This window comes from Manis javanica, chromosome 14 (assembly GCF_040802235.1).
Source record: "Manis javanica isolate MJ-LG chromosome 14, MJ_LKY, whole genome shotgun sequence".
Taxonomy (NCBI): Eukaryota; Metazoa; Chordata; class Mammalia; order Pholidota; family Manidae; genus Manis; species Manis javanica.
The window spans coordinates 43938313-44010401 of record NC_133169.1 but is presented as its reverse complement, the minus strand read 5'-3'; the positions used below and the strand labels follow the sequence as shown (position 1 = coordinate 44010401).

General features: G+C 39.6%; 1 protein-coding gene across 1 annotated transcript; it reads right to left on the bottom strand.

The window, feature by feature from the left end:
* Positions 1-21766: 21766 nt before the first annotated feature.
* LOC140845999 (taste receptor type 2 member 40-like) lies at positions 21767-47865 on the bottom strand. The gene is given in 6 exon segments (XM_073221432.1): positions 21767-22099; positions 44585-44637; positions 46830-47081; positions 47084-47107; positions 47110-47757; positions 47760-47865. Coding segments are annotated over 6 exon segments (1416 nt in total).
* Between the last annotated feature and the right edge of the window lie 24224 nt (positions 47866-72089).

The following is a 72089-nucleotide window of genomic DNA, read 5'->3' as shown; positions in this document are numbered from 1 at the left end:
ACACTGAAAGCACACTGAAGAATTTTACACATAATCTCTTTGGGTTCTCCTGCTGGAAGACAGAGAGAGGCACAAGTTGTTATATTTTATATGCAAACCCCTACATCATCAAGCCTTAGATATTCCTCTTTCCCTGTAATTGATCCCTAATGTAAAAGTCCACAATCCTGGGCCAAAATCCTGGGCAGTTCACTTGACGTTGCTTATTTGGAGATACACTAACTTCCACACTTAGAATAAAGCAATTAACCCAACCTATGCCCTTGCATCCTGCTGATGCCCAGGATCAGATCAAAGAGGGATATTCCTGATGATTTGAGCCCATGATTTGAGAACTATAAAAGATGTCAGATGATGCTACTTGAAATGTCATAATAAGATATCTAATGATTAGAGAGGCACAGGAAGTGCTTATGAGTGCTCAGCACAACTAGTATGAGGGACAGTTTACTGCCCTCTGTCTTGTGAGTTTGCAGAAAGAATTATTGATAATTGTAACTAAATTGAATTTTGCTGTGTCATAATGCTTTCCTCTGTAGAGGAGTGAAACAATGGATCCATGAAAACACTAAATCAGTCAACTGTTCTACTGAGGTGGCATGTTGATTCTTAGAAATTGACGGTGCCTGCCATCGAAGGCGAACAGTCTGAAGGGGAGGCACTGAGCTGATTATATGTACAACTCACTCTGAGAGGACTCCCCACGCTTGGGCACCTGATGAGAGAACAAAAAACACAGACAACACAGACAGACAGACAATGGCTGCAGCCCCGATGTGGCACAGCACCTTTATTTTTATACTGCCTTTCTCGGACCTCAGCCAAGTGCTATACTCATCTTTCCCTTCTCAGGGGGGCCAGGCCAGAAGCACGGGTGGTGTTTTCACACATACTCAAGGTCTCCCTATTTTCAGAGTGAGGAGTCTTGGCTCATCTTCAAGGATAAGATATGTTTTTGTGAGCAGATAACTTCCAAGGACTGCACCGGTTGTTCTCAAGCTTGTGCTTTCCCATGCTGCATTCAGATGTGGGGGAAGGGACATAGCCCCGGCTCCCAACATCTCCCCCTTTTTTCTTTAATAAAATAACCAGCCTAACTCAGACTGGGTCAAGGTATGTGCCTGTCTTAGGTTGTATGGTTGAAGTAAATCCTTACCCGTTGTGGGGCTATAGTCCTCTGTCGACCACTCCCTGCCTTAGGTTGGTATTTACAATTCAACCATATCTTACCCATCATTGGCTACCATACTTGACTTTAGATCTTATGATTTACAAGTGGGGGGCTGTCTTCAATTTCAAATAATGCAGGTCTCTTAAGGCTTGTTGGATGAGTTTCCACATGCTGCAAAGGACACAAGGCCCTAGTAACAGCAATAGAAGACATAAAATGCTTAGGGTTAAGAGAGGTGTGACAGCATGCTGGACACTATTTAGGGGTTCCTTGAACATGTCGAAAGACAGACATAACTTGAATATATATATAGGTTTTAACAAACTACTAGTTAAATTGCATACACACATTAACAGAATAGGAATACAGATACATAACAAAGGCAGACTTACAATTACTAGTTATATCTAATGAAATTAAGAAAACTAGTTAGATAGCTTAGGCATTTGTAAAAACTTATTAACAATATGATGCATATCATCTAATTGATTTTGGGTAGTTTGAGAAAAATCAGACAAATTGAAACAGCACATTCTTGGAAATTGTTCACATCCTACATGTTCTTTTAACAGTAGATACTCTATAGTAGCACGATTCTGAAGCACTGCAGCTCGCACTTCTCCCAGTTCTTGGTTGAGTTCAGATAATACAGAAGCAGTCAAATTTGTTGTTTTGCTATATGCACAGGCCAGCTTAGATATCTCTTTCTGCATTCTAATGACAAGTCCAGGAACCGGTAGGAGGAATGCAGCTGCAACTGCAACAGCAGCAGGATCTCAAAGCTTCAAGTTTTCATGACAATCAGATGGCAGAGCTCGGAGAAGCCTCTTGTGCTTATATCCAGGTGGTCTATTAGAGTAGGAAGAATGCGTCCCACACCACAAACCTCGATAGTATGGAGAAAGGGCTTGATATCTTTTTTCATTACACAAAAATACCCAACCATTTGGAAGTCTATATCCAGAAGACCATTTTACATTGATTGTAAAATTACAGTAAGAGGGTACATGAGTACAATTAATACATACACAGTAATTATAATAGTACTAACAGGTAAATTTATTTGGGCATGAAGAGTAAGCACTTTAGGGGGAAGAGTGATATTTATGTAACATAAAACATTCAATAATAAAGTTTAGCATTATTACTTTTCACAGTGCTTTCCAGGTAAATATATATTGGTTAAATAAGCCAAATTAGTCAAATATTTTTCTTGATGAAGAGAAGAAATGCTACTGATACATTCCAGGGGCCCTCTGGAAAATATCAGAGTTAACTGAGAGGCAAAAATACTTTTTAAATTTTGTCTTGGGAAGTTGTCAAAAGTTTTTAAGGCACTTGCCCAAATAGAATTATAGTTATTAAATAACACTTATTATTTAACCAGAATGATAATAAGAAAGTTTAAAAGCAAATGCAGAAGGTTACATAGTTGTTAACAACACTTAGCTTACAGTCCTTTTAATATTAAGATCTCATTTTCTTAAATATTCAGACAATTCATTGAGACTTTAAGCATAAGAAACTGTTTTGATAAAACAATTAGAGAACCCTTTGCAATCTTTCAATATTAAGAGCAGACTAACAGTTAAAGAAAACTTTGTCTTTTTAACGGAAAACAAAATTCTAATTTTGCTGTATACTCGATATCAAGACTCACTCACTTTAATTTCACATAGCATGACTATATCAACTTTTCCACAAGCTTTCTACAACTTTCTTTTTACATTCAGTGTTCTCCCCCTTTAAATAAATAGCTCTACTTTAGAACAATTACCTTCTTTTACCCTCAACAAAACGAATTTCCAATCTTTATACTTTCTCTTATTAAAACACACATCTTTAGCATACCAAAATATTTTCCTTATTATATTAAGTAGATTTCATTAGAACTTAAAACCATTTGATATTTTAACTTTCAGAGAACTCTGAAAACTAGGCCACTGTAAACTGTTACACTAGCATTCTTCAGATTGATACATTTATGAACATTTTATCATTTTTTGCAACTGTCTTACAGCACAATTTCTCATTAAGCACAAAATATGTCTATATAACTTAGAAAACTTTAAGAATTTTGGTTACCACAAAAATTCTCAGGCAGTTTACAGATATATACACTGTTATACATTAATACAGTATTATTATTATAAAGCTTATTTGCTGCACTTGTTTACTTATTTTTAGCAACCATGCTAGATCATTACAAAACTTTCACTACACATCAAAGTCAAGCTTTTCTTTAAGCATCTTCTTGAAATATTTAATAGGTAACATTAACTTAAATGACTTTAAGTAAACTTTGGCAGCTGATAACTATAAGGACATGTCCATTTCAGTTAAGCTTAAATTAGCATTAATGCTTAATATTTTTTATTAGATTTTCTGGAAGTTTTAGAATGCTCAATTTTCACAAGCACTTGTTTTTAAATCAATTTTTATTAATTCCATCCGGAGGTAGAAAATATTTGTTAGTTACACACTTAGACACACAAACATACAGACCAAGACATAATGACTACAGTTAGCAACACTTTTCATATAAAAACATATACACAGACAAACTGACATAAAGATTTGAGTTTCTAATATTCAATTGCCTTCTTTCTTCTTAGTTTATTTGATTAAAAGTACTTCAGTTTTCAAGAATACACTCTAAGGGCAAGCAGTTTACATTACTGGGTCAAGGCTTATACAGCCCCAGTCCAGGCGGCTGGAAATAAAATGCATGTACAATTCTAGCACGAGTTATTTAAAGCCAGGCTGTATTGTAAAAGATAAATATCTTCTATCTCAGGGACTCTAGTTTAAAACTTCCCAATTTTCAAAGATAATGATGAACCTAGTAAGTAGAATAGATTTTCACTGAAAGAATTTAGAAAACTAGTTCTATATTGTAGTAGTTCATGGGACTTTTGACCATTTTGTTTGTAGCAAATATATTTAGCTGCATAACATTATATTGCATATGTCTTTCAGGGGCTAAGCCTCTCTAATCAGGGAGTTTGTACTGAGGCCAGGTTTGTGTGCAGAAGACAAGACACTTCTTTTTTAGAGTTTAGGGATTGAATTAGTTCCAGTTAGTTTTCCTGTTTTTTTCTGCCCGAGCTTTAATCATTTCTTGAGAGCCCCTTGCCTGTCTAATAAGTGTAGGGACTGTGTGACCTCTCACTGCTAGAGCCTTGATTCAGGTTACAAGCTTGTTTCACTTCCTTGGGGCTGCAGACAAGGAAATGCCCGGCTCTAGGATGACTGCCTCTAAGGAAAGGAGTTAATAGAATAGAGCTATTTACATGTTGGTTTGAGGGTGTAGCTTGATTATTTTGCAGGTTCTATTTACATCGTGTTAGCTGCAGGACTATCTCCTAAGCTGAGAAAAACAGCATCTTCTAAATGAGAAACCTTCTTTGGGGAACCAAGGACGTACTTGTTCTATAAATTCTAAAAATTTTGTTAGTTGTTGTCCTATCTTTGCACCACGTGTTCCCAGCTATGCTTAAGTATCTGTACAAATAGGACTCGGCTGTTTCCGGCCCCCATGATACTCTCAGAGGTTAAATGATTCGCCGCCCCTTACCTGCTTCATGCCCACTGTTATCTCGCGGTGGTTCTCATGTTCTCCTTGTATTTCAAGTCCCTGTTTGGGCGCCACTTGATGGTGCCTGCCGTCGAAGTTGAACAGTCTGAAGAGGAGGCACGGAGCTGATTATATGTACTACTCACTCTGAGAGGACGCCCCACGCTTGGGCGCCTGATGAGAGAACAAAAAACACAGACAACACAGACAGACAATGGCTGCAGCCCCGATGTGGCACAGCACCTTTATTTTTATACTGCCTTTCTCGGACCTCAGCCAGGTGCTATACTCATCTTTCCCTTCTCAGGGGGGCCAGGCCAGAAGCAGGGGTGGTGTTTTCACACATCCTCAAGGTCTCCCTATTTCCAGAGTGAGGAGTCTTGGCTCATCTTCGAGGACAAGATATGTTTTTGTGAGCAGATAACTTCCAAGGACTGCACCGGTTGTTCTCAAGCTTGTGCTCTCCCATGCTGCATTCAGACGTGGGGGAAGGGACATACCCCCGGCTCCCGACAAGAAATAGTGCAGTAAAATGATGATTTTGACTCAGAAGAGGCTAGCCTTCTGGGTGCACTACTGATTAGGAGCTGAGTGAGAAAAATTACTGTGAGAAAAAGGTCTGTGCCTTATATGGAAAGGGGACACATGTTATCAAGTCCTTAAAGTTGTGCTAAAGGATATTCTAAGAATCAAATGGGATGTTATATGCCAAATGTTTACCTAGTACCTGCTGCCAAGGAAGGACACAAATGATTTTAGGATCTCTTATTATTTCATTCAATCCACAGATTTGTATTCCAGAGAAGTATGCATTTAAAGTAATTTGGACTCTTGATTTTCTTTTAAATGGTGTCACTTATCTTCATAAATGATGAAAAAAATAGTATTTAACAAGATTTTACTTAATAAATACCAGTGTTTACTATATATATATGTGTATATATACATATATACATATATATGTTACATATATGAAATACAATATTGGACACATTAGGTTCACTTCTTTACATTTGAGGAGGGGAAATGTTATAAACAAATACAAATATTTCTACTGTTACTAATTTTATTGTTGTACATACAAATATTTATTAGTCTTCTATTGATAATATCTGTATCCCTCCCTCTTGCAGTGCAGTGACCTCTGCATGTACATGACACAACTTAAACCCAGTTAAACCCCAGGCTCAACCTGTTATCAAGCCCATGAGGTACAGTCAAGACAACGAATTAACCAGTTTTTAGGGACAAGCAGGTTTTGTGTTCCCTGGGGTAAGGAGGCTCATAGAAGATAATCTTGTGAGTACAGGAAACCTTGGTGAAGACAGACTCTAACCAAGAGAATATACTGAATGGTCGTGGTAATACGAGAGGACAGGGAGAAGAGGCTAAATGAGACCAGATGTCAAATAGCATGAGATCATCACCATGGATCATGGCTGGGTCAGTGATCAGGGATCCAAGGAAAGCAATACTAACATGGTGACTTCTGGGGAGAGGCAGAGATTATGAATATACCCATATGTTCTATGTGCTCACCTCAGTATAAAATCTTCATACAAGTCTCCAACGGTATGTTGGGAGTATTTGCTCTTCGTAGGCTGTGCCAGTCTCTTTTTCCAGCCAACTTAGTGCTGACTTTACAGGCCCCTTTACATGGTAACTATAGCAGCTAATCTGGAGTCAATGCACGAGCTCAGCAAAATGAATTGGGCCTCACCAAGGATGAGTGTTACTACCAACTTCCCACCATAAGCCAAAGGTAAGCCACTGTGTCTTTCCAATGGGTTTCAGCCCTGGCCAAGTTCACTATGGATTCAATGAGACCAAAAAAATTACAACGGAACCTTCTTGGGTTGAAAAGGGTTATAATACCCAAATTTATTCTCACAGTGGCAAGTCAAGCACAAAAATCCTATCCATTCAGAGCAAGTCTGCATGCAGCAAGTCAGTCTCTGCCTCTGGGCCTCTCTGCCCCCATCGCATCTCAGTCTCTGTCCTTGGGGCTGCCACCACTCTGGCCTCTGCTCTCCTACAGCTGTGCATCCATGTGGCCCAGAGCACTGGGAAGAGCTCTTTATACAGAGTCAATAACAAAGCATTGCCCACATGTGTGGAGTGAGCTGGCTGACCAGTCAGGTGAGAATCCTGGCCACAGGAACCCTCACTATATCCATACCAATGTAATCAGCCTGCCCCCAAGACACTGTCTCATTCTCTCAGTTAATATTCCAATATCAGAGTGTAGAGACACCAGCTGTTTAGGAGGCTATCATTTGCCCATTGTATCAGGGCCCTTGTCTTGATTTGACTCTTGATGTGACCTCGACTCAGGCCTGCTCCTCCCATGGAGTAGATTCAAATAAAACTTTGGCTCTGCTTCACTGCTGTGTCTCTGCCTTAGAAATCCTTGTTACAGTGGGTAAAAGAACTGAGGATAACAAACTCCACCCTTAGAAATAAGGGTGGATATGTATTTTTTTGGATGGCAAATAGAGTTGATATGGATATTGTACAGACATAGAGGCATGCTTCTTCCAGAGAACTGGACTGTACCATTTTTTAAGGACTCTCTTCAAGCAGTTATTTTTGTTAGGCTGGAGGAATGAAAAACAAGGACATGCAAACAGAACAGAGAGATACCATAAAAGGAGAACAGACCAGACCCCAAGGTCTGTGCCTTATATGGAAAGGGGACAGCTCTTCCTGAATTCTATCCTTCTGATGTGCCAACTAAGACCCAGTTGTCAGCCTCCTCCCTCTTGGAAGGAAAAAGTTTCTAGTTGTCTATTATGTCACCTTAGCCCATCATACCTGTCCATGCCCCCTAGGATAGCTTACCCTCTCCTCCCACTCCTAACCCCTTATAAGGCCCCACCTACCTGACCAGGTGTGACTTCCCCAGCCTGTGTTTCAGACCAAGGAACATCACCCAGGAATTGCATTCAAATAAACTGCCTGGCCCTTTGTTGCCTCTTGTCGCCCGCCTGCTTATTTCAGTTAGAATTTATCTTACAATTTTATCCTGTAAACTGTCATGTTTCTAGATTTTCAGTGTTTTGGTAATCCACAGTATGTCAGAGGCCTTAATTTCCTACTCAGTAACTGTGTTCTATTTTTAATAACACTAGCTCTATATTTTGTGGATGGCAGTGTGATCAGGTAAAAACATTACACTTCCCTGCCTCCTTGAATATGGGAGTGTATGCAAAATTATAATATTTCCAGAATCTCTCTCCTGGCCTTAGTGCATCTCCATATCAATAGGTGTTTCCAAGGGGTGGAGAGAAGCATTCCATCTCCATATCAATAGGTGGTTAGGAGGAGGAGAGAGGGCATATCTGGGCCAGAGAGGTTGGGTGGGGTCCTTTATGCAGCCAGGTTTCAAGAGCAGAAGTGGATGACTACTTGTAAGCAATAAAAGGGTTTCTCCTACTTTATTTCTCCTTTTGACTGATTTTGGCTTCAAGCATTATTTGCCCCAGACTGTGAACACATTTCCCCCCAGGAGTTACAGGAATATTACAGTGATATTATTACTCTTTAACTGGGACTGAATCTGTTATCCCTGAGTAAATACAAATCTGATGTCTTGAGAAACAGCTTCTTTATCAGGACAATGTAGGAAAGATCCTGATAGTTCCAGAGAATTGCAAGCATACATCCTCAAGCTGCTGAAAGAATAAAACAACTGTAGCCTCAGGATTTCTAGCTATTTAAGAATGCAGATTCTCTAGATGATTGAGATTAATTTAAACCACATCTTAAATTCCAATCTTAGCTGCAGTGTCAACACAAACCATTTCAGTGATTTCAGCTTTCTTAGAAACCTGTGACCAAATTCTGATAAAATATATGTAAACACCTTCAAGAATTTCAGTTCAATTCCTCAACGGAAGCTGCTTGACTACTCAATTAATGAACAATGAATTAAATAGTGAATGAAACTGATGCTGCAAAGAATTCAGGAACCCTAATAATCACTCAAAAGTTAAAAGTGTAGTCAGGAAGAGAAAATAAATCTTCAAAGGCCTGTAAAATACTGCTGTGTAATTTGCTTTCACTAAGTAATATATCAAAAACTAATCAAAATGAACAAAACAACAATGGACTCATAGACAATGAGAGGTGATTGGTGATTACCATTGGAGAGGGGCTGGGTAGGTGGATGAAATGGGTGAAGGTAAATAGGCACAAAATCTCAAACATCTTATAAATTAGTCATGGTAATGAAAGTTCAGCATAGAGATTACGGTCAGTAGTTCTGTGACATCTTTCTATGCTGAAAGAGAGTAACTGCACTAGTTGGGGTGAAGATTTATGATGTATATAGCTATTGAATTACTATTTTGTATTCTTTAAACCAATGTAATATTATATATCAACTATACTTCAATAAAATAATTTTAAAAGATTTTGTTATTAAAGTATTTCTATATTTTTATATAAAATATATGTACAGTATCTTTTTCATGGTTGATATAATTTTTTTATTAAATATGGGTGACACATAATATCATATAGGTTTCAAATATACAACATAGTGATTCAACAGCCATGAAATGCTGGCAATGTCCCTCTGTTTATATCTGGGCTTGTAATCAGAATTACAGTCTCTACCATAATATAGAGATACTAATTCATGAATATGCTAACCAACACCTTGTTGGTGAAAACAGTTTCTAATATTAATGATGAAAATTATTACAAGCTTTTATATTATAAACAACTATGCAATATATAATTCCATGTATAAGACCCTTCAATATTGCAGGTATATTTGTAGGATAAACTATTATTTAGTATACATCATTTAGTTTAAAAAGAGGAGAATTTGTTAAATTTTCTGAGAAAATAGATTACTGATATAGAATTGAAGTTTTTTGACTTGAATCTATTGTTAGAATTGTTGTGCCCAAAGTTGGGAATCCCAGGAGACCACCAGGGAGCCAATACAGACACAAAAGCAAAGAGACTTTATTCAAGCCAGTCCAAGCTCAATCTCACACCTGTGCCAACGCAGTGGCCAGGTGCCAGAGAAAGAGAGCGAGTTTCCAAAACACAAAGGTTTAATGGGTTTCTAGGACAGTTTGTGGGGTGATGGTCGTGGCTCTGGCTGATTGGCTGGGCCGAGGGATAGTTGGTGGGGTTATAGGTCATGCCTTTGGTTAATTGGCAGGGTCTAAGGGTGGTGGGTGTACTTCTTACTGACTGGAGGGGAGAGAGAAACCAAGTTCCGATTGGCTGAAAATAGGATCCGGGTCCAGATTGGCTAAAATAGGATCCAGGTCCCAATTGGCTGAGGTAGAACCCAGGTCCTGATTGGCTGAGGTAGAATCCAAGAGCTTGCCCTTTCAGAATTTGCCTGACATCAAGGATGTATCAAAGGATACTGTCTGTGACAATTATATACAGACATGGCCACCTAGGAAGGAAACCTTTACAGACAGGAAACCACCGTGACAAGTCAAGGTGGGAACGTGTGCTTTACGCTGATGGATGACTTTCATAATGAGAGGAAATCATAACCCAGCAAAAGCCCTTTTCTCCTTGAGAATCCTGTTTTGTCATTCTTCTGCACACAGCTCTTTCCTTTCCATCTCACACTTTTAAAAAGTTTGCGAGGCCATACCTTGTGTTTACAGCTTCCCTTACTTCACTGTGACCCCTGGGCCTCCTTGCACTTCCTCACACTTGGCAGTGACTCAGAACTCAGGCATTCTCACTGGGGTCCCTTGCGTGAAGTGTTCCTGCCTATGTATGACCGTGGCTGGTTCCTTATTCTGAATCTACATCTAAAGTAGAGCCTGAAAACTGAGAGGCAATGAAGAAAGAAGAAAAAACACTATCTGAATGCCTAAAATAGTGAATGAATGCACCACTTTACTCACTGCCACCATCTGTTTCCTCCCAGATTTTCATGCTAATGTTTTGCCTTCAAGAGTAATATGCCCCAGGCTGGGAACACATTTTCCCCTGCTGATGTGATGAGTGCATGTCAAAATAATGTCACTCATCACAGAAGCAGTAGTTTAAGATTAGTCTGTGCTCTACAGAATCAGAGGGAGTCTTATTGAATCTGAGGACAATTAAGGTACCACATTTACCTTACATGCCTAACTTTGAACTGAATCTACTGCTTGAAACCATTCCTGGCAAGACAGAAATTAGATTGCCATATTTGAGGTACTACACAGAGGTTTGATACTCAATAAATTCTTAATTAAACAAAAATGGTTGAACCTTAGGGGACTTTAACAGATGGTTCTACAGTGTCTTTCCTTTTCATGGTTGATATATTTTTTATTAAATATGGGTGATACACAATATCATACAGGTTTCAAATATACAACATACTGATACAACAGCTATGAAATGCTGGCGATATCCCTCTGTTTATATCTGGGCTTGTAATCAGAATGACAGTCTCTACCATGTTAGGCATCCAGTGATTTCCTGTTATATTACAGTTATTTTTTGACATTATTAAAGGAAGATGATATCACTGTGCAATTCTTCAATGTGATATAAGCTTTTCATGTGGTATCTAATGTAACTTACTTTTATTTTATTTTTTAATTTTAGAGCAGTTATTTTACAAATGATATTTCTGATTAAAGTTGCATTTCCAATCAAATGTTTGTTAAATCTTTTTTCATTCTGTCTTTTCCAAATGAATTATCCTAACAGTTTTTAAAACATGAGGCCATGCAATTTAACATTTTCAACTGGATGATACATCTTGTGAAGCATAATATATACATAATGTCCAAAGACTTTGCAGGGGGTGTTTTCTCAACCATCACTTAATAAACGATTGTTGGGAATCACTCTTTCTGTTCTCACTGTTTAAAAACAATGTTTAAATAGAAACTCTTACTAGACTGATGGAGTGAGAAGGTTGTGAGGCTGGCAAAACCCGAATCCACAGGGATGGCCGCTCCTGCTCCGGACCCTCCTGGGTCTCACCTGGGCCGCTTCATCTGCTGTCCATTTTACCCTTTAATAATAAGCTGTAATCAGTTATACTGTTTGTCCTGATTCATGTGAGTCATTCTGTTAGGAATGTTAGGTAGGAAGATAGACATTAGAAGCTGGAAAAGGGGAAGATAAGGCTCAAATAAGAAGCTGCTAAGACAAGGTTCAAAGAAAAAAACACCCAAACTCTGCCCAGGTGGGGGGTCCCTGTGGAGACAACAAGGGCTTTGCAGGGGAATAACCTCTCTGCCAACCAGACCACTGATGAATGGAACTAAGAATCACCCAGACCACACCTCAGCATGGGGAAGGGACAGGGTCACTGAGAGGGGGAACTGTATAGATGGGCCTGTAGATAAGATAACCCCACCTCACCTGACAGAGGAGCTGCCTGCCTGGAATGTAGTATGCAGGCCTCCTTCCCCTCAGGCTGTGGCCAGAGTCCACTTGAATAGGGCCTGCCCCTCCTGTGGAGGGCATTCAAACAACACTTTCCTCTGCTTTACTACTGTGTCTCTGCCTTTCAATCCTTTGTTGCAGAGGGGACAAGGACTGAGGAGAATGAACCCAACCATTACAATTCTGACAAATCATTGAAGAAGAAGAGAAGTCTGTTGGATCCTCAACTTTGTAGCCAAGTCAGGCAGAAGTGTGGGTACCTGCGAAACCCAATGCTTGTAACTCACATCTAAAGTAGGGGCAATCTTTGGGATGGAGCCCTTAAACCCAGAGGTTCTGCTCTAGCTCTGGGCAGGGTCAGAACTGAAGTGAGTGGAGGATATCCAACTGGTGGTGGAGACTTGCAGAAGATACTGGAAAGGACTCCACATATTTGGTGTCAGGAGGGCAAAAGAAACTTCTCATTACTTGTGTTTTAAATCAGAGTAAAACTGGTTAATATCTTACCTCAGTACTGGACAGAAGTTTTTTGTATGTGTGTAGAAAAGGTACATGTTAACATGGGCTTCCACAGAATCTGGTCTCTGATTAGTGGTAAATATTAAGGCAAACACAGATGATTACACACCAGGGAACTTAATAATCTTTGGGTGGGTCTGACACACAGGGTCCTAGTGTAACACTGAGAGGACAGACTGTTCTCCCTTCACCTTATTTTATGTTTTAGGTAATTTTTCAGAGTACTTCAGCTAGAATCAACACAAATTCTGCTTTACAGGTATGTTTATCCCCCATTTGAAGTTGTGATGATTATAATAAACTAGGTACTCTTCCAGGTAGTTTATTACTATTTCATTTAATATTTCAAGCAATGTTATGAATAATTAATGTTAATATACATATTTTATAGAAGAAGGAACACAAGCCTTATTTATAATGGTGCTGTTCTGGCTGGGATGCTGTTTTTCCCAGGATCATGTCTTGGAGGTGAATAAGAATGAAGCCAGCAGACCAGAGTGTGGAGCAACCATCAAAGTTTTTAATGAGGAGTGAAAAGGAAACAATAAAAGACCCCTGTAAATGGGAAGAGTTCCAAGGGTGGAGGACACTGGATCTGAAGGGTCCAGGGTTTACAGGCCAAAAGGAAGTAAGAATACAGAACTGGCAGGGGCTTGTTGCGAGGAAGACCCCTGTGTTCTTCAGACTGAATCCTCCAGATGTTCAGGATGTAGCCCCTTGTTCCTCATGCTGAATTATGTAGATGTCCAATGCATGGCTCCTTGTTTACTGTGAAGTCTTGACCTTAGCCCCTTTCTGCCTTCCCCTTACCAGGGCCAGGAATTCTAAGGCTGCCTCTGTCCCACTAATTCCTGCCTCAGTTATCCAAGACCATGAAGTGTACAAGGAATAGACCCAAATATATATATATATATAATTATTAAAGCAAATGTGAAAAATAGACTCTTAATGCATTGATAAGTTAGGATAGGCAAAATTCATCTCTAGACAGATTGCTTAAGGAAGTGATTCTCCAAATCCAAATAGCAAATGCTTTAGATGATTTGGATCTTCCCTAAAGCTTGAGAAACACAAATCTAAAGTAATTTAAACATAAATTCTCCACTGAGCAACCTCATGATAGTTAAATATAGGTATGCTACTTAAAAACATCAACATAATTTTCATTCCCATAGAATGCAGAACTTCATAGATCAACAGGCTCTTGTGAAGATTAAATGAAATGCCTCTAAGTGCATATAACACACTGAGCATATTTACTACCACATAGAAATGCTTAATCAATTTACTATTACTCTCATCAAACAAGAAAAATGAACACAGTCTGTTTTAGTCAATTAAGTCATGTTTGTTCAGTTCAAGGAGCAGAATTCTTGAGTGGGTAAAATTGCAATATTTCCAGAATCTTTCCCTTGGCCTAAGTGCATCTCCTTACCAATAGGTGTTTCCAAGGAGTGGAGAGAAGCAGTTCATCTCCATATCCATAGGTGATTACAAGAGGGAGCAAGGGCTTACCTGCACCAGAGAGGTTGGGTGGGGTCCCTTTTTGAAGCCAGGTCAGGAGAGAAACAGTCAAGCAGAAGTGGATGGCTGCTTGTAAGCAATAAACAGGTTTCCTGTACCTTATTTCTCCCTTTGACTGATTTTGGTTTCAGAGTTAATTTGCCCAGGGCTGGGAGACAGATTCCCCACCCCCACCCAGAGTTATACCTGGCATAGTCTGCAGGACCTCTGACTTAATAGGTGTGATGCTTGGGCGGTCTGCCCATGTGGATGGTGGGGAGATGCCTGGAGGACCCCTGTGCATGGTGTGGAGGTCCCAGTGGGTGCAGCAGTAGAGGGTACAGCTTCACTAGGGAGCTTCCTATCTGTGGAGCTTCCAACTTGGGAGCCCCTAGTGGGAACTGGTCTAGGGTAAAGCACCTCCTAGAGGGATGGGGCCTTCTTCAGAATTGGGGAAGTATGGAGACACCAGAAGCTGTGAAATTATCCCTCCATGGGATAGAAGACTGCTTAGAGGCCCTGAGTGGCTGTGTGTGGCAGCTGGGATGTGGGGTGTTTGTTTCTTGAGATAGTAGAAAGGGTTATCAAGGACAGACACACTTCTGTGTCACTTAGAGGAGCTGTGCAATGACCTGTGGGATGCCTTTTGGGAGGAGAGATGGTTACTGAGAAGACAAATCATGCTCCCAGAAGATTCCTCAGCAGCAGTGAGTGTGGAGGCAGCAGGAGAATTCCCACTGCAGAAGGCCTCAGGGGAGGGGGCAGGAGAGAGCAGGGCCACCAGCCCTGGGAATGGCAGAGGAGAGGTCAGTGGAGGATAAGGGGTGGGGCCCAGGGCCAAACTGGTGCCAGGCTACCACACGAGGCAGCAGCACTTCCCATATGAAAGGCCTGACTAGTTGTAACAAAGAAAATAAAAGCACAACAACCACAGGCTTCTCAGAGGGAGCGGCACCCCCTCAGGTGGCGGAGCACTGGAGCACCCCATGCCCCACCCCTGCACCCAGGATGAGGTGGTCAGCATGAGCAGCTGCTTCAGCAGAAGCCCTAGAAACCTCTGCCTGCACTGACCAAATGAGGCACATACTAACAGCCCCTTGAGTGGAGAGCTCCAGTGCTTAGCGGGGCCAGTGATGTATAACAGTGGAATGCAGAAAGAATGTGTTTGTGAGCCATTGGTAGCCAAGAGTCTTTATCAGGAGGGAAAACCCCCTGTACCTGAAGATGCTTGGTATACAGTTGGCCTGAGTCATGGGCAGCCCCCAAAGTGGAGGGCTGTGGCTTTCCATCCTAAGACTGAGGCATGTGGATGGAGGATGGAGAGGGGAAGAGCAGCCAATGGGCTGAGTTGCAGGCAGTACAGCTTGTGATCACCCAGGAGCGCCTCCTTGCAGTTGTCTGCACTGACAGCTGGGACATCTATTGGGGCTTGGCCCTGTGGCTACCGACATGGTACCATGCCAACTGGATGGTTGGTCACTGGCCCCTTTTGGGCAAGAGTTGTGGCAAGATCTATGGGCCTCTGGTCAAACTAAGACTGTCACTGTATATCATGGGACTGGCCATTTGCCTTTGGCATCTGCAGAGAATGATGAAGCAGACACAGGTGTGCTGGAAGGAAAGCCTGCCTCTGATTACATCAGCGTTTGTTGCACATGGGTCAAAAGACAATGTGGGTGGTAGCCTGTCAGTGGAGCTTGCTGTTGACCTTTGAAGAAACCAGCAGAGCCCAGAAGGAGTGCCTTGTGTGCTTTAAGAGGGATTTACACTGGGTCCTGCAGCAACATGGGAAAATAGTGAAGGGGCCCATCCACTTTGTCAGGTGACAAATAGACTATATTGGACCTTTGCCCATATCAAAAGGATATCAGCATGCCATGACTTATGTGGACACAGCTACTGTACTTTTGGTTGCTTTTCCTACACATCATACAGATCAGCAAAGCACCAAGAGGGGCCTAGAGCATCTCCTTGCAGACTATTGCTTGCCACAGGGGACTGAGTGATTAAGGCACCCACTTTACTGGACATGCATTACAACAATGGGTGCAACAATTAAGAATGAAATGAAAGTTCCATATAGCATATAACCCTACTGGGGCAGGCATTAGGAGTTACTGAAGCCAGGATATGGCCATCAGAGCAACATTCTCCTGACAGCCCCAAATGTATTGAAACCTGGAGACACTGTTGGGTGTACATGGCCCTGGACATTTCAATACATGAACTAGTGATGGCTGGCCCTTCTGGAACCTTGGGGTAAAAGCCTGGAAACTGGACTCCTGTGTGTTCCTGTAGTAACAGCAGAGTGGCCCCCAAAAATCATGATAGTGTACCTAAAACATCCAGGAGGTAGGAGCATCTTACAGGGAAGTTTTGTTTTGTCTTTATGGCCAGTGCATGTAATTCCTGTAGCCCTATATATTGACCCATTTGTAACTCACACAGAGAGGGGGTTAAAGTCTGGTATACTAGGCTAGGACAAGGTCCCTTTCCTGCCAGTGTCCTATCACAGGGCTACTCTCTTGCATGTATTCTACCTGATGGACAAGATTTGCTTGTGCTGATGTCATTAAGATGTGTATCTTAGTGCCCTTAAGGTTATTTTTGTCTACTGTCCCTGCCTTAGACCCACCTCCTGGCTGGAGCTGCTGCTTACAGAGTACGCACAGCACTCCCCACCAGTTCAGCTTCTGGACTACTGTGGAATTGGCAAGCTATGGATTTAAGCTGCATAGGACTTTGAACCCACATGGATCCTTGGGCTTGAGGATTATCATGATTTTATTGCTGTTGCTACTGTACATTATTAGTCTGGTTACAATGCTCCAGTATTATTGCCTGGGGTCCATTGCAGAAGATGGGAACTAGTAGATTGTGAGGTGATATTTCTTGAGGGGTGACCTGAGAGCAAAATTGCTCTATTTCCAGAATCTTTTGCCTGTCCTTAGTGCATCTCCATATCAATAGGTGTTTCCAAGAGGTAGAGAGAAGTATTCACCTCCATATCAATAGGGGGGTAAAGGCATATCTGGACCAGGGGTTGGAGGGTTTCCCTTTTTGCAGCCAGGTTGTGAGAGACCTGTGTGAACAGAAGTGGAAGACTGCTTGTTGGCAATAAACAAGTTCTCCCACTTTATTTATCCCTTTTATCTACTTCAGTTTCAAAGGTAATTTGTGCTGGGCTGGGAGAAACCTTTCCTCCCTGGAGTTACCACCAGTTTTTGCCTCTGGCAATTCTTTGAATTTTCTGTTGTCCTTAATACTGTCACTTCTCTTCACCTGCCCATTCAGGGTTCTGTTGCTTTCAGCAAAACCTGGGAGGTAAGTTAGTTTGTCACATCATTTACTCTTCAGAAACTCTTAAATCTGGGTTCCCCTGCCAAAGCTGATTTGAGTTTGAAAATATCATTGCTCCAGGGAAGGTATTTTGTAGATGTAAGAAAATTTAAATGGTCATATGAGACTTCTTAATAAATATGACACAAGGCCAGGAGCAGAAAAAAATATCCTCAATACTGATGTTAGCAAACTTTGTGGTCAATCCATCAGAAAGATCCAGTTCTACACACACACACACACACACACACACACACACACACACACACACAATTATTCTTCTATTATGTTAGAAAGTGGTTTCATATGATCCACATTTATTTTGTGTTCAGTATTTTACCTGTGAATTTTGAGTTGCATAGTTACCTTTGTAAATTTCATCCACAAATGATACAAAATAAAAGTTCCTCCATTGTCTACATGTATTCTAAATATGTAAGATGCTGGCTGTTTCCACTCCACCCAAAACCAGTGAGATAAAAAATCTTAAATAAGCAGTCAATTCTGTAAAATATAATTGAGTTCATATTAGTGAATTTTTTAAAGTGAACATTGTGTCTGGTCAAAGAATTAACCATGTTATACCAATATCTTGTGGATATAGATACACTTTTCTCTGTGGAGGGCAGGATGTTTGAAAGAAGGGAAAATGAGACTGGAAGGAATCTCTAACAGTTCACAACAAAGTTGTCCATTTACGCTTGCAAGTATGAATACAGATTAGGGATCAGCTTGTCTACCGGCATCATAAAGGACATGATTTTGAGATTAATAGGCAGCAAATTCTTCACATCTTTTCCAAACAAGAAATTATTGGGGGCAAGATGTAATGTTACTTTAAAAATAATAAAGAATAGTCTCTTTTTCTTTCTCTAAAGGCTGTACGCCTGTATTCCTAGAAGACCTGTTCTTTAAGGGTAAATATTTCCCCGACTTCTGGAAAAAAATCTATTCTTTTAAAAACTTTTTCATTCAATTTCACTTACCATAGTTAATAGCTTAGAATGAATTTTCTCACAGGTGACCCAAAAAAGAAATAATTATAAGTGTCTGTCCATATTCTTATAATTTGCTGAGATGATAAAGCTTTTAACTTAGAACAAAATGTTTCACTTAGAAAGTAAATACATTGATATATATAGATAATGTGAAAAAAGCATTAAAAATGCTTTGTATGATATTTAGTGCAAAAGATCAAGCTGCATTAGCTCTATATATGTGAAAGAAGAATTGAGTAATATACTTAATGACTTTTGTATTAATATCATATTATAGATTGTTGAGAAGCCTAATTTATGAAAATATACATCACAATTTTTCAAAGCACAAGGGGATATTACAGATATGCAGTATGTATATATTTACTGCATTTTCTCTATGAAGCAGCATTGTTCCAAATCACAGTGTTGATTTACATAGAAACGTGTGTGTGTGTGTGTGTGTGTGTGTCCTCACCTCTTTATCTTAGAATTTCAACTTCATATTGCTTCAACATTCAGGCAAATTATCAGATTGACCCCTGTGCTATGACTTCCTACCTACTGTTCATATGAAATAAGAATGGCAACCAATGATCTTTAGTGACAGATCAACGTAAAATTAAAGACATTGTGCAGAATGACTTAGGAAATCATTTCAAAACTCTTTCATGCCCAAAACATTTTAATTGAATAATCTGTTTAAAAGGTTTATAATTTAAACACATAAGTAAACAAACAAAACAATACAAAATTAAAAAACAAGGTCCTCATCACATACACAGAAAATGATAGAAATTATTCTGAAACCCAGTCTTCTCTATCCCAAGTCCAGAGTTCTTTATCCACACATTGCTGAATCAGTCAGTTGAGTCAGAGGGTGGTTTAAAGCTGTAATGGAGGTAGGGGGAGCCTGTAATCAAGGAATCAGGGGGCCATGGCAATGACAGGAGGAGGATTAAATATTATATAAAATAAGGGAGTGTGTGTACTCTATAGAAGGCAATGAAAACATGAGGCTCAGTAAGGCTTTGATTAGGTAAAATAGACTGATCATTTGCTTGGTATCCAACTAAACTGTCTAAAAGACACTAGTGTTACTATATGAGGATGTGTCAGTTCAAATGTCAGTAACAGGATGAAGGTAGCAATTTAATGGCCATTGGCTCTGTTTTTTTTTAAAGTCCCTTGAAGAGAACACTGTATATAAGATGGACCAGCAAAGGTGGCTATCTGCCATCTAAATTTTATAGCATTAGGGCATTCACAAAATCAAACACTTTACATTAAGCTCATCATTGTCTCTGTCCCTGGAGGAGTTGATGACCAAACAAATCTAGACCACTGGTGCAGAGATACTGACATCTCTAAAGCTTTTGATGAAATTTTTCTGGACTGTCCATCTCAGAAAGAGAGCTCTGCATACCTGTACATGTATAAAAGAGGTACAAAGGTGAATTTTTCTGCTAATACAAGATAATTGGCTTCTTGCAGTTATGTGCTATCCTGCTCTTTAAGAGTTTACAAGCTTTGTTCTTATTATGAGTTTAGCAAATGGTAGCAGTGAAAAATCTTCATTGTATTCAAGGTATAACAGCTCTCAACCTGCAAAGCCTTCCTAGTGAAGCTGTGCTCAATTCTGTGGGCTCAGCCATTTCTACTGTGTCTCCTAAGAAAATATATCTGTTTTGTTGAATATTAAAAGTTGTCTTCAAAAGACAGGCCAAATATCTAAGTTAGATGTTTTTAAATAATATTCATGTTTTTCTTTCCAAATGTATTTATACTTTACCTGTGACTAATAATTATGCTCCATTATAAATGTATGCTTTGTGATAGAATTGTGTTAAAACTGCCTCTGTGTGTTTTAGTCACCTTACTCCTTATCAGAGTTCCTGATAGTCTTGCCAAGCATTTACGGACATCCAGACCCTCCCACGGGCCCTGCCACGTTTCCTCGTCATCCTGAGTCTCCATGGCAATGATGGATGAGGAGAGCTGGGCTGCAGGTAACGTCTCCCAGCCCTCGGAAGACCAGGAAGTAATTTTCCTTTTATTTCAAGTGTGATGGGAAGACACTGAAGCTTTTAAAGGAGGGACTGGTGAACTGGGATATCTGCATTTTAAAAATCAGGGCAATAAAAAAAATTTTAATGAGTGGAGAAAGAATGTTTTCATCAATTATTGGGAATATAATCTTCCTTTACTAGAGAAATCTTGTTTTACTTACATACATCAGTTCCATTCTGTGGTCTTAAAATCTATAATAAAACAATTATAATCTATTTTATATTAAAAAACTAATTTCAATATGTTAAGATTTCCAAAATTTGCAAATGTTAAATGCAACTCAAATATAAATGAGCAAACTTCTAAACGTTTATTTTCTCAACTGGTGAATTTAGTTTCAGTATACATAATGAAATAATAATAATACTACAATAAATAGTACAAAAATAAACAAATTAAGTATAATTACATAGTCCTCAATAGTTTTCCTATTTTTGATCTACTTTGATCTATCATCTCAGTCAATCAATATATTTTGTGTTAAGTATATAGTATGTCCTCATGAACATGAGCTGTAGAGGAGTAGAACAATATCAAGAAAAAAAATTTTTTCACTTTTTTGAGATATAGTGTACAATGTATTGGTTTTACACATACAACATAGTGATTTAATAATTATTTACATTACAAAAGGCTCACCATGGTAAGTATAGTTATGATATGTCAACATACAAAGAAATTTTAATAGTATTGTCTATAGCCCCTATGCAGTGGTTCCAGCCCATCGTTACTGGAAGGTAGGGTTTTAATCTGGTCTTTAGATTTTATATACAGTATTGCCCAGAAGTCATGATGCCAAACAAAGGTTTTTACATGACAAAAAAACCTTCTTTCTCTAATTTTCCCATTGTATGGTCACACAAGCAGAAATCTGGGAGAAGAGAAGCATCACATCAGATTTCATTCTTCTAGGACTCTTTACACAAGACCCACCTTTTCCTCTTCACTGTGGTGCAGAAAATAACCATGCTTCTCCTGATTCACTGGGACCCCTGGCTGCACACACCCATGTACTTCCTGCTCAGCCAGCTCTCCTTCATGGATATGATGCTGATCCTCCTATTGTGCCCCAAATGGCTGCTCACTATGTGACAGGGAGAAAGTCCATCTCCCCCACTAGCTGTGGGATGCAGATCATCTTCCTCACATTGGGAGGAGGTGAGTGCTTCCTCTTGGAAGTCATGTCCTATGACCGCTATGTGGCTATTTGCCACACCCTGAGGTACCCCATCCTCATGAGCTGGCGATTATGCCTGAGAATGTCCTGGGGTCCTGGTTCCTGGGGGCAGCTGAGGGGCTCGTGTAGGCTGCTGCTACTGGAGCTTCCCATTTTGCAGGGCTCAAGAAATTAACCATTTCTTCCATGAAGCGCCCACTCAGGTGCATTTGGCTTGTGCTGACGTCTGTCTTTGAGTACGCTGTGTACACCTGCTGTGTGTTAATGCTCTCGGTCCATTCCAGCTGCTGTTCTCCAGATGCGTTCTGCAGAGCCTGCAAAAAGGCTTTTGGCACCTGCTCCTCACATTTGGCTCTGGTGGGACTGTTTTCTGGAGCTGCTCTATTTATCTACAATAGACCCCAATCCTACAGGTCATCTAACCATGACAAGGTTGCATCACCATTTTATACTATCTTCACCCCTGTGCTGAACTCCCTCGTCTACAGTCTGAGGAACAGTGAGGTCGAGGGACCCTTGTAAATGTGGCTGGGGAAACAGGCAAACTTAAAACCTTAGCAAATGTAAACTCACTCTTCAAGGTTACACAGTGCCAAATGGATCTAAGTTCATGAAGTCATCAACATTTTAAACTATTGTAATTACCTCTCCTTTAGCAATATGTAAAGAGAAGGTTAAGTTTGTTGATTGGTATAATAGGAAGTTGTTAAGAATTGTGTTCATACTGTGTTAAGAGATATCATTTCTATTTTTGTAGTTGTGATTTTCATTAAGTATTTTATTGTGGTGTAGTTGACGTATTCTGGACTTGACAGTTATCTACATTATTAAATGCTCACCACAACCAGTGTAATTGAGTATTTGTCAATACAGAAGATATTACACAATCATTGGCTATATTCTCCATGTTGTACCACCATCCCCATGATAAGCTGATATTACACTGAGATTTTACACAACTTCATCCCCTCCCCTCTGTCCCCCACCCACCTAATGCCTCCCCCGGGGTGACCACTAGACACTTCTTAATGTCTATGAGTCTCCTGCTGTTTTGTTCATTCTCTTCTGCTTTGTTTTTGAGTTCCACAAATAAGTGAAATCATGTGGTATTTTTCTTTCTCTGCCTGGCTTATTTCACTGAGCATAATACACTTAAGGTCTATCTGTATTGCCAAAAATAGTATTTCTTTATTTTTTATGGCTGAATAATATTCCTTGTATATGTGCACCACCTCTTCTTTATCCATTCATCTACTTATGTACACTTTAGTTATTCACACTAAGCAGTTTTTATGAATTATTTTGTATTCTGTAAGAACTCGATAAGTGCACTGAATCCCATTTTCTGAATTAGCAAATGGAAGGATGGAAAAATTAAACATTGTTCCCAGTGTCACTCATCAAGTAAATGTTAAAATGTGACTCTGAAGCTTGTCCCCCAAGCTGAGACATTTTATTTATTTCCAGTAATTTATTTTGAACATTGTTTTCTATTCCTTAATTCCATTTATTTCTAATACCTAAGTGTAGGGATTCTATCAGGCAAATGAGAACAATACTGTTTACAATAATTTAAAATACAAGCCCATGGCAAAGGGGGAAGTGAACCACTTAGATGTAAGTGTTATACTGTCATTGTTTTTACATTTTCTCCCAATCTGTTTTGCTTGGTGTTTGAAGGCAGACCTTTGTAATTCATTCAAATTATTATTTAGTGTGTGTATACATTTATATATATATATATATAAATGTATACACACACAGAGAAATATATGGATTTCCCCAGACTCTAGTTGTAGACACAGTGACCAATCTGTTTTATATCACAACCAAGTTAAGTGTTGAGAAATGATGTTTAAAGGTTCTGTTGACTAATTATGAATATGAGGTCCATTGATATGAACTGAAATACATTAACATGCTTACTTTTAATGTGCTATCAAAGCTGAGTAAGATTCAACCTCTGTTTCTTCTAAGATGTGTTGGTCATGTTACTACTGCAAGTATGCAGCTCATGAGTTATTTCTCATACAAAATATGGGCACTTCTCAAGTGTTGGGAACTTTGAAAAGAGGAGAAACATGTCTATTTCTTCCATTAGATTCAGACACAGCCAGACAGATACGGCAGAAAGTGCTGATCATCAAAACCAAATTGTAATCAGAGATTTCATAACAAGTTGAATTAGAGAATTTTATGGCAAAGACTGACTTCATTACAGCTACAAAGAACAAGGAATTTGGTTTTAAACAGTCAGAGAGAAATAAGTGCTGAAAAAGCATCCATGGCCAACGACAATCCAATGTGAGAGTCTCAGATATAAATACTATTTCAACAGACTTCAATCCCAAAAACAATGTCTTACAGCAATGTAGGAAATCTCCATCTTCACAATGAGTTGGAAATACCCATATCATGTGCATGTTTATGGTAGTACTTTAACTAGTGTGTATAGAACCTGTACACATGTCCAGAGAGATTATCTAGTAAACCCGACACACCTCAGAAATGAGGATGTGAGGAGAAGGCAGTTAACTTTTCAAGAGTAAGAGTTTGTTTTCCTTCTTTATTATCCTCCTCAACCAGTGTTAGGATAAAAAAATGTAATTGCTAATATTCTGTCAATTATTCCATCAAAAGTATTTTCATCTCCTAAGATGGTTGAAGTTGACAGAACTAAATTCAGTCATGGAAATTTGATTTTTTTATCCCAGGTTAATTTATCATCAGAAAGATATATTTTGGAACATATCCATTAGAAAGTGGCATATTAAGCCTATTAAATTTGATAATGATAATATAGTTAAACAGGACAACTACTGAGCCTAAATCATAGGAAAAAACTCAAAGAAAAAAGTCACAGAATAAATATTATATGTAACCAAATGTAACACTCTAATAAAAAGTTACTAAATATTTGTTAAAAGAACAACATAATTCATAGAAATGTTATTTTAGACCAGTCATCTGACCATAATGAAATCAAATATGAAATCAGTAATGCAGTAATAATTTCCAAGAAGCTTTGGAAATTATGTTCATCTATATCTTTATTGTTTTGAACACTTTTGGGAGATACTAATTTCAAATACTAAATAATGGTTTACATGGAAAATTTTTCCTTTTTTAATTGAAACATGTAGAAGCCCCAGCAATTAACTTTGCTGTAGTTTAGTTTCTGCTTAAAGCTTGATTTATAATCAAACTAATCTAAGAGAAAAGTACAATATGTATACTGCTTAAGTTCGATTAATAGCCAAAACCAACCTAATAGAAAGAACAAAGTGTTAATTCCTGGAATCTGGTGTGAGTTTTAAACTGTGAAACAGGAGCTGCTAGCGGTTCCTGTGATCCTTTTTGTGGAAAACCCAGACAAGGAACATGCTGTGAAACTCAACAACCAGATGACTTAACACAATAGGAATATAAAAAACATATCTAGTTCGTGTTTGGTTGATTCGTTGAGAAAGTACGTTCAATAATTATTAACCAATGATTATTTCACTGCCTTCTGTGACCTAATAAAGACACAGGGGCACTCTAGATCGTTGCTTGGTCTCCAAGGAAGTCTAAGTCCTCTGCATTAAACCTCATTCTGACTCGGTCTCTTATTTTCACCGTCTCTGACTGCAACAGAAAAATAGTTGATATACAATATTATATTGTGATTCAACCATTACACACATTACTAAATCCTCACCCCAACTAGTGCAGTTACTCTGTCAGCATAGAAAACTGTCACAGAACCACTGGCTGTATTCTCTCTGCCGCACTCCCATTCCTGTGACCACCTTATATTGTGACTGAGATTCTGTGTCTCTTCCCCGCTCCCATGCAGCCCAGCACCCGCCCCAAATCCTCCCCTGTGGTGGCCGCTGGTCACTGATCAGTGTCTGTGAGTCTACTGCAGTTTTGTTCATTTTGCTCGGTTTTGTTTTTAGATTCCAAATATAAGTGAAATCATGATATTTGTCTTTCTCTGCCTGCCTGTTTCAGATAGCATAATACCCTCTAAGTCCATCCATGTTGTTACAAAAGGGAGGATTTCTTTCTTTTTGTGGCTGAATAATATTCCATTGTGCATATGCACCACCTCTTCTTTATCCATTCATCTGTTGATGGACACTTTGTTTGCTTCCATATATTGGCTATTGTAAATAATGTTGCAGTAAACATAAGGGAGTACATAGCATTTTAAATATATTTTATTTTATTTCAGAAAATTCCTAGAAGTCTTTCTGCCCAGGACTGGCACATTCTCCTAGACTTACTTGGTTCATGCCCCCACACCTGCCAGTGCCCTCCCAGATAGTAGCCCCTTGGCCCCAGCAGCCCTGCTGATGCACCCCTGGCCCAGTGCTTACTGAGACACCCCTGGACCACACCCCCTTGGTTTTGGCCACTTCAGAGTGAACTGCCCCAGATGGCACTCACCAGGACAGCCCTGGCCCACACACACCCAGGCCCCAGCCACCCAGCCAGCCAAAACCACAAGTCACCCACAATCTAACCAGGGGATATTCCTACACAAGGCTGCTCCTTAAAGAGTGGGGGAGGTAGCATTTCACTGAATTCATAGAAACCAAAACATAAAGTCAAACAAAATAAGGAAACAGAAATATGATCCAAATGAAAAAACAAGACACAACTTCAGAAAAAGAACTAAATGAAAAGGAATGAAACAATCAACCTGATATAGAGTTCAAAATAATTTTTATAAAGATGCTCACTGGACTGGAGAGAAATGTGGACAAACTAAGAGAGAACTTTAACAAAGAGATAGAAAGTATTAAAAAGAACCAATGAGAGTTGAAGAACACAAAGGAAAAGAAAAATACACTAGAGGGAATCTAGAGCAGATTAGAGGATGCAGAACGGATCAGTGATATTGAAGACTGAGTAATAGAAAGCGCTCATGCTGAAGAGAAGAAAGGAAAAGAACACAGAGAAATGAGGATAGGTTAAGGGCCACTGGGACAACATCAAACATTCTGATGTTTAAATTATAGGAGTCTAGAAGGAGAAGAGAGAAGGGGGTAAAAAAAATTATTTAAAGAAATAATAGCTGAAAATTCCCTAACCCGGGAAAGAAACAAATATCCAGGTTTATGAACACAGAACCCCAAACAAGATGAACATAAAGGTCCATGCCAAGACACAATAATTAAAATATCAAAGAATAACAATAAAGAGAAAATCTGAAAAGCATAAAGAGTAAAACAGTGAGTCATATGCAAGGGAAACCCCATAAGCTATCAGCTGATTTTTCAGCAGAAATAAGTCAGAAGGGAGTGGCATGGTGTATTCAAAGTGCTAAAAGGAAAAAAACCTAAAACCAAGAATACACTCTACCCACTAATGTTATCATTCAGAATTCAAAGAGAGATAAAGAGTTTCAAAGGTAAATATAAGTCAACTGGTCCTAAAAGAAATGCTAAAGGGTCTTCTTTAAGAGGAAAATAAAAGGCCATGATAAGAAGAAAATTATCAATGGGAAAATTTTCTTTTATAAATGCAAGCATATAATAAAGATAGTATACAAGTCCTTTAAAAGCTATTATGAAGGATCAAATACGAAAGCAGTAATATCAATTACATATAAAGAATTACTTAAGGGAATCCCTAAATAAAATGGTCTAAACTAAAACTTCATACTCATAAAACATGCAGGAGAGAGGGTAAAAAAATGTAGTGCTGTTAGGATGTGTTCAAATGTAAGTGACCATCAGGTTAACACAGACTGCTATATACACAGGATGTCATATACGAAATGCATGGTAACCACAAACCAAAAACCCACAACAGCTTCACAAAATAATAAAGAGAAATGAATCTAAGCACAGCACTAAAGAAAGTCATCATGCACAAAAGGAGAAAGCAAGAGAACCATCAGAGAACTACAAAAGCAACCAGAAAGCATTGAACAAAATGGTAGTAAGGACATTCTTATCAATAATTACTCTATATGTAAATGTACTAAGTGTTCTGATCAAAAGACAAACGGTGACTGAATGGATTAAAAAACCAAGACCCATCTATATGCTGCCCACGGAAGATTCACTTCACACCTAAAGAAACAGACTGATAGTGAAGGAATGGAAAAAAGATGCTTCACATAAATGGAAATTTTTAAAAGCCAGGGTAGCAGTATTTTTTATCAAAATAAACTTTAAGACAAGAAGAAGAGACAAAGAAAGACACTACACAAGGATAAATGGTTCAGTCCAGCAAGAAGTTATAACATTTGTCAATACACACCCAATGCAGGAACACCTAAATATATAAAGCAAATATTAATTGACACAGAGAATCTGACAGTTATACAATCACAGTAAGGTACTTTACACCTCACTTGTATCAATGGAATGATCATAGACAGAAAATCAATATGGAAACAGCGGCTTTGAATGACACATTAGGCCACATGGTCTTAACATATTTATACAGACCATTACATCCCAAAACAGCAGAATACACATTCTTTTCAAGAGTACATAGAACTTTCTGCAGGATAGTTTGTAAGGCACAAGAAAAGAGAGTTGCACACAGAAGTCTTGAGATATGTTTCACTCAAATACTCAGCTAAGTATAAAAAGAGAATCTATGTGATGAAATTAATCAAGGCTAGGAAAATTTAACCCCTGAGAAGGAGGAGAGAGAACAGTGTCTACAGTTGACAAGTGGCCATGAACAATTCCTGTTCCTAATAGCCTCAGTGGGGAACTCAGGAGTCAGGAATTGTCTTTCCCACATAGAGGAAAAGGGGTAATTTAACCCCGGAACTCTGACACAAATGTAGCTTCACTTCCATCTAAGGATGTTTAAAGGTCAGACCAAAAAGAGAAAAATGTTTCCAGGTAAACTTTATCATATCCTAGGAAAACAGCTCTAGAGTAGAATAGGTATAATACTTTCAAAACTGTAACATCCTCCAACTCAACACCAAAAAGAAAACTAATAATCTGATTAAACAATGGGCAGAGGACATTATTCCAAAGACGACATACAGATAACCAACAGACACATGAAAAGATGCTCAGTATCACTAATAATCAGGGAAATGCAAATAAAAACCATAATGAAATACCACCTTACACTATACAGAATGGCCAGGATCAACAAGACAAGAAATAACAAGTGTTGATGAGGATGTGGAGAAAAGGGAACCTTCACGCACTGTTGGTGGGAATGTAAAGTGTTAGAGCCACTATGGAAAACAATCTGGAGGCTCCTCAAAAAATTAAGAACTACCATACATCCCAGTAACTCCACTTGTGGAAATTTATGTGAAGAAAACAAAAATCACATATTTGAAAAGTTATATGCACCCCTGTGTTTACATATCTACAATGGCCAAGATAGGGAAGCAATCTAAGTGTCTGTCCACAGACGAATGGATAAAGATGTGATACACACACACACACACACACACACACACACACACACGGGAATATTACTCAAGTAAGCTGCAAGGAAAGATAGAGGGACGAAGGGAGGAAGAAACAACTTGCCTCCAGGAACTTGTACTGGCAGAAGTGGGCAGGGATTGCAAGGAGACTTATTCATATGACTAATTGTCATTTGTATATTTTACTGAGATTTAAGGAAAATGTCAGTTATGAAGGCCAAGTAGCAACATATGTGATACAGTTTTAAGACACTTTATTTGCCAAGATACAGCTGAGTATTTACAGCACTGGTTCATACAGTCTGACATTTTCCTAAGGATTTACCAAGGGCTGTATGAAATTCTGTGCCAGCTTTCTCACTGAAGAGAACATACCAAGATGCATGAGAGGACAGTTGAGATTATTACGGCTCTAACCTTGGATATGATATATTAAAACAGAAAACCGTGGCAAGCTGGGGCACTTTAGATATGATTAATAACAAATTTAGTTGGAAATCTCACAGTTCTCCAGGACATACCAGTGTGACAACATCTGAGAACAGCTAGTATGTACTGCCATTATACCCTTATAAAATATGAATGCAAATGGGCAGAAACCAAAGCAAATGGAAAAAACGAAAATAGTTGTTTTAGGGATTATGCCCATTTTTTCTTAATTTCTCAGACTCTTTTCAATGCTTTGATAATGCCATTTTTTCCCTTTCTCTTTTATGAAACAGGTTCATTGAGGTTTAACTGGCATACCATTAACTGCACATAAAGTGTGCAATTTAATAAGTTTTGACACATATATGTATATATATACCTGTGAAACTGTTACCCACAGTCAAGGTAGTGAACACATCCACAATTCCTGGTTACTCTTGGCAATTCCTCACTCCCAACCCTCCCTGCCTCATCCTTGAACAACCACTGACCTGCTTTCTTTCACTAGAGATTCATTTACACTAAACTTTCTGTCACTATATATTAGTTTGCAGAATATATATGAACTACCTTGAGAAGGGCTTAATCCTAGCTAAGGTTTTGGTGAGGTTCTGCTGAGATCTTTGAGTTCTGATAATATATTCTTAGGGCATGGATGTTTTCTAGTTGTGATTACTCTGGGAATGTAACATGCTAAAAATAGTAAGAGGCTTTATTGTGACCCAAACTCAGATCTCAAATATTAGGCCCTAAATGATCCTGTACCCCAAGACACCCATCCTTTAGAATCCCTTTGTGGACCTGTAGGCTAAGCTAACTGTCCCTTCTCTGGGTTCTTGTGCCACCTCATATATTTTCCTATCATTGCCTTTACCATAGTATATTGAAATTTTCAGTATCTCCCACTGTTTTTTAAGCATCTTCAGGGAGGAAGACATGGTGTGTGTGCATGTGTACATTTTAACCTCAGCACAGAAAGTGTTGAGTTAATCACTCCTTCTATTAACAGCTCACTGTCATCATACATACAAGGCCCTCCTCACCTTGTTTTAAATTTTATTTCTTCTCTTCCACTCTTGATCCTTGGCTCATATTGTTATGGATAATAATAACACCACCACCACTTAGTGAGCTCAAACTGACAGACATTATTTAATTACTTTATATTTACTCAGCTAATCCTTTCAACAACCTCACAGAGTAGTTACGGATTATTATCTCCTATTTTTTAGAGACTGGCCCAATTTGACAGGACAGTTAAGTGGCAGAGTCAGCCTCTGAACCCAAGTGGCCTGGCTCCTGAAGCTGTGCCCTTAGCTACTGTTAGGCACTTCTCCCAGACACATGTGCTCTTGTGGTTGATGGGGTTCCTGGAATGAATATCACCTCCTAAAGTGTATGTTGCTGTTCTTTGTGTGTGATGTTTTCGCTGTAGAACTGATTCTGCTTCTTGTTCTCTCTCGGCACCCTCTCCTGGTGCTGTTTGTTCGAGTTCACCTCTCCTGACTGCTGCATGCTATTCTGCACTGGGCGTTCATCCCACCTTACTGAACTCTTCTCCTCATTTGGGGTGACTTCCACTCACTACCTCCACAAACAGTGTTGCAAGGAACGTCCTTATCTATGGCCACTTGGGAACCTATGCTAGAGTTTCTCTTGGGGACCTACGCACGAGAAGATCTCTGAGTCAAAGTGCATGTGAATACTTTTCTTCACCAAGTACCAAGAGATCACTCTTCAGAATGATAGTACAAGTCCATGCTCCTGCCAGCCAGCACCAAGGGTTTCCTTCGCATCCTCATCACAGCTTGGTAATTTTTGGCTATTCTGATGAATGTGAAATACTATCTTACTGTTTTAGTTTGTATATTTCTGGTTACAGGTAAGGATGAGCACTTCTTTTGTTGGCCATTTGAGTTTCCTCTGCCTTATTTGTGTGTACGTGTGTGCATGTGTGTGTGCGCACTGATTTTCCTTGTATAGTCTAGTTGTTGGTTTCCTACAGCTTTTATATGTTGTAAATGTCTTCTCCCTGACTGTCATCTGTGCCTTTCACTGAATGGAAATTCAACCAGTTTTTAAGCTTTTGGGATTTGATTTAATAAGCCATTCTCTACCCTTGAGTCACAAAATTTGTCTGTATTTTCTTCTATTAATTTTATAGTTTTCCTTCCACATCTATATCTTTTATCCATTTGGATTTACCTTTTTATGAAGTAAAAGAAAGGGATCCAACTTTGTTTTCCCCCAAATAATGAATCTTATTCCCATTTGATAAATAATCTATCTTTTAAGCCCTTATATATGGTTTGCTTTTTTAAAAATTGTATTTTAAGTTCCCATGCATAAATGAGTCTATTTCTATGCATTTTCCTCTAACTATAACTTAGTAGTGTGCCTTAATATCTGGCAGAGATTAGATTCAAGGATCTTTATTCTATATAAGTTTTAAAAGTAAGTTGTTGAGTTCTTAAAAATATATATTTTATTTCTGAAAACATCTAGTAGATTTGTTGATAGGTAAATTCCTTGCTTCTATATGATTCTTCTTTACCTTTATACTTTTACTATGTAGCGTAGTATCTCACATATACAGTACCTCAGTAAATATGAACTATTATTCAATTGATTTATGGTCTCCTTTCAAAGTGACAGGGCAGGGAAATAAATGATGTGATAATGGAGGTCACATTTAAAGTCATCTTATCTTCTTCTGAGTGAGAGGAGGGAGAACAGACCAAATATCAGGGAGTTGACCCCTTCTGTAACAGGAACAGTTGTGGCCTTGGCTTTAATTCTCATCATAGATTAGAAACTCTCTATTGAGAATAGATTCTGTATAGAGCTTTAGAAATGGCTACACACAAAGGTCAATAGATGTTTTCTTAATAGATTGTCAAAGGAAAATCACAAGCTTAAAGTGGGAGCTGAAAGGGGAAGATTTTTATCAATGCATATTATCCAATTGGCTTGAATACTGAGTTGCAAATAGCTTCGTAAAAGCAGTTTATGCTACAGAAATGAGGAGAATGCCATCTGGTGGGAATAAATGTGTACTACACCATGTGATCTTCAGTCCTAAGGAATAGCGGGAAACACTCAGAGCGCCTATATGATGTGAGGCACTAGTCTAAGAAATTTCCACATTAATAACCCCACGAGACAAAGATAGTCATTACACCTGTTTTGAAGATAAGGAAATTGAAGGTCATCGAGGTTAAGCGACTTGCCCAAGGTCACAGAGCTAGTACTGTGTGAAATTGAGACTGTGTGGCTCTAGAATCTGTAAATTCAATCTCTTTGCTATTTTGCCTGTGAGGAAGGAGTGGTGGGCTGGAGTTGACTCCTACCAGCTAGAGGGCATGGATGGCGTACATCTCTCCCCACCTTTCCATTCAGTAACATCATGTTGGTAGTTCAAATAACATCACGGTGGGAGTATTCACACAGTGGAAATCAGAATTCTACACATCAGGGCCCTGTCCTCCTTCCCTTCCTCCATGCATCCCTCCCTCCCTTGTTTCTTCCATTCTCCTCTCTTTATTTCCTTCCTCTTCTCTCTCTCTCCACCAGAGAGCTGGTTTGCCAACACACTCTGGGTGAGAAAAATTAAGAATTCAGAGACATAGCCATAAGCATTGTTTAGGAAAGTTGGAAAAGAGATTTGGAAGACAATTAACTAGTTTTTGAGAAAACAACAACAGGATAAAAGATCCTAAGACTTTTTTGTCTTGATTTGTGTATTAGAACAGAAACAGGTAGTTTATGACTGGTGTAGAGCTCCTTGAAATGAAGAAAGTCTTACTGGAGGGTAATGTGAATTTGCTCAACTATTTTATGAGGAAAGAAGACAAAACAGTTGCAGGGTCTGTGTTGCAAAGCACACATTAAAAATGGCCAAAGGGACAGAGGAGTCTGGAAAACAAGCAGAACCATTTTTAGAGTAACTTAAGTTAAATACAGCAGGACCTCATTAACAAGTGTTGAAATGGGCAAAGAAGAATTGGAAAATTCAGAGAACAAACACACGTATGCCAGCTTGAAGGGGTTCAAATTGTAGGCTGAGAATAGCCATGGCATTTAGGGAAAATGACACAAAGTTGCTACAACATCCTAATATAGAACCCACAAAATCTTTCGGGTTAAAGTTGATGCCAGGGTTCTTGTTCACAAAGCTGAAGAATGAGCTTCCCAAACACCCAAGGTAGGAGAGCAAGGTACAGGCTTTTATTTAGAGATAACGTGAGGAAACAGAGCTCCCAGCTCATGCCAGGAGGCGATAAGAGAGCCTGTGGTTGGCTCATTGTCTAGGGGTTTTATGCGTGGTTGAGGATTTTCAGGAATGAGGGTAAAGGGTTAGGGGTGCAGACTTGTAAGACTGCCTGCCCTAAGGTGGGCTAGGTTGTTGTCTGTTTGCTTGGGTTGTTTGTAGTTGAGATTGCTTACCAAAGCAGTCTTTTGCCTAGGTTGCAGATTACTTTATTACAATTAGAGAAGGGAAAATAGCACATAGTTACAATTAAAATAAACTGGGCCTTTTAGCAGGATAAGGTAAATTTTACATTGTTATGATGTACTTGATACAATAAAGTGATGGTTTATGCTGAGATACTTTTCTTTATCTGCAGAACACTCAAACATTCCAGGTCGAGTTGCTCCTGGCCTTTTGAGCTTTAAGCGATTTCACTGAAGAATGTCTATATTCTTAGACATGTGTACAAATATTTACCCTAGAGAATTAATGTGACTCTGACTTTGCATAATGCTTAACACAGAGTTTTGATACAGACTTCTTTGCATATTGTTACATTGTTCTGACTGTAGTTATATTGCTCTGCTTTTTCTCTGGAGGCCCTCACCCTACTCTGCCTACACCCACGGTCCCTGTCTCAAAGTGACTGGAAATATTTGACTCATATAATTATCCTACTCAAAAACCTTCCATGGACAATACTGGCAAAATGTTGATAGTTGTTGAGGCTGAGATACATAGGGTATCATTGTACTACTTCTTTACTTTTTTGAATGTTTGAAATTTTATGTAATTAAAGTTAAAAGAACAGGATACAGGTCAGGCAGCTAAAGAGATACAGAAGACAAGGGTGGAGAGTTTTTAAAAAGGGGGTAGTCAACATTGCTCCATGCCCTGAGGGGCCAGAGAGGGTGGAGACTCAGGCTATAGGGTCTGACTTTTCAGAATGACTTCCTTGGATCAGGACTTGCCAAAAATATTCTTCCATTACTTAGCCTTTGAAAACAGAAACAGAAGCTTTTGTCATTGGATACAATTAAAATAATCAGTGCCACAAACGTAAGTCATGTCAGTGCTTTTTTTTTTTTGAGAGGGCATCTCTCATATTTATTGATCAAATGGTTGTTAACAACAATAAAATTCTGTATAGGGGGGGTCAATGCTCAATGTACAATCATTAATCCATCTCAAGTCTAATTCTCGTCAGTCTCCAATCTTCTGAAGCATAATGAACAAGTTCTTACATGGTGAACGAATTCTTACATAGTGAATAAATTCTTACATGGTGAACAGTACAAGGGCATTCATCACAGAAACTTTCGGTTTTGATCACGCATTATGACCTATAAACAATCAGGTCAGATATGAATATTCGTTTGATTTTTGTACTTGATTTATATGTTGATCCCACATTTCTCCCTTTATTATTATTTTTATTTTTAATAAAATGCTGAAGTGGTAGGTAGATGCAAGATAAAGGTAGAAAACATAGTTTAGTGCTGTAAGAGGGCAAATGTAGATGATCAGATGATCAGGTGTGTGCCTATGGACTAAGTATTAATCCACGCTAGACAAGGGCAGCAAAACATCCACGGATGCAGAAGATTTCTCTCAAAGCAGGGGGGATGAGGTTCTGAGCCTCACCTCTGTTGATCCACAAATTCTCACCTGATGGCCCCCCTGCGACTGTGCCTGTCTTAGGTTATTCCTCCCTTGAGTAATCTTACCCGTCTCTGGCTAACCAGTCATCTTCCGGGGCCATACAGGGAAATGTAAAGTTGGTAAGTGAGAGAGAAGCCATATTGTTTGAAAAGGTTAGCTTTTTACTTCTTTGCAGATTTATGCCCTGTGGCTTCTATGCCCAGCACTTGTCTCGAGGTATCTTTACCACCTGGAGGAATTATGATACTCGGTAAATTCGATATGAGGCACGAATTCTATTTAAGGGTTGTAATTAGGAAGGAAGAAGAAAAGCTATAGAGGTAGCATATGGAAGAAAACATGGGAGGATTATTTCCTTGACATATCTTCTTGTAGAGTACCTTAAGTATGTATAGGTTTTAAACTACTAACTAATTTGCACACACATGTTAACATAATAGGAGTACGGTGACATAAACAAAGCAAATCTATAATTACCATCCATCTCCAGTGAAGCCAAGAAAACCATTTAGGCACCCTAGGCATTTGTGAAAATTTGTCTATGATATGATGGATATTGTCCAACTGTACTTGAACAGTCTGAGAGAAATCAGACAAATTAAGGCAGCCCATTTCTGGGATTTGTTCACATCCCATATGTTCTTTTAACCGTAGATAGTCTATAGTCATAAGATTTTGGAGAGCTACACCTTGCACCCCTCCCAACCCCTGGTTGAGTTCCAACAGTACAGATCTGGTCAAATTCGTTGTCTCACTGTATGCACATGCCAGCCTAGACATCTCGCTCCTCATTCCTATGGCAAGTCCAGGAGACGGTGGGCTGGATGCAGCCACAATCGCAGCATCGTCCGGATCCCTGTGGAGGCTTTTTGATGATCATCCCCCGGCACAAGTCCTCCAGAGAGTGCTGATGCCGGAAGCTCCTCCTCATATCGTATCTTAGTTCATTTTCTGGGTATCCAAGCTAGGCCTTGATCTTCTGCATAGAAACAAACAGACCCTTTGCCCACACTTTGACATGCCCTCTATACCACTGTGCAGAACTCATTGGAGGTCAGCACACAGTAACTGCTTTTTTTTTTTTTATTAAGAGAAAGGAATATTATCAGAAAAGAGTACCTCCATAGCTGATCATCTGACACCCTTTAAGTGATCAACATTAAAGATATTTAAAGCATGCGTTGATCTTTGATTTACCAATAGTTTTATTCTATCAAGGAGTAATCCCCCTTTTCTTTCTTTCTTTCTCTCTTTCTTTTTTTTTAATTTTTAATCTATACTTACATGAAGAATACTATGTATACTATGCTCTCCCCTATATCAGGTCCCCCCTAACAACCACATTACAGTTACTGTCCATCAGCTTAGCAAAATGTTGTAGAGTCACTACTTGTCCTCTCTGTGTTGTGCCGCCCACCCTCCCCTTTCTCCCTCCCCCCATGCATGCTAATCTTAATACCCCCCTTTTTCTTCCCCCCCCCTTATCCCTCCCTGCCCACCCATCCACCCCAGATCCTTTCCCTTTGGTACCTGTTAGTCCATTTTTGGGTTCTGTGATTCTGCTGCTGTTTTGTTCCTTCAGTTTTTCCTTTGTTCCTATACTCCTTAGATAAGTGAAATCATTTGGTATTTCTCTTTCTCCATTTGGCTTATTTCACTGAGCATAATACTCTCCAGCTCCATTCATGTTGCTGCAAATGGTAGGATTTTTCCACTTCTTATGGCTGAGTAGTATTCCATTGTGTATATGTACCACATCTTCTTTATCCATTCATCTACCAATGGACATTTAGGTTGCTTCCAATTCTTGGCTATTGTAAATAGTGGTGCGATAAACATAGGGGTGCATCTGTCTTTCTCAAACATGATTGCTGCGTTCTTAGGGTAAATTCCTAAGAGTGGAATTCCTGGATCAAATGGTAGGTCTGTTTTGAGCATTTTGATGAACCTCCGTACTGCTTTCCACAATGGTTGAACTAATTAACATTCCCACCAGCAGTGTAGGAGGGTTCCCCTTTCTCCACAGCCTCGCCAACATTTGTTGTTGTTTGTCTTTTGGATGGCAGCTATCCTTACTGGTGTGAGGTAGTTTTAATTTGCATTTCTTTGATAATTAGCGATGTGGAGCATCTTTTCATGTGTCTCTTGGCCATCTGTATTTCTGTTTTAGTGAACTGTCTGTTCAGTTCCTCAGCCCATTTTTAAATTGGGTTATTTGTTTTTTGTTTGTTGAGGCATGTGAGCTCTTTATATATTCTGGACGTCAAGCCTTTATCGGATGTGTCATTTTCAAATATATTCTCCCATACTGTAGGGTTCCTTTTTGTTCTACTGATGGGGTCTTTCGCTGTACAGAAGCTTTTCAGCTTAATGTAGTCCCACTTGCTCATTTTTGCTGTTGTTTTCCTTGCCTGGGGAGATATATTCAAGAAGAGGTCACTCATGTTTATGTCTAAGAGGTTTTTGCCTATGTTTTTTCCAAGAGTTTAATGGTTTCATGACTTACATTTAGGTCTTTGATCCATTTTGAGTTTACACTTGTATATGGGGTTAGACAATGGTCCAGTTTCATTCTCCTACATGTAGCTGTCCAGTTTTGCCAGCACCATCTGTTGAAGAGACTGTCATTTTGCCATTGTATGTCCATGGCTCCTTTATCAAATATTAATTGACCATATATGTTTGGGTTAATGTCTGGAGACTCTAATCTGTTCCACTGGTCTGTGGCTCTGTTCTTGTGCCAGTACCAAATTGTCTTGATTACTATGGCTTTGTAGTAGAGCTTGAAGTTGGGGATTGAGATCCCCCCTACTTTATTCTTCTTTTTCAGGATTGCTTTGGCTATTCAGGGTCTTTGGTGTTTCCATATGAATTTTTGAATTATTTGTTCCAATTCATTGAAGAATGTTGCTGGTAATTTGAGAGGGATTGCATCAAATCTGTATATTGCTTTGGGCAGGATGGCCATTTTGACGATATTAATTCTTCCTAGCCATGAGCATGGGATGAGTTTCCATTTATTAGTGTCCCCTTTAATTTCTCTTAAGAGTGACTTGTAGTTTTCAGAGTAGAAGTCTTTCTCTGCTTTGGTTAGGTTTATTCCTAGGTATTTTATTCTTTTTGATGCAATGGTGAATGGAATTGTTTTCCTGATTTCTCTTTCTATTGATTCATTGTTAGTGTATAGGAAAGCTACAGATTTCTGTGTGTTAATTTTGTATCCTGCAACTTTGCTGTATTCCGATATCATTTCTAATAGTTTTGGAGTGGAGTCTTTAGGGTTTTTTATGTACAGTATCATATCATCTGCAAATAGTGACAGTTTAACTTCTTCTTTACCAATATGGATTCCTTGTATTTCTTTGTTTTGTCTGATTGCCATGGCTAGGACCTCCAGTACTATGTTAAATAACAGTGGGGAGAGTGGGCATCCCTGTCTGGTTCCCGATCTCAGAGGAAATGCTTTCAGCTTCTCGCTGTTCAGTATAATGCTGGCTGTGGGTTTATCATATATGGCCTTTATTATGTTGAGGTACTTGCCCTCTATTCCCATTTTGCTGAGAGTTTTTATCATGAATGGATGTTGAATTTTGTCAAATGCTTTTTCAGCATCTATGGAGATGATCATGTGGTTTTTGTCTTTCTTTTTGTTGATGTGGTGGATGATGTTGATGGATTTTCGAATGTTGTACCTTCCTTGCTTCCCTGGGATGAATCCCACTTGGTCATGGTGTATGATCCTTTTGATATAATGTTGAATTCTGTTTGCTAATATTTTATTGAGTATTTTTGCATCTACATTCATCAGGGATATTGGTCTTTAATTTTCTTTTTTGGTGGGGTCTTTGCCTGGTTTTGGTATTAGGGTGATGTTGGCTTCATAGAATGAGTTTGGGAGTATTCCCTCTTCTTCTATTTTGTGGAACACTTTAAGGAGAATGGGTATTATGTCTTCTCTGTGTGTCTGATAAAATTCCGAGGTAAATCCGTCCGGCCCCGGGGTTTTGTTCATGGGTAGTTTTTTGATTACCATTTCAATTTCTTTGCTCGTAATTGGTTTGTTTAACTTTTGTGTTTCTTCCTTGGTCAGTCTTGGGAGGTTGTATTTTTCTAGGAAGTTGTCCATTTCTTCTAGGTTTTCCAGCTTGTTGGCATATAGGTATTCATAGTAGTCTTTAATAATTCTTTGTATTTCTGTGGAGTCTGTCGTGATTTTTCCATTCTCATTTCTGTTTATGTTGATTAGTGCTGATTCTCTTTTTCTCTTAATAAGTTGGGCTAGAGGCTTATCTATTTTGTTTATTTTTTCAAAGAACCAGCTCTTGGTTTCGTTGATTTTTGCTACTGTTTTATTCTTCTCAATTTTGTTTATTTCTTCTCTGATCTTTATTATGTCCCTTCTTCTGCTGACTTTAGGCCTCATTTGTTCTTCTTTTTCCACTTATGATCATTGTGATGATAGACTATTCATTTGGGATTGTTCTTCCTTCTTCAAGTGTGCCTGGATTGCTATATACTTTCCTCTTAAGACTGCTTTCGCTGAGTCCCACAGAAGTTGGGGCGCAGTGTTGCTGTTGTCATTTGTTTCTTTATATTCCTTGATCTCTATTTTGATTTGTTCATTGATCCATTGATTATTTAGTAGCATGTTGTTAAGCCTCCATGTGTTTGTGAGCCTTTTTGTTTTCTTTGTAGAATTTATTTCTACTTTTATACCTTTGTGGTCTGAAAAATTGGTTGGTAGAATTTCAATATTTTGGAGTTTACTGAGGCTCTTTTTGTGAGCTAGTATGTGGTCTATTCTGGAGAATGTTCCATGTGCACTTGAGAAGAATGTATATCCTGTTGCTTTTGGATGTAGAGTTCTATAGATGTCAATTAGGTCCACCTGTTCTAGGGTGTTGTTCAGTGCCTCTGTGTCCTTACTTATTTCCTGCCCAGTGGTTCTATCCTTCGGGGTGAGTGGTGTGTTGAAGTCTCCTAAAATGAATGCATTGCAGTCTATTTCCCTCTTTAGATCTGTTAGTATTTGCTTCACATATGCTGGTGCTCCTGTATTGGGTGCATATATATTTAGAATGGTTATATCCTATTGTTGGACTGAGCCCTTTATCATTATGTAGTGTCCTTCTTTATCTCTTGTTACTTTCTTTGTTTTGAAGTCTATTTTGTCTGATATTAGTACTGCAACCCCTGCTTTCTTCTCCCTGTTGTTTGCCTGAAGTATGTTTTTCCATCCCTTGACTTTAAGTCTATGCTTATCTTTGGGTTTAAGGTGAGTTTCTTATAAGCAGCATATAGATGGGTCTTGCTTTTTTATCCATTCTATTACTCTGTGTCTTTTGATTGGTGCATTATGTCCACTTACATTTAGGGTGACTGTTGAGAGATATGTACTTATTGACATTGCAGGCTTTAGATTCGTGGTTCCCAAAGGTTCAAGGTTAGCTTCTTTAGAATCTTTCTGCCTAACTTAGCTCACTTATTGAGCTGTTATATACACTGTCTGGAGATTCTTTTCTTCTCTCCCTTCTTATTCCTCCTCCTCCATTCTTCATATGTTGTTTGTTTTGTTCTGTGCTCTTTTTAGGGGTGCTCCCATTTAGAGCAGTCCCTGTAGGATGCCCTGTTGAGGTGGTTTGTGGGAAGCAAATTCCCTCAGCTTTTGCTTGTCTGGGAATTGTTTAATCTGCCATCATATTTAAATGATAGTCGTGCTGGATACAGTATCCTTGGTTCAAGGCCCTTCTGTTTCATTGCATTAAGTATATCATGCCATTCTCTTCTGGCCTGTAGGGTTTCTGTCGAGAAGTCTGATGTTAGCCTGATGGGTTTTCCTTTATAGGTGACCTTTTTCTCTCTAGCTGCCTTTAAAACTCTTTCCTTGTCCTTGATCCTTGCCATTTTAATTTCTATGTGTCTTGGTGTTTTTCTCCTTGGATCCTTTCTGTTGGTGGTTCTGTGTAATTTCATGGTCTGTTCGATTATTTCCTCCCCCAGTTTGGGGAAGTTTTCAGCAATTATTTCTTCAAAGAGACTGTCTATCCCTTTTCATCTCTCTTCTTCTTCTGGTATCCCTATAATACGAATATTATTCTTTTTGGCTTGGTCACATAGTTCTCTTAGTGTTGTTTCATTCCTGGAGATCCTTTTATCTCTCTCTATGTCAACTTCTATACGTTCCTGTTCTCTGTCTTCTATTCCTTCAATGGCCTCTTGCATCTCATCCATTCTGCTTATAAATCCTTCCAGGGATTGTTTCACTTCTGTGATCTCCTTCCTGACATCTGTGATCTCCCTCCCGACTTCATCCCACTGCCCTTACATTTTTCTCTGCATCTCATCCCATTGCTCTTGCATTTTTCTCTGCATCTCTGTCAGCATGTTCATGATTTTTATTTTGAATTCTTTTTCAGGAGGACTGGTTAGGTCTGTCTCCTTCTCAGGTGTTGTCTCTGTGATCTTTGTCTGCCTGTAGTTTTGTCTTTTCATGGTGATAGAGATAGTGTGCAGAGCTGGTACAAGTGACCGCTGGAAGAGCTTCCCTTCTTGTTGGTTTGTGGCCTTCCTCACCTGGGAGAATAGCGACAACTAGTGGCTTGTGCTGGGAAGCTGTGTGCAGACAGGGCTTCTGCTTCCTGCCTGGTTGCTATGGGGTTTATCTCCGCTGTTGCTGTGGGCATGGCCTGGCTGGCGCTGCTCCTCCAAAATGGTGGAGCCCCGTTCGAGGGGGAGCGGCTGGGAGGCTATTTATCTCCATAAGGGGCCTCTGTGCTCCCTGCAGCCCATGGGGTTGGGGTGCCCAAAGATCCCCAGATTCCCTGCCTCTGGTCTAAGTGACCTGTCCTGCCCCTTTAAGACTTCCAAAAGGCACTCTCCAAACCAAAACAACAACAGCAACAATGAGAGAGGGAACAGAAAAAAAAAAAAAAAAGGGAAAAAACACTTGATTTTTTTTTTGTCCTCAGGCGCCGGTCCCAGGCACCTACTCACTCGTCCTGCTGCCCTGCCTCCCTAGCACCAGGGTCCCTGTCCCTTCAAGGTTCCAAAAAGCACCCGCCCACTGGTCCCACAGGGTAAAACGCGCGATATTCTTTGTCCTCAGGCGCCGGTCCCAGGCACCCGCTCACCAGTCCCGCTGCCCTGCCTCCCTAGCACCAGGGTCCCTGTCCCTTTAAGGCTTCCAAAAAGAACTCGCCAAAAAGTGAAAAAAAAGGGGGAAAAATGCGCGATTTCCTCCGTCCTCAGATGCCGGTCTCAGGCACCCGTCCACCGGTCCCACAGGGAAAAATGCAGGATATTCTTTGCCCTCAGGCGCCGGTCCCAGGCACCCTCTCACCAGTCCCATCGCCCTGCCTCCCTAGCACCGGGGTCCCTGTCCCTTTAAAGCTTCCAAAAAGCACTCTCCCAAAAGAGGGAAAAAAAGGGGAAAAACGCGCGATTTCCTCCGTCCTCAAGTGCCGGTCTCAGGCACCCGCCCACCGGTCCCGCAGGGAAAAATGCGGGAAATTCTTTGTCCTCAGGCGCCGGTCACAGGCACCCGCTCACCAGTCCCGCCGCCCTGCCTCCCTAGCACCGGGGTCCCTGTCCCTTTAAGGCTTCCAAAAAGCACTCGCCAAAAAGAGAAAAAAAAAGGGGAAAAATTCGCGATTTCCTCCATCCTCAAGTGCCGGTCCCAGGCACCCGCTCACCGGTCCCGCAAACGGGGTCCCTGTCCTTTAAGGCTTCCAAAAAGCACTCGCCAAAAAGAAAAAAAAAAGGGAAAACCGCGCGATTTCCTCCGTCCTCAAGTGCCAGTCCCAGGCACCCGCTCACCGGTCCTGCCACCCTGCCTCCCTAGCAACGGGGTCCCTGTCCCTTTAAGGCTTCCAAAAAGCACTCGCCAAAAAAAAAAAAAAAACCGCTCCGGTTTCTTTCCACCGGCCAGGAGCTGGGGGGAGGGGCGCTCGGGTCCCACCAGGCCGGGGCTTGTATCTTACCCCCTTTGCAAGGCGCTGGTTTCTTGCAGGTGTGGATGTGGTCTGGATGTTGTCCTGTGTCCTGTGGTCTCTATTTTAGGAAGATTTTTCTTTGTTATATTTTCATAGCTCTATGTGTTTTGGGGAGGAGATTTCCACTGCTCTACTCACGCTGCCATCTTGGCTCCGCCTCTCCCATGTCAGTGCTTTTTGATATTAGAATACAGATGCAGAAATTAATTACACACTCATGAAAAGACAGAGGCATTTTAACCATTTAACAATTTGATTAGTTCACAAAGAGGTTAAAGTACTCTTTGGCAATATTTAATTTTTATTACATATTATATTTTGCTGTATTAAGATAAATCTCACATAAAGTTGAACAAGTCTTAGTCAAAAATATAAAAATAAAACATAAACATTTAGCTAACAATATACTCCAGAGTAAGTAATTCTAACCCTCCTTACCGATCTTGCTAGTCTTATTTAATTGATTGAGTCTACTCGGCATTTTTATGCTCCGTGGGATGGTAGTCCTGGGCCACATGAAAGAGGAGTCAGAGTTTTCCAGTGTGACAGTGGATGTCTTTTCTTTTTGGCAGAAGGCTGCACCATGCAGCGTGGAGAGCAGATCCCAGGTTGTATATTCTCTTGTGTTTGCAGCTTGGACGTTGGTGTTTATTCACTGAGGTTATCTGGGTCCTGATTCACTAGAGCATCAGCCTGCCTGCTCACACACCTCAAAGCGATCAAAAAGTCTTCTGGCTTTTCCTTTCTGCATCTTAATCACTTAATGACCAGAGCTTACCTTTGACTTTATCTACTTTCTGCTGCTATCTGCACAGACTCCCTGAGGGCAGAGAAATGGCTTCACCCAGTTCCGCTTCCCAAAGCCACTGCTTGTTTGGACCTGCTCCCATGAGATGGGGGATCTGGGGTAAGTCCACTGCTAGGGCAGGGAGTCAGGGGAGCGGGTGGGGAGTGAGGGGCTGGAGGTATGAGTCAAGTCTGATCTCCAGCCTAAGCAAATGATACAAATACAGACTCTTTCATCCATGTCCCACAGAATCCTCCAACAGACATGCCGTTGTTCCTTGGGGAGCCAGGTCATGGTTAGGAAGAAATGTAAGAGGGTGGTTGCAAGGATCCGTATAGAACTGACCTCCAGGTGGCTAGACTGGGTTTTCCAAGGCATTTTTTTCTGAGCCTTTGAATCTAGAAACAAGGAAATTTTTCTCACTGCGTTTATGAGTACAGTGCGAGTGTCAGGGCCTTTTTCTCTGAGAAGGGAGATGAGACAAGGCACCAGACTGAGATCCTGTGAGGTCTCTAGGCTTCTGAGAGTTGAATTGCCACCCCCTCCTGATAAGGATTTCTATCATTCATGGTCTCAGCTGCACTTAGGGCCATCAGCCATAGTTCATTATGCAGCATCTGGTCTGAATAAACCGCAGATTTATTTGTAGTCTCTGAGTGCTCTAGGCGGGAGATGCAAACAGCAGCTTTCCCTGGGGAGGCCTGGATGTAATGGGACCCTTTTCTGTTTTGCATCCCTGGCTCTGATGGGGATCTCTGAGGATGCTCAGTGGTACAGTCTTCTTTTGGCCCTTATCTTTCCTAACTAGTCCAGTGAGAGCGAGAGAAAAAAATTCTGTCCTGAGTCCCTCTTTGTGCCCCAGAAAGAAATAAACAGGAAGGTGAGGATATAAAATTTATTTGGAGAGGAATTTTAATTGTGCACATTTGAGGTTTGAGGTACATCCCTGACCCCTCAATACATAGACCTCCACTGGAGTATTCCCACATTGAGTTGTTTTTAGTGAGGTGTTCTCTCCCAGACTCTGAGCTCTTAGAGGATGAATTTTTGTGTGTTAAACTTTGAGTTATCAGCATCTTGTTCAGTTAGTAGCCCATATGCTCAGTACACTTTTGCTGAATGAATAAGTGCACTTATCTTTGTATAGTGGCTTATAGTTTATTATGCACATATTATTTCCTTTGAAACTCAAAACAACCCCGTGAAATGCTACTGCAATCATTTCTGTTATCCAGATGGGGCTAGGGCAGGTTTAGTGACTTTCCAAAGATCACCCAGCATAAGAACTCAAATCTAGATCTTTGACATGAAAATCTAGGGTCTTTCCATGTGCCACACTGACTCTAAGCCTTTCCCATCAGTATATAATAAACCAGCCAGTTACTTAGCCATCTGAAAAGAACATGAAAATATAAATATTTCCCTGCTGGAGCAGAACCATGAAGAGAACTGCAGCCTAGTGTCCAGTTTGACAGCAGGAGTTCTTAGGAGCATGGTCATTTCAGAGCTGGAGACGTAGCCTTCATAACATTCTCACGGACCCTGTAGGAACCTGCTTACTAATTTTTACTCCATTATGGATTGAAAAGCTTCATGGTGGTATCTTTCAAAGCTTTAGCTAAAGACACAATTGGGGCCCTGTGTCTTATCTTAACAGCATCATGGTGTTGGGAGAGAGGCGAGACTATGGCATTAGTTGTTTGTTTTTTCAAAGACATAAAGGATTGTGTTTGAGTGATTGCGAAGTGTTGGACACCAGCTGGAGAAATTCAAACGGCAAAAGTATTTTGAAAATTGCAGTGTTCAAATCATGGCAAAAGTTGTAATAACTGGTTTACAGTGAAGGTAACTGAGGTTTGGTGTGAATTTTGGCTCCTTCTTGGGCTGGAGGAAGTGCCAAATGAGGATTGGCGAACTGTGGCTTGGGATCAAATCTGACCTGCCATCTCTTTTTGTAGAGCCCACAAGCTAAGAATATTTTTCGCATGTTTAAATGGTTGAAAAAAATCAAAAGAATATTTCCTGATGTGTAAAAATTATTTGAAATTCACATTTCCTTGTCCATAGATAAAATTTTATGGGAGCACAGCCATTTCTATTCATTCACATGTTGTCTCTGGTAGCTTTTGGGCTACCACAGAAAAGCTGAGTACTTGTGACAGGGACTTTCACAGGGAATTTATGGCTCACAAAGGTTAAAATATTTACTGTGTGGCCCTTGACAGAAAGTTGCTGACCCCTGACCTATTGCCTTGCTTTGTTCAAAACAGGCGCTCAAATAATTGTCAGAGGGTTAAATCTGGGAATACTAGATGTCACTGTGACATTGCCAGGAGTGGGTCCAGGAGCTGAATATTTCAGGGCACCCCCACACGCCCCTCACCTCTTGGATGACTGAGCTGCTATGAACTGAGCTGGGTTCTGCCCCAGAGCCCAGGGCGCAGCTGAGTCCTCGGTGTGCATCCAGATCAGTGTGGGCTCTGACCCTTTCACATCCAGTTTGCTTTGAATATCTTCTTTCTCTGTACCCTGCCTCTCAGCCGCACATCCCTTACTTTAGAATATTAACAGCAAACAGTTAAGAGCTTACTCTGGGCCAGGCAGTGTGCTAGGGACGAGGCAGAGTTGTTTGGACCAGGCCCCATGGTAGTCTGTGGGCCCCAGCCACAGAGTCTGCCCCGACAGGTAAGGTGAACTCCGTGCTGGAACTGCTTCCAGGCTCTTCTCAGCCCGGGGTTGCCCAAGGTCAGAAGCACCGAGTGGCTAGCAAGGCAGGCAGCCTTGATGATTTTGCACAAAATATCCCAGGAACTGTCAATGTCAAAGATGTTGGACATGGAAGAAATAGAGCGACTGCATTGAAAATCTAAGACTGAAAAAGCAGCTGATAGCTTTGAGGGCTCCCGTGTGAGCCTCCATGCTGTGTGCCCTGAAGCCTGTGCCATTGCTTTCCATGTGTAGAGTGTGTCTGTCTCCTGAGAGAGATGATCAGCAGGGTGACAGCGTGGATAACATGATCAGAGGAATGAAAATCCTTAGGTCATAGAGAAGAACCAGGTTAAGCACAATGGTCTCAGGAAAGTACTCCTCAGTGGTGTTGGAGGAGGGGATAGGAGTGGAACTGTTTCCATACGCATTGAGGGTATCTGTGGAGAAGGGGAAGCTGAAGCATAAGGAGATGAATGGGGATATCCTCAGAAGACAAGCCATCAGCACCATGATTTTCCTCTTCATCATGGAGAACAAAGGTGAATGAAGTTTGTAATTCAATGGCAAAAAACTGAACTAGGCAGCAAGCCGGAGTTTGGAATAGCTAAGAGAAATGACGATGACTTGGAAAAGTATATACACTGTGTTTTGGTTATAAGTGATCCAGAAAAATAGGCTGTAAGTATTCTCCAGCATTATCCATTCCTGTAACAAGATCCTGAAAAAGCTCAACACGACCCGAATACAGTCACTAACAGGGAGTCTTTTGCTCCTGGTCCACCTGGCCCCATCTATGGCCAGGATGAGGCATTCCCAGCAATGCCAATGATGCACCCTGTTGGAGAGATCCCCATGTTGAAGAGAGTTTTAAACCTGGACGTGTCTTTACCTGTGACATCTGTTTTTACCATCGCCATTCTCTTTGGTCCTGATGTTCAGGTTTCCACACCAAGAACTGATACCCCTCTGCAATCTTCTGACCTTCACTCAGTGTTATTACAATGTTTTCTCCAGGTAATGGTTCCTTACATTTTTTTATTCATTTGCTTGCCACATGACTACCAGTCAGAGGCTTGAAATGCAAATGGTGATAGGATCTGGTTACAAGCTGTCTCCATTTTCCATAAAGACCCATTTGTCTTGGGCTTTCAGGAACTTACTGGAAAACATTTCGGACAGGTTCCTATCATAGCACCTTTGTAATTTATTTACTTTAAGTTCATATTCATCTGACAGGACAAGAGTCCCAGGTTAGGAATCTTAGTGACACCTGCCTTTTTACTGGTTTTTGCAAGACATGTTATCTGTTAAATTACCTGTAAAAATGTAGCATCTTTGATCTACCTCTTCTGTTTCCTTCATTGTCTCCCTTATTTTGGGAGATGTTTTTATCCTATGGTGAGCATGCTTATGAGTAAGAAATTCCTGTCACATATAAGCATATATACTTACAACCAAGTTTCTTCCAGAAAGGCCAGCTATTAAAATGTCCTCAAGCAGTACATGGGAAAGCCAGAACTGCATGCCACTTGGGTTAATTAGACACAAGAAAAACTGCCTTGTGAGAGTTTTCATTGTCTGTGTGTATATCACCAGCTATAACTTACTGAAATCCGCATCACTATTTGAGCTCAGTTTCAGGTACAGTTAGCCTGGAAAGGCTGCAGAGTTTTCTGAATACAGTGTTGAACTTGGGATATGTGACAAAACACTGTTACTTGAAATTTAATTCCCTACTTCTTCATTCTGGCTGTGAAACAGAATGAACTCTGTAACTTTAAAAAAACACATAGATGCCCAGGACTCATTGCTGTTTCTAGTAAATCAGCATCTAAGATAGGGTCCAGAAATGTTTTATTTTTCAAAAGCTGAACTGTCATATTGCTCTTAGCCAGATGGAGAACTAGTCTTATCTAGAGACCAGTGAGTCTGGGGCTTGCAATAGTTTTGTCTTGTGCTGCTTAATGTCAAACAACATTATTCCACCAGTGCATAATTTTTTCTTATTGGCCAAAACCTAAATTTAGGAGATTGCATATATGCACAAAAAATTTCTCTTCTCTGAAAAAATTAGAAGATCGGGCAATATTGGGTCTACATTGTGAATCAGTTCAAGTGGAATAGTGGCTGCCCATTTAAAGTAAGGTATGTATGTACTCTTACAGCATCCACTAATTCCTAATATCTTATTGACCCCGAGGCTTTGTGCCAGTGTGCTTTTCCTATTATAATTTTTATAGTATAAACAGAGCTGATAAAAATGGATTTCCCCACCCCAAATTAATATGATTTCAAAGAACTCAAATTTTTATTATTATATTTGTATAAAATAGCACTATGGAAAGAAATAAATTACAAAATTAAGAAAAGATTGTTTAGAGAAATGAAAATTCATGTTAGGACAAAAATGTGTACACGAATGTTCATAGCAACTTTATTCATGATAGCCAGAAATGGGAAACAAAAACATTTGTTGTCAAGTTCCATACCTTTGGTAACTTCTGTTGCTTCTACTAAATAGAGGAGAGTAGTGTTTTTCAGCAGCCTTCATGTATTCCAAAGCCAAACTCATCTTTCGGTTTATTTTTGTCTCAACCCATGTAACTTTGCAATAAGTGATATCTCCCCAAATTTCTTGCATATAATTGTTTATATCCATTGTTCTGGTACCATCTTCTGTCAGTGTTCTTTTATGTTTTTCTCTGCTTTTAAGAGGCAAGAGCAGTGGGGGCTGGTGAGATGAAACCATATTTATAGGGATGTGGGGCTAATTCAGTTATTATTCTGTGATCCTTTCTCACTTGGGGAGCTTGAATTGAAGCACTTTTGTTTTAGGGAAACCCTTCATAGGGAACCAAAGACCAAAGGTTTCAAATTCTTGGCTATTAATTTCAAAAGCTTTGGTCCAGATGTAGAATAGAAGAAATTTGGAAGAATATGTGATTAGGAGAGTCATGTTCCTTTCACTTCTCTCTCAAGCACTGCCATGCAGGCTTGGAAATGCTTTTCCAAGTTGGGGAGGAAAAGAAATGGCAGAGAAGGTCAACATCTCTGTGAACAGGGGGCCCTGCATCTCAGCCTACCACTCATGGCTGCATGGAGTTGTCAAAAGCAGAGGGGAGACTGTAAGATTGGGTCTAAGTCTTGGTAACTTCCGTCCACACCCGGGAGAGCCACTAAGCCTTCCTTGTGGTCACAAACATTTTTGGAAACTTTCTGAGAGAGTTAGTGGATTCCAAAAAGGATTGGTGGTCATATCAAGGACGCTGTGCATGCTTGGATTCAGGTGAAACCACTGCAAGGACAGAGGATTGACCATGGAAAAGACATCCCTCTACATCTGTCCCTCCCCCAATCTGTGCTCCCCAAGGAACAAAGAGATCACCTCAGGGAGGACAAGGAAGAGAAATCCTGAGAAAATCTTGCAGTCGTAATGTGTAAGCCTGGCATAACTGTGAAAACACTAAGTTATAATTGGTTTATGGAGCGTAGTGCTCAGCTGTGCTGTTGCAGCTCCCTCTCCTATCCTATCGTAATCTTGGGCAAGTTTTTATCTTTTCTAGTCTTTTTTTGGTTATTAATACTCAATCCAATTTAATTTTTTATTTGGTTTAAACCTTACCTTCTCTGTTTCCCCCAAGGACAGTGTGAGTTGACACCTCATCTACTTGGATGGGATGGGGACCAGGTGGACCCTGGGATACCCGATTCTCCCTCCTGTTCCTCCAGGATGCTGGGTGCAATCTCTTTATTTTACTTGTTACAGTGATAAGTGCTCTCTTGTGGTTGCTGCTGCTTCACCCACACCATCTGGCCATCTGTGCATCTATAGATTGGCTCTCTTGTGAGGAGCCCATGTGAGTTCCTGAGGGCTCTGCAGCAACTCTCTGGTGTGCTGCCCACAACTTGAGTCACCCATACCTTCTTTCCCTTCTCTCATATTTTTATTAGTAGAGACCTAGGTGGGGGGTTGCTGTGGGGTGGGGATCGTGGCTGGTGATAGTAGGGCTGGAATTGCCACTTCTTGGTAAACTTTGAAGGTAAGTATCTAGCCCCACTTCTTGACTGATTTCTTTATATCTCAACCTTCTAACCCTGTCTACATACCAGGGTTGCCTGAATTACCTGAAAGGCTTAAAAAACAATCCATGCCCATGTCCTCCTTCAAAGATCCCGAGTAATTGTTCTGGAGTAAAGCTAAACACTGGCATTTCCAAAATTCCCCATTGAAATTCTAATACAGAGCAGGTAAGGAGTACTTACCTGTATGGTTTATAATGTGGGCTGTAGGGTCAATTCTGGGGCGATAGGAACCATGCCACTCAACATCCTTGTAGAAGTGACTGAATGACTTCCTGGAGAAGACCAAGAGGACATGTTCTGCCACCAGGTCGAAGAAGACCAGATCCAGAGGTTGAATTTTATAAATAAAATATTTTGCAAAACTGAGTTTTTGGCTTGTGAGAATCACTTCCACTATATTGTGTTAGAAAAGCAAAATATTTCTCATATCTCTATGTAAAGGAAGAAAGGGAAGATAGACCTAAAGGGTCATGTTCTATTTAGTAAACTGAAGACCATACTTATGCGATTATTTGGAAAAGAGAATTAAAATGTCAACAGGGTTTTTTTTTGTTGTTATTTATCAAATAAGCAATTATGTATCTAAGTGAAAAATCTACCCAGGCATCAAATTCTTCATGGATAGCAAGTTATAAAAGAGTATCTATTGAGAGATTGGGAGAAAAAGATGGCAGAGTAGGAAGGCAAGGTGGAAATCTTCTCCTCAAAACACATAAAACACAAAAATATGGCAAATATAACTAAACCTGAAAAAGACCTGAAGATTGCAGAACAGACTACCTACATCTCAGAAGAAGAGAAGACCTCACAGAAAAGGATAAAGTGGCAAAGTCAATCGAGTGAGACACAAGCCCTCCCTCTACCACAGACCACAGGTGGGAGAAAGAGGAATAGAGTGGGAAGAGGGTAGGAGCCTAGGATTGCTGAACACCTTGCCCTGAAGATCTGCTCCAGGAGCACGAACTCACATTACTTGGTGTTCTGGTGATTAGCAGAGCTGGACAAAAAAGACAAGAGGAACACTCAGAGAGGCTAAGATTCCAGTTGCTCATGGAGAACAGGCATGCTCCACCTGTCCCCCTAAGACAGAAGCAAAGTAAGCAGTTTGAAAGGCTTCCCAGCAGTGGGACGGTTGCCAGAGGGGAAGGTGTTGGATGGAGCTTTCTTAGAAAGGGAAGGTGGATGATACCTCTCATCCCAACAGGTCAGGAACTATTGGGAGCCTGAGGTGCTCCATCCCCCTTGCTGGCAATGCAGCCCCAATGCTCCTCCCTGTGTGTGTGGCTGGCAGACTCCTCTTGGCCCACCAGTAGAGTCAGACCTAGCTGCTGGGTAGGCGAAGGGGGATGACCCTCCCAGCTTTCTTAGCTCTGATTCAGTCCAACAGAGGAGGTGTCTGTAGGAGCCAGCCCCAAGAGCTCCTTCCTCCTTATGGACACCAGATCCTGTGTGATGAGCCTGAGCAGAACCACAGATCAGCTCACCTATCCCATTAACCCTGCATCTCCCACCATTGCTGCAGGTCAGGAAGAGGGTAGCCCTATGCACAGCAACTCCAAAAAAGACTTCTGTGCTGATCACAGATGTGCAACCAAAGCAAACTGCCTGCCTAGAATCAGACCACTATAAGCCAGACAGAAAAGTGGCCCTGCTTACTGCACGCCAACAGCTGGGGCTCCTGCACTGGAAAGTAAAGACTCTTGAGCTTCTGGGCACTAAAGGACACCTTCTTCATAAAGCTATTATTCCATAGACAGTAACACAGAAACCCTGACAAAATGAGGAGGTAGAGGAATATGTTTCAAACAAAACTACAAGATGAAACACAAGAAAGAGGGCTGAGTGAAACAGAAATCAACAATCTTCTTGTTGAAGATTTCAAAGTAATATAATCATGGATCTACAGAAAAATATTCAAGATATCAGGGAAGACTTCAACAAAAATATAGAAGATCTGCAAAAGACCCACTCAGAAGTGAAGAATACAGTATCTGAAATGAAACATATAATGGAGGGATTTAAGAGCAGATTATCACAGGTTGAAGAAGCTGTAAATGAAATGGAAATTGGGGAACAGGAAAACAATGAAGCCAAAAAACAGATAAAAAAGGGTCTTTAGGAATGAAAGAATCAGAGAGCTGTGTGATCAATCTATATGGAACAATATTTGCATAATATAGGTACCAGAGGAGAAGAAGAAGACAAAGGGATATAAAACCTCTTTGGGGAAATAATTGTTGAAAAGTTCCCCAATCTGGGGAAGGAAATAGACCTCAAGTCATGGAAATACAGAGAACCCCTAACGAAAGGAGCCCCAGGAAGACAACACCAAGACATATAGTAATGAAAATGGCAAAGATCAAGGATAAGGAGAGAGTAGTGAAAATAGCACAAAAGAGAGAAAGATTACCTATAAAGGAAACCCCATCAGGCTTTCAGTAGATTTCTCAGTAGAAATTTTACTGGCCAGAAGATAGTGGCATTATATATTTAGTGTAATGAAACAGAAATTCCTCCAACCAAGAATCCTCTATTCAGCAAGACTGACATTTAAATTTGAAGAAGAGATTAAACAATTTTCAGATAAACAAAATTTGAAGGAATTCACCACCAGTTAGCCAGCCCTACAATATATATTAAAGGGACTTCTGTATATGGAAATGTTCCTAAGGCTGAATAGCTTTCACCAGTGAAAATAAGCCCACAGTAAAGGTAGTAGACCAATTAATTGACAACCAAGTATGAAAATAAAAGAAGCATAATCAGCTACTCACAAAATCTGTCAAGAGATACACAAAAAGCATGGATTATGATATATAATATATAAAGTGTGGAGGAGGAAGAAGGGAAAAAACTTGCATTAAATCGTGTTTGAAATGGAGTAAGTAGCAATTTAAGGTACACTGTTATATAGTAAAGAAGCTATCCTTGAGCCTTTGGTAACCATAAAACTAAAGCATACAGTAGATACACACAAAAAGGAAGGAAGGAAGGAAGGAAGGAAGGAAGGAAGGAAGGAAGGAAGGAAGGAAGGAAGGAAGGAAGGGGAAAAATATAATCACAACACTAAAGAAATCCATCAAATAAGAGAAGTATAAGAGAGGAAAAAAGAAAAAATAGCAAGGAAGCTATCCTTGAACCTTTGGTAACCAGAAAACTAAGGCCTAATATAGATACACACAAAAGGAAAGAAAGAGAATGAAAGGAAGGAAGGAAGGAAAGAAAGAGAGAAAGAGAGAAAGAAAGAAAGAAAGAAAGAAAGAAAGAAAGAAAGAAAGAAAGAAAGAAAGAAAGAAAGAAAGAAAGAAAGAAAGAAAGAAAGAAAGAAAGAAAAAATATAATTGCAATCCTAAAGAAATGCATCAAATGATAAGAAGAGGGGGGGAAAGCAGAGAAGAAACATAAAAAAACACAAAACAATTAATAAAATGGTAATAAATAAATACCTATCAATAATCACCTTAAATGTAAATGGACTGAATCCCCCAATCAAAAGACACAGACTGGCAGAATGGATAAAAAGACATGACCCATCTATATGCTGTCTACAAGAGACTCATTTCAGAACCAAAGACATACACAGACTAAAAGTGAATGGATGGGAAAAGACAGTTCATGCAAATAATAGGGAGAAAAAAGCAGGAATAGTAGTACTTATATCAGACAAAATAGATTTCAAAACAAAAAAGGTAATGAGACAATGAAGAAAATTACAAAGTTATAAAGGGGTCTGTCCAACAAGAGGATATAACTACTGTAAATACCTATGCACCCAATATAGGAACACCTAAATATGTAAAACAAGTAATAACAGAATTAGAGGGGGAAATATAATGCCACACATTTATTTCAGGGACTTTAACATACCACTCACATTGATAGATCAACCAGATGGAAAATAAATAAGGAGATAAAGGCACTGAACAACACATGAGATCAGATGAACTTAATAGATATCTACAGAACATTCCACCCAAAAGCAGGATACACATATTTTTCTCAAGTGTACATGGACTATTTTCCAGAATAGATCACATATTAGGCCACAAAAATAGCCTCAGTAAATTAAAAAAGATTGAAATTGTATCAAGCAGCTTCTCAGACCACAATGGTATGAAACTAGAAATAAATTACATAAAGAAAACAAAAAAGCCTACAAACACATAGAGGCTAAACAGCATGCTTCTAAATAATGAATCAAAGACCAAATTAAAACAGAAGTCAGGCGATACATGGAGACAAATGAAAACAAAAGCTCAGTAACTCAAAACCTGTGTGATGCAGTGAAGGCAGTTCTAAGAAGAAAGTATATAGCAATGCAGGCTTGCCTCAAAAAACAAGAACAATCCCAAATAAGCAGTCTAACCTCACAATTAAAGAAGCTAGAAAAAGGAGACCAAATAAAACCCAAAGTCAGTAGAAGGAGGGACATAATAAAGATCAGAGCAGAAATAAAGTAGAGAAGAATAAAACAATAGAAAAAATCAATGAAACCAGGAGCTGGTTCTTTGAGAAAATTAAAAAAAAATAGATAAACCCCCAGCCAGACTTACCAAGAAAAAAAAGAGAGTGTACACAAAATCAGAAGTGAAGAAGGATAAATTACAACAGACAGCACAGGAAAAAAAAATTATTAGAGAATAATATGAAAAATCATAATCCAATAAACTGGACAACCTAGAAGAAATGGACAGCTTTCTAGAAAAATACAACCTTTCAAGACTGACCCAGGAAGAAACAGAAAAACTGAAAAGACCAATTACCAGTGATGAAATCTAATTGGCAATGAAAAAACTACCTAAATACAAAAATTCCAGGTACAGTACACTTCACAGCTGAATCCTAACAAACATTTAAAGAAGAACTAATACTCTTCCTTCTTAAACTACTCCAAAAAATAGAAGAGAAGGGAATACTGCCAAACTCATTTTATGAGGTCAGCATCACTTGAGTACCAAAACTAGACAAAGATGAAACAGGAAAAGAAAATTATAGACCAATATCCCTGATGAACATAGATGCAAAAATCCTCAACAAAGTATTAGTAAACCGAAATTAAAAATACATCAAAAAGATCATCCATCATGGCTAAGTGAGATTTATTTCAGGGATGCAAGCCTGGTACAATAGTCATCAATCAATTTATATTATACATTGCATTAACAAAAAGGACAGAAATCACATGATCATCTCAGTAGATGCTGAAAAAGCATTTGACAAAGTTCAACATCCATTCATGACAAAAACTGTTTAGTAAGACAGGGATGTCTATTCTCACCACTTTTATTCAACATAATACTGGGAATCTGAGCCATGGCAATCAGACAATACAAAGAGATAAAAGACATCAGATTGGTAAGGAAGAAATGAAACTCACTATTTGTAGATGACATGATATTATACATAGAAAACCCCAAACACTCCACCAATAAACTATTAGAACTAATAACTTAATTCAGCAAAGTTGCAGATTACAAAATTGCTACACAGAAATCTGTTGCATTCCTATATACTAACAATGAACTAGCAGAAAAAGAAATCAGGATACCAACTCCACTTACAATTGCATCAGAAAGAATAAATACCTAGGAATAAACCTAACCAATGTGGTGAAAGGCCCTTTGTCTGAAAACTATAAGACAGACATGAGAGAAATTAAAGAAACCAATAAATGGAAATGTACCCTAAGCTCATCGATAGGAAGAATTAATAATGTCAAAATGACCATCCTGCCCAAAGCAATCTACAGATTCAATGCAATCCCTATACCAACAGCATTCTTCAATGAACTAGAACAAATAGTTCTAAAATTCATATGGAATCACAAAACACCCCAAATAGACAAAGCAATCCTGAGAAGGAAGAACAAAGCTGGGGGAATTATGATCCCCAACTTCAAGCTCTACTACAAAGCCACAATAATCAAGACAATTTGGTACTGGCACAAGACCAGACCCATAGATCAATAGAACAGAATAGAAAGCCCAGATATAAACCCACACATACATGGTCAATTAATATATGATAAAGGAGCCCTGAATATACAATGGGGAAAATACAGCCTCTTCAACAACTGGTGTTGGCAAAACTGGACAGCTACACGTAAGAGAATGAAACTGGGTTATTGTCTAACTCCATACACAAAAGTAAATTTGAAATGGATCAAAGATCTAAATGTAAGTCATGAAACCATAAAACTCTTTGAGGAAAACAGGCAAACATCTCTTGAATATAAGAAGGAATAACTTTTTCCTGAACACATCTGTTTGGGCAAGGGAAACAAAGTAAAATATGAACAAGTGGGACTAGATCAAACTAAAATCTTCTTTACAGTAAAGGACACCATCAGCAGAACAAAAAGGAACCTTACAGTATGGGAGACTATATTCATAAATGACTCATCTGATAAGGGGTTAACATCCAAAATTTATAAAGAACTCACATTAATTTACAATTGCATCAAAAAACAAATAACCTGATTAAAAAATGGGCAGAGGACCTGAGCAGACACTTCTCCAAAGAAGAAATTTGAATGGCCAACAGGCACATGAAAAGATGCTCCACATCACTAATCATCAGGGGAATGCAAATTAAAACCACAATGAGATATCACTTCACACCAGTTAGAATGGCTGGCTGCTAACCAAAAGACAAGAAAAAACAAATGCTGATGAAGATGTAAATAAATGAGAACACTCCTACATTGTTGGTGGGAATGTAAATTGGTGCAACCACTGTGGAAAGCAATATGGAGGTTCCTCATAAAACTAAAAATAGAAATATAATTTGACCCAGTAATTCCACTCCTAGGAATTTAGCAGAAGAAAACAAAATCCCCGATTCAAAAAGACATGGGCACCCCCATGTTTATCACTGCACTATTTGCAATAGCCAAAATATGGAAGCAACCTAAATGTCTATCAATAAATGAATGGATAAATGAATGGGTAAAGAATGGAATATTATTCAGCCATACATAGAAAAGAAATCGTGCCATTTGCAATAACATGTATGGATCTAGAGGGTATTATGTCCAGTGAAATAAGCCAAGCAGAGAAAGACAAATACCATATAATTTCACTGTGGAATATAGAAACAAAACAAAACAGAAAGAACAAAATAGCAGTATACTCAGAGACACCGAGAAAGGATTAGTGGTTAACAAGAGTGAGGAGCTAGGGTTAGGGGGGAGGGGGAAGGGGATAAGGGGGCAAAATATTTGCAGTCATGATATAAGTTGGTCACAGGGATGGTAGTACAGCATGGAGAATACAGTTAATGATTCTGTAAATCTTTCTATGTTGGTAGATAATGAACACACTATAGGGTGTGAGGATTTAATAATATGGGTAACTGTTGAACCACTGTGCTGTATATTTGAAACCAACATAAGATTTCATATCAATGGTACTTTAATGAAGGAAAAACAGAGGGTCTATTGAATATAGTGGAAATTTTGTGTCCTGGAAAAGATACAACACATGCAAATGTAACTGTAACCAGAAGTACTGTTGCTCAATGTACTGGAAATATGTCTAGGAAATTAAAAGCTAAATTGTGTGAAAAAAGTTTTAAACATTGTGACATTTGTAATTGCAGCTGATGAGGATACACATTTAGTAATACTTAGATGTAATAATTAGCTTGATTTAGTCACTGTGGAGTTGAGAATTTTTATATGACTGAAAATATTTTGGATAGTGTGCCCATGACAGACACAACACTGGGAAGTAATTAAGAAATCCAGTTTTGTAATAGAGGAAACTTTCACACAATTCAATGCAGATTATGTTCCTGGGATAGATAGTGCTAATATTGGACTTCCAATAAACTTAAGTTCCATGTGGCATGTTATGGAGGACACAGGCTTTACTTCTACCCATTTGCATTACTCAACAGGAATAGCTTTCTGCTGGAAGTTAAAAGTGGAACATGTCATAGACACAGAGCTCACCATCTGTAAACTGGATCTCCTCCTGGGGCTGAGGCAACAGAACATTTGATGCACTGTGTGATGAACTGGATGCGTAACACAGCAGTCCGCTCCTGGCACGTATGTTGGGAGGCGCAGTCATAGCTGAATTGTTGAAGAACTCATTGAAGTTACTAAGAGGAAAAAATATTTGCTTATGCTAAGCAGCAAAGATGTTATCACATAATTGGCCTTTTGTGTTGACAAATACTTTAAATATTTTCCTACAAGGGAATTGAAGGTAGTTATAATACCTTATGGAGAAATTTATCTCCATGGTGTTATTTGCTACTCTTTTCTGTGCTAGAATTATTTTCTAGAACTAACTGATAGCTTGAACCCTGTGATGAAAATTATGTCACACTGCAAATTGACTTCCCAAGGTGGCCGGTTGGTTCAGGCTCTGTGAAGATAGCCTCCAACTGCTCATTCCTCCTTTATCAAATTGGACTTTGGTGTTGAAGAATGATCTACAGTGTGAAAAGGACAAAACATTTAGTACAGGGATACTGGAATGCCAAACTCCTGTAGGCGTCTTAACAAAGATGCAAAGATTTTTGAAAATCTTTGAAAATGCCTATGGTTTTGAATAGCTCTTTTCAATTAGTAAAGCAGATAAAACTAAATATCACTCCTAATCAAAGCTACCTATCAAGGCTGAATTCTGTGTCCACATTGAAGTTGATACAAGATTTATCAATGACATGTTGGTGCCAAATAAATAGTTGCAGATTTCTGATTGCAAAACAAAAGTTAACAAATTGTGAAAGAAAATGTTAAAAGTAAAAAGTGTCTACTTTATCTTTTTTTTTCAATTTTGAATTTAGTATCATATGTGTGCATTATATGGTGTGGTTGCCTTCACATATTAGAAAAATAAAGTTTGATTATCTTCCTGGAACTTGGTTTATTTTTCTGACCTCTGCCATGTTCACCCTTAGACCTTTATGTCCCTGGCTCCTGTAAACCCCGAGATTTTCAATGACCTCTTCATTGGGTGTCTTGTGTAGGCAATTACGTGATAGCTCTAAAGTTTAGTGGACAGTTTTCACGATGAGATGGAGCCTATGAATCCTTCTTGGAAAATCGAGCAATTACTTAATTTTTCCTCTAGTGGGCGGACATGCTCTTTCTTCCTGAATGGGAACCTGGGGAAAACCTATGAAAACCTTTTCTGGTTCAGGCAGTTGGCTAAGAGTCTTGCCTACCCACTTCCAGAGAGAGCTCTGAGTCTTTATACTTACAGTCAGTGTTATGTCATGGTCAGATAGTTTTCATGAGATATTCTGTCTTAATAGAGTATCTTTTTAAAAGAAATAGGTTGCAAATAAAAACTACATTCCATAGATATACTAACTTATTTGACTACAAAGTCTGTTTCTGAAGAATTCAAAACATCAGAATATTTGGGTACTCGTACTGCAAGTGATCTGAGAGATGGTGTGGTACATCAAGCTCACCATTTGGAGATGAGTGAACTAAAGCTTTAAGAAGCAAAAGGAATTACCTAAGGCCGTGTACGCTGATGTCATTATTAGACTATCAAGTGATGCATCTTGGATAGTCCCTTGACACTTGCCTGCAGCTTTCTATTAATAGTCTCTGCAGGCTCTCTCTTTACTAATAGGCAGTTACTTGCCTAACTAGGCTCTTCTTATCTAATCCAGGAAATGGTCATAAAACCTCATTTAGGGACAGTGCTCATCTATTTTTTTTTTTGCCATAAATGAAATGGTTTCCTGCACTTAGGAGGTATAGACAGATACAATGGCCATTGTTTCTAAACAAAACTAGATTCTCATTTAGTCATTCAATAAGTATTTATTAAGTGCCTACTATGTCCCAGGCACTGGAGATAAATAGTAAACAAGACAGCTTCTTGTCTTGTGACTTACAGTTGTGTGTGTGTGTGTAGTTATGGGAGGTTTGTGGGGAGGAGAGAGAGAGAGTTTGGAAAAGACAGATAATAAGTAAACAGATTATAAAATTTCAGATAATAACTGCCATAAAAAAGTAAAGTACTGATTTTCAATAAGGAGTGCCAAGACAATTTAATTGCGGGGGGGAGAATAGTCTTTTAAAAATGTTGGAACAACCGAATATCTGCATGCAAAGGAATGAAGTTAGACTTCTATCTCATATCATATACAGAAATTAACTCAAAATGGATCAAAGACTTAAATGTAAGAAGTAAAATTGTTAAACTGTTAGAAGAAAACTTAGGTGTAGATCTTTGTGGTCTTGGATTATGCACTATTTTCCTAGATATGACAATCAAAGCACAAGCAATAAGAGAAAAATAGAAAAACTGGACTTAAAATTAAAAACTTTTGTGCTTCAAAGGACAATATCAAGAAAGTAAAAAGATAACCCACATAATGGAAGAATATATTTATAAATCATACATCTACTAAGAGTTTAGTATCCAGAATATATACTCTTACAGCTCAACAATAAAAAAGAAAAAACTGGGCAAAGGATTTGAATAGATATTTTTCCAGAGAAAATAAACAAATAGCCACTAAGCACAGGAAAAAAGCACTGAGCACCATTAGTCAAGAAGAGCACAAAGGAGTCCTGCATCCTCTTCACCCATATTGCCCAAATGTTAGCATTTTACTGCACTGCTTGAATCTTTTCTCTCTAAATATGTAAACACATATTATTTTTTCCTATACTGTTTGAAATGAAGCTGCAGATATGATGCCCCTTCATCTCCAAATCCTTCAGTGTATTCCCTAAAAACAAGGACTTTATGATTATGTGTTTTGCAGCCTAGCCTCAGCTATACTAGACTGATACAGACAAACTTTGTGGTGTTCCTAAGCAGGAAAGGTCTAGTAGTATAGACAGGAAGTTTAAGTGGCAAAACAGAGGTCATACATGGTCCACTAGAGGAAGCCAGGTCAGAATTTGGAAGATTAGAATCTTAGAGGAAACAGGTTTCTATTTTTTTAATTGATATATTATGATATGACATAGTGTTTAGGGAGTAAGATGAGGGTTGATGGGAAAGGAATTACCAATTCAATTGTGTGGAAAGAAGTGATTTCAGGAGAATCTGTTTCCTAAGCAAGAGAAAACTGAATTCTTGTTCCTTTTAGTGCCCATGGTAGGCTATTGCTATCACAGTATAGCATCATGTTCTCAGTAAAATCACTTCAGAAAATGTGCCACTTCTGAAATGTCCCAATATTGACATTATTTAACAAGATGAGGTTAATAAAAGTACAGGAAGGTATCTTTGGGTGGGATAGAAGGGATGGCAGTTGAAAATGACATTCATTAAACTACAAATGCTGTGGATAAAATTCAAAGTCAGCTTTGGGTTAGAATGTACTGCCTACCCTTCCATTTTGACAGTGACATGGATTCATTAGTCCCAGTGTCCAGAGCTGTGTCTTTTTCATGCCTCCTTCCAAATACACCTCCACTCAAGCTCCCAGTCTTTGCCCAGGTCCTTGTTTTGATGAACCACTGATGTATCTGCAGCCATGCACGATCTGGAGAGCAGATGCAAATGGCAATTTTCTCTGGTAAGTGTTGGTGGCAATTGGATCATTTTCTGATTTACATACCCAAGGCCTGCAGGTTCTCAGGAAGCCACATCTTCCAGGCAGTCTGGTGGAGGTTATTATTTTTTTTTTACTTCAAAACTGTCATTTTATTTGACTACCTGGAGTTTTTTTTTTTTTTTGAGAGTGCATCTGTCATATTTATTGATCAAATGGTTGTTAACAACAATAAAATTCTGTATGGGGGGGTCAATGCTCAATGCACAATCATTAATCCATCTCAAGCCTAATTCTCATCAGTCTCCAATCTTCTGAAGCATAACCAACAAGTTCTTATATGGTGAACGAATTCTTACATAGTGAATAAGTTCTTACATGGTGAACAGTACAAGGGCATTCATCACAGAAACTTTCGGTTTTGATCACGCATTATGAACTATAAACAATCAGGTCAAATATGAATATTAGTTTGATTTTTATACTTGATTTATATGTGGATCCCACATTTCTCCCTTTGTTATTATTATTATTTTTATTTTTAATAAAATGCTGAAGTGATAGGTAGATGCGAGATAATGTTAGAAAACATAGTTTAGTGTTGTAAGAGAGCAATTGTAGATGATCAGGTGTGTGCCTGTAGACTATGTGCTAATCCGAGCTAGACAAGGGCAATAAAACATCCACGGATGCAGAAGCTTTCTCTCAAAACAGTGGGGGGGGGGTGATGTTCTAAGCTTCACCATTGTTGTTCCCCGATTTCTCACCTGATGGCCCCTCTGCGACTGTGACTGTCTTAGATTGTTCCTCCCTTGAGGAATTTTACCTGTCTCTGGCTAACCAGTCATCTTCCGGGGCCATACAGGGAAATGTAAAGTTGGTAAGTGAGAGAGAAGCCATATTGTTTGAAAAGGTTAGCTTTTTACTTCTTTGCAGATTTATACCCTGTGGCCTCTATGCCCAGCACTTGTCTCGAGGTATCTTTACCACCTGGAGGAATTATGATACTCGGTAAATTCGATATGAGGCACGAATTCTATTTAAGGGTTGTAATTAGGAAGGAAGAAGAAAAGCTGTAGAGGTAGCATATGGAAGAAAACATGGGAGGATTGATTATTTCTTTGACATATCTTCTTGTAGAGTACCTTAAGCATGTATAGGTTTTAAACTACTAACTAACTAACTTGCGCACACATATTAACATAATAGGAATACGGTGACATAAACAAAGCAAATCTATAATTACCAGCCATCTCCAGTGAAGCCAAGAAAACCAGTTAGGCACACCCTAGGCATTTGTGAAAATTTGTCTATGATATGATGGATATTGTCCAACTGTACTTGAACAGTCTGAGAGAAATCAGACAAATTAAAGCAACCCATTTCTGGGATCTGTTCACATCTCATATGTTCTTTTAACCGTAGATAGTCTATAGTCATAAGATTTTGGCGTACTACAACTTGCACCCCTCCGAACTCCTGGTTGAGTTCCAACAGTACAGATCCAGTCAAATTCGTTGTCTCACTGTATGCACATGCCAGCCTAGACATCTCCCTCCTCATTCCAGTGGCAAGTCCAGGAAACGGTGGGGTGGACGCAGCCACAACCACAGCATCGCCCGGATGCCTGTGGAGGCTTTTTGAAGATCATCCACCGGCAAGAGTCCTCCAGAGAGTGCTGATGCCAGAAGCTCCTCCTCATACCATATCTTAGTTCATTTTCTGGGTAGCCAAGCTAGGCCTTGATCTTCTGCATAGAAACAAACAGACCCTTTGCCCACATTTTGACATGCCCTCTATACCACTGTGTAGAACTCATTGGAGGTCAGCACAAAGGAACTGATTTTTTTTTTTATTAAGAGAAAGGAATATTATCAGAAAAGAGTACCTCCATAGCTGATCATCTGAAACCCTTTAGGTGATCAACATTAAGGATATTTAAAGCATGTGTTAATCTTTGATTTACCAATAGTTTTATCCTATCAAGGAGTAATTCCCCTTTTATTTCTTTTTTTTTAATCTTTAATCTACACCTACATGAAGAAAACTATGTTTACTATGCTCTCCCCTATATCAGGCCCCCCCTAAAAACCGCATTATGGTTACTGCCCATCAGCATAGCAAAATGTTGTAGAATTACTACTTGTCCTCTCTGTGTTGTATACCCCCCTCCCCTTTATACCTCTCCCCCATGCATGCTAATCTTAATACTGCCTTCTTCTTCCCACCCTTATCCCTCCTTGCCCACCCATCCTCCCCAGTTCCTTTCCCTTTGGTACCTGTTAGTCCATTTTTGGGTTCTGTAATTCCGCTGCTGTTTTGTTCCTTCAGTTTTTCCTTTGTTCTTGTACTCCTCAGATGAGTGAAATCATTTGGTATTTCTCTCTCTCCGCTTGGCTTATTTCACAGAGCATAATACTCTCCAGCTCCATCCATGTTGCTGCAAATGGTAGGATTTTTCTGCTTCTTATGGCTGAGTACTATTCCATTGTGTATATTTACCACGTCTTTTTATCCATTCATCTACTGATGGACATTTAGGTTCCTTCCAATTCTTGGCTATTATAAATAGTGCTGCAATAAAGATAGAGGTGCATCTGTCTTTCTCAAACTTGATTGCTCTGTTCTTAGGGTAAATTCCTAGGAGTGGAATTCCTGGGTCAAATTGTAGGTCTGTTTTGAGCATTTTGATGAACCTCCATACTGCTTTCCACAATGGTTGAACTAATTTACATTCCCACCAGCAGTGTAGGAGGGTTCCCCTTTCTCCACAGCCTCGCCAACATTTGTTGTTGTTTGTCTTTTGGATGGCAGCTATCCTTACTGGTGTGAGGTGATACCTCATTGTAGATTTAATTTGCATTTCTCTGATAATTAGTGATGTGGAGCATCTTTTCATGTGTCTCTTGGCCATCTGTATTTCTTTTTTAGAGAACTGTCTGTTCAGTTCATCTGCCCATTTTTTAATTGGGCTATTTGTTTTTTGTTTGTTCAGGCGTGTGAGATCTTTATATATTTTGGATGTCAAGCCTTTATCGGATCTGTCATTTATGAAAATATTCTCCCATACTGTAGGGTTCCTTTTTGTTCTATTGATGGTGTCCTTCGCTGTACAGAAGCTTTTCAGCTTAATGTAGTCCCACTTGCTCATTTTTGCTGTTGTTTTCCTTGCCCGGGGAGATATGTTCAAGAAGAGGTCACTCATGTTTATGTCTAAGAGGTTTTTGCCTATGTTTTTTTCCAAGAGTTTAATGGTTTCATGACTTACATTCAGCTCTTTGATCCATTTTGAGTCTACCTTTGTATATGGGGTTAGACAAAAGTCCACTTTCGTTCTCCTACATGTAGCTGTCCAGTTCTGCCGGCACCATCTTTTGCAGACACTGTCATTTTGCCATTGTATGTCCATGGCTCCTTTATCAAATATTAATTGACCGTATATGTTTGGGTTAATTTCTGGAGTGTCTAATCTTTTCCACTGGTCTGTGGCTCTGTTCTTGTTCCAGTACAAAATTTCCTTGATTACTATGGCTTTGTAGTAGAGCTTGAAGTTGGAGAGTGAGATCCCCCCTACTTTACTCTTCTTTCTCAGGATTGCTTTGGCTATTTGGGGTCTTTGGTGTTTCCATATGAATTTTTGAATTATTTGTTCCAATTCATTAAAGAATGTTGCTGGTAATTTGATAAGGATTGCATCAAATCTGTATATTGCTTTGGGCAGGATGTCCATTTTGATGATATTAATTCTTCCTAGCCATGAGCAGGGGAAGAGTTTCCATTTGTTAGTCTCCTCTTTAATTTATCTTAAGAATGACTTGTAGTTTTCAGAGTACAAGTCTTTCTCTTCTTTGGTTAGGTTTATTCCTAGGTATTTTATTCTTTTTGATGCAATTGTGAATGGAATTGTTTTCCTGATTTCGCTTTCTATTGGTTCATTGTTAGTGTATAGGAAAGCTACAGATTTCTGTGTGTTAATTTTGTATCCTGCAACTTTGCTGTATTCTGATATCAGTTCTAGTAGTTTCGGAGTGGAGTCTTTAGGGTTTTTTATGAACAGTATCATATCATCTGCAAATAGTGACAGTTTAACTTCTTCTTTACCAATCTGGATTCCTTGTATTTCTTTGTTTTGTCTGATTGGACCTCCAATACTATGGTAAATAACAGTGGGGAGAGTGGGCATCCCTGTCTGGTTCCCAATCTCAGAGGAAATGCTTTCAGCTTCTTGCTGTTCAGTATAATGCTGGCTGTGGTTTTATCATATATGGCCTTTATTATGTTGAGGTACTTGCCCTCTATTCCCATTTTGCTGAGAGTTTTTATCATGAATGGATGTTGAATTTTGTCAAATGCTTTGTCAGCATCTATGGAGATGATCATGTGGTTATTGTCTTTCTTTTTGTTGATGTGGTGGATGATGTTGATGGATTTTGGAATGTTGTACCATCCTTGTATCCCTGGGATGATTCCCACGTGGTCATGGTGTATGATCCTTTTGATATACTGTTGAATTCTGTTTGCTAATATTTTATTGAGTATTTTTGCATCTACATTCATCAGGGATATTCGTCTGTAATTTTCTTTTTTGTTGGGGTCTTTGACTGGTTTTGGTATTAGGGTGATGTTGGCTTCCTAGAATGAGTTTGGGAGTATTCCCTCCTCTAATATTCTTTGGAAAACTTTAAGGAGATTCGGTATTATGTCTTCTCTTTGTGTCTGATAAAATTCCGAGGCAAATCTGTTCAGCCCCAGGGATTTGTTCTTGGGTAGTTTTTTGATTACCGTTTCAATTTCTTTGCTCGTAATTGGTTTGTTTAACTTTTGTGTTTCTTCCTTGGTCAGTCTTGGTAGGTTGTATTTTTCTAGGAAGTTGTCCATTTCTTCTAGGTTTTCCAGCTTGTTGGCATATAGGTTTTCATAGTAGTCTTTAATATTTCATTGTATTTCTGTGGAGTCTGTCGTGATTTTTCTGTTCTCATTTCTGATACTGTTGATTTGCGTTGATTCTCTTTTTCTCTTAATAAGTTTGGCTAGAGGCTTATCTATGTTGTTTATTTTCTCAAAGAACCAGCTCTTGGTTTCATTAATTTTTGCTATTGTTTTATTCTTCTCAGTTTTGTTTATTTCTTCTCTGATCTTTATTATATCCCTCCTTCTGCTGACTTTAGGCCTCATTTGTTCTTCTTTTTCCCGTTTCGATAATTGTGATGTTAGACTATTCATTTGGGATTGTTCTTCCTTCTTCAGGGATGCCTGGATCGCTATATACTTTCTTCTTAAGTCTGCTTTTGCTGCATCCCACAGAAGTTGGGGCTTTGTGTTGTTTTTGTCATTTGTTTCTTTATATTCCTTGATCTCTATTTTGATTTGTTCATTGATCCATTGATTATTTAGAAGCATGTTGTTAAGCCTCCATGTGTTTGTGAGCCTTTTTGTTTTCTTTCTACAATTTATTTCTAGTTTAATACCTTTGTGGTCTGAAAAATTGGTTGGTAGAATTTCACTATTTTGGAATTTACTGAGGCTCTTTTTGTGAGCTAGTATGTGGTCTATTCTGGAGAATGTTCCATGTGCGCTTGAGAAGAATGTATATCCTGTAGCGTTAGGATGTAGAGTTCTGTAGATGTCTGTTAGGTCCACCTATTCTAGTGTGTTGTTCAATGCCTGTGTGTCCTTACTTATTTTCTGCCCAGTGGATCTATCCTTTGGGCTGAGTGGTGTGTTGAAGTCTCCTAAGATGAATGCATTGCAGTCTATTTCCCTCTTTAGTTCTGTTAGTATTTGTTTCACAAATGCTGGTGCTCCTGTGTTGGGTGCATATATATTTAGAATGGTTATATCCTCTTGTTGGACTGAGCCCTTTATCACTATGTAGTGTCCTTCTTTTTCTCTTGTTACTTTCTTTGTTTTGATGTCTATTTTGTCTGATATTAGTACTGCAACCCCTGCTTTCTTCTCACTTTTGTTTGCCTGAAATATGTTTTTCCATCCTTTGACATTTAATCTGTGCTTGTCTTTGGGTTTGAGGTGAGTTTCTTTTAAGCAGCATATAGATGGGTCTTGCTTTTTTATCCATTCTATTACTCTGTGTCTTTTGATTAGTGCATTAATTCCATTTACATTTAGGGTGACTATTGAGAGATATGTACATATTGCCATTGCAGGCTTTAGATTCATGGTTACCAAAGGTTCATGTGTAGCTTCTTTAGTATCTTACTGCCTAACTTAGCTCGCTTATTGAGCTGTTATATACACTGTCTGGAGATTCTTTTCTTCTCTCCCTTCTTATACTTCCTGCTCCATTCTTCACATGTTGCATGTTTTTTTTGTGCTCTTTTTAGGAGTGCTCCCATCTAGAGCAGTCCCTGTAAGATGCCCTGTGAGGTGATTTGTGGGAACCAAATTTCGTCAGCTTTTGTATGTCTGGGAATTGTTTAATCCCACCATCATATTTAAATGATAGTCGTGTTGGATACAGTATCCTTGGTTCAAGGCCCTTCTTTTTCATTGCATTAAATATATCATGCCATTCTCTTCTGGCCTGTAGGGTTTCTGTCGAGAAGTCTAATGTTAGCCTGATGGGTTTTCCTTTATAGGTGACCTTTTTCTCTCTAGCTGCCTTTAAAACTCTTTCCTTGTCCTTGATCCTTGCCATTTTAATTATTATGTGTCTTGGTGTTGTCCTCCTTGGATCCTTTCTGTTGTGGGTTCTGTGTATTTCCATGGTCTGTTTGATTATTTCCTCCCCCAGTTTGGGGAAGTTTTCAGCAATTTTTTCTTCAAGGAGACTTTCTATCCCTTTTCCTCTTTCTTCTTCTTTTGGTACCCCTATGATACGAATATTATTCCTTTTGAATTGGTCACATAGTTCTCTTAGTGTTGTTTCATTCCTGGAGATCCTTTTATCTCTCTCTATGTCAGCTTCTATACGTTCCTGTTCTCTGGTTTCTATTCCTTCAATGGCCTCTTGCATCTTATCCATTCTGCTTATAAATCCTTCCAGGGATTGTTTCACTTCTGTGATCTCCTTCCTGACATCTGTGATCTCCCTCCAGACTTCATCCCATTGCTCTTGCTTTTTTCTCTGCATCTCATCCCATTGCTCTTGCATTTTTCTCTGCATCTCTGTCAGCATGTTCATGATTTTTATTTTGAATTCTTTTTCAGGAGGACTGGTTAGGTCTGTCTCCTTCTCAGGTGTTGTCTCTGTGATCTTTGTCTGCCTGTAGTTTTGCCTTTTCATGGTGATAGATATAGTTTACAGAGCTGGTATGAGTGACCGCTGGAAGAGCTTTCCTTCTTGTTGGTTTGTGGCCTTCCTTTCCTGGGAGAATAGCGACCTCTAGTGGCCTATGCTTGGCAGCTGTGAGCAGACCAGACTTCTGCTACCTGCCTGTTTGCTATGGAGATTATCTCCGCTGTTGCTGATGGCGTGGCCTGGCTGGGGATGCCTCTCCAAAATGGTGGATTCCCATTGGAGAGGGAGTGGCCAGGAGGCAATTTATCTCCATAAGGGGCCTCTATGCTCCCTGTTGCCCAGGGGGTTAGAGTGCCCAGAGATCCCCAGATTCTGGACCTCTGGTCTAAGTGTCCTGTCCTGCCCCTTTAAGACTTCCAAAAAGCACTCTCCAAACCAAAACAACAACAGCAACAACGAAAGAGGGAAGAAAAAATAAGGAAAAAACACGTGATTTTGTTTGTCCTCAGGCGCCGGTCCCAGGCACCTGCTCACTGGTCCTGCTGCCCTACCTTCCTAGCACCAGGGTCCTTGTTCCCCTAAGACCTCCAAAAAGCACTAGCCAAAAAGAAAAAAAAAGGGAAAAACACGTGATTTTCTCCATCCTCAGGCGCCAGTCTCAGGCACCCGCCCACCGGTCCGCCACCCTGCCTCCCTTGCATTGAGGTCCCTGTCCCCTTAAGGCTTCCAAAAAGCACTCCCCGAAAAAAAAAAAAGGGAAAAATGAGATTTTCCCTGTCCCCAGGTGCGGTCTCAGGCACCCGCTCACCGGTCTTGCTGCCCTGTTTCACTGGTATTGGGGTCCCTGTCCCTTTAAGGCTTCCAAAAAGTACTCGCCAAAAAAAAAACAAAACCGCTCCGGTTTCTTTCCTCCCGCCGGGAGCCGGGGGGAGGGGCGCTCGGGTCCCGCCGGGCCAGGGTTTGTATCTTACCCCCTTCACAAGGTGCTGGGTTCTTGCAGGTGTGGATGTGGTCTGGATGTTGTCCTGTGTCCTCTGGTCTCTATTTTAGGAAGAGTTTTCTTTGTTATATTTTCATAGATCTATGTGGTTTTGGGAGGAGATTTCCACTGCTCTACTCACGCTGCCATCTTGGCTCCGCCTCTGGTGGAGGTTATTTTTAATCTCAGCTATAAATGCCAGTCTGTAGTAGATCTTAAAACTGAAAGAGTTTTCAGGGACCAAAAAGTAGATAGGCAGAAGGGACTCTGGGGATAGAGAGGTCCTGGTGTCCAGAAGTGAGATATGGCACAGCACAAATTTGGAAGTTATTGGCTTTTTTGGAAACATGAGCAATGAGAATGGAGGGATGGCTCAGGGAAAACATGCAGGGAGAGAGAGAGGTGCATCACAGACCTCCCTTGGGCATTTTAAGCATTCTTCAGTTCTCTTCTAAAGTCAGTCTCCTTATAATTCATCCCCACTTTTGATATTAATGGTGACTTCTGAGGGTCCACCTCATCTTTTCTCCCCACTTCTCAGTCTCTTGTCTCTTGCTGGTCCTAGGCTTCACCTGGATCTGATGTTACTCCAAATACTAGCCCAGGGTTAGAATTGGCTTATGGGCAGGTGGCTGCTCCACAGGGATATTTCAGAATCCCAGGTGAGCTCCCATACAAAGTAGGAGTGAATTTTAAAATTTGCAAATCAAGAGTGTGAAAAAGCAAGTCACATTTAAAATATAATTAGTTTAGTATCTGTGTAGGGTCCCCCATTGCCTTCCCTATTCACCTGGTGGGTGAAAACATGATTCTGAGTAAACTCACTCATTTCATGCTATCCTCATCCCACTCAAGGTTTTCTCTCCTGTTTTGAGCCTGACTGCTAGTTAAAGGCAGAAGGAAGGTGGTTTGCACTGGTCTCCAAGCCAAATGTCCAGACAGCAGCCATGTCTTTCCCATCTGCGGAGTCACTGCCTGCAACCCCCTTTCCTATCACTGTGACACCTATGTTCAATATGGTGCCTTTTCTTCTCCCTTCTACTGTCTCTTCTCTTGCTCACTCTCATGGTTCCAGCAGCTCCATCTTTGTGTTCAGCCATGTTTGTTGTGCAGAATCCCATACCTGATGGTTGGAGTAGAGTCTCCATGGTGATATAGGCACAAGACTTCTCCAGGCCACCATGTCTTCTTATCTACTTGGCAGGCAAGTACATTAAGAGTTGGCTGGGATGGCCTAAATGCTGCTTTTATCCTCTCTGTTTGTTCTTACCCTCTTGGAAAAAACTCCCAAGATAATGGTGAGAGACATGCACATAGCTGTGTAAAGTGCATGCTTAGAGGTCCCATATACATGTTTTTTGTTATTTTAAGTGTCCTTACCAATTATTTTATTGATA